This window comes from Cavia porcellus, unplaced genomic scaffold, assembly GCF_034190915.1.
Source record: "Cavia porcellus strain 051 isolate PalLab524CR breed Dunkin Hartley unplaced genomic scaffold, mCavPor4.1 scaffold_11, whole genome shotgun sequence".
Lineage (NCBI taxonomy): Eukaryota > Metazoa > Chordata > Mammalia > Rodentia > Caviidae > Cavia > Cavia porcellus.
In genome coordinates, this window is record NW_026947494.1 from 59,049,306 (window position 1) to 59,121,394 (window position 72,089).

General features: G+C 41.3%; 1 long non-coding RNA gene across 1 annotated transcript; it reads right to left on the reverse strand.

The window, feature by feature from the left end:
- Window positions 1–20,857: 20,857 nt before the first annotated feature.
- LOC111757215 (uncharacterized) lies at window positions 20,858–53,109 on the reverse strand. Its single transcript, XR_002791599.2, has 4 exons — window positions 52,799–53,109; window positions 44,706–44,841; window positions 41,707–41,893; window positions 20,858–26,438 (listed from the first exon to the last, which is right to left on the reverse strand). It is a non-coding gene; the product is annotated as an uncharacterized LOC111757215 (long non-coding RNA).
- Between the last annotated feature and the right edge of the window lie 18,980 nt (window positions 53,110–72,089).

Sequence of the window (72,089 nt, forward strand, 5' to 3'; positions counted from 1 at the left end):
TTTTCTGATTTAAAGATGCCTGTGCAAAGGTTTCATATGGCTGTGACAGACTGTTATTAACTTCATGGAGTATTCATGTCTTCATGCCTCCAGATGCAGAGGTCTTCCAAAATGTAAAACAGGAATTGTTTATGTGACAGAATATTGTTTCAGATTCAGACCTCTGTGTGTACATCCCATTAAAGGTCAACAAGTTAGGTAAAAGCTTCTTATGTATTAGATAGGGAATGATGGACCAAAAGGGTACAGGTGTGTTATAAAATGTCATCATGATTATGCTATAATGCTGTAATGTTGTATATGGTTTTGATTTCTAATTTTCTGTATGAAATATGTAACTATATATTAACACTCTACAGGTATAAAAGTGTTATGACATCCATGGTTGTTAAAAAATAATGGTTCTATTTTATGTTCTAAGGTGTTTAATATTTAGATAAGATAATAATGTTGAAGTTACTGTGTCTACTAAACTGTACTGTTACCAGTTTTTTCTTCTGAATGTTCAACAACTGAGGTTTTGAGACCAAAAATTAGAGATAGATGGACCAAAAGGATAGCCAATGTTTTGGTCGTAGCCCTCCGAGGTCACTAAGGACCTAGGATATAAAAGAACCTTTGCTGCAACATCAATACCTAATCTTCTGATCACGAAAATTGTGAGACCACAGAGGAAAGTGATCATCATTGTGTGCTGTGCCAAAGGAGAGTCACCAGTAGAAAAGGTCTCCCAGACTTTCACAGACATCAGCCTGGTCAAGCAATGGCTGTGACTCATCCGAACGGCTGACACTGACAGAGGTGCTGTGTGTGGTTCCAAGACAATTCCTAAGGAGACATAACTGAACTTGGTAGATAGCAAGAGATTAAATGTTATTAATACAGGTCTCACTTTAACTTGGACTTGGGCATCCAACAGAAAAATATATGAAATATGTAAATGTAAGCCATGAAATATGTAAATCAATGCTATAGTAATATATTTATTATAAAAGGAATTCAAAAGCCGGGCATTTAGCTCAGCAGCATAAGCTCCTGCCTAGCAGTCACGCGGTCATGGGTTCAATCCCAGGCACAAAAGAGAAAAAAAAAAGGAAAGAAACTCAAATAACTAAAACTTTCTGACAATTGCCAGCTATACTGAGAGCTGTCTATTATATATTAATAGGCTGCGCAGGATTTCAATTATAGAATACAAGGATTTAAAATCTTTGGATTGCACTTAAAATGAAAAGCGTTCAAGAATAAAAACGTCTTCTACAGAGTTCTTCAAATACAGCTCCTCCAGCTTCTACTGACCACACATCCTGAGCTTCAAAAAAACAAAGAAGGAGGATATATAGGGAGCCACTGAAGCTGGAGATTGGTTGCATGTGGGGCTAAAGCAAGGCCAGCCCTGAAAACACAGAGCTCAGAACAAACCACATAAGCAAGCTGTTCCAGCACCAAGAAGGCGAGGGGTCCAGGCCAGCCAGGCAACAGGCTCCCAGTCAGTGGGGTTGAAATCGACATTCTTCTTTGGAGGGTATAAATAAATGTGCTACAGTGGCTGAGCAGTTCCTTCTCTCCCATCAGCAGAGTAAGGATCCCACCTGACCCCAGATTTTGTCTCTTTATTTTCTTGTCCTCTTGTGATAACTCACTCCAAGAGCCTCAAAAGCTGCATAAGTCATGGCAGTGGTCCTGTTTAATAGCCACATTTACCCTGGGAACCATACTATGAAACTAACCTTGAGGATGAAAACTAGTATTTGACCACCTTACGTCATATATATATATATATATATATATATACTTATGCCACACAGCCACAGTTTCAACTCATGGTTTAGCACTGTGGCAGACACCTTGGAGAAGGTGCAAGGACATGGACCCTGCAAAAGGAAGCTGTGGAGGAGCAGAGATGCAAAGGGACAGTGGACCTCAGAGATATAGGTCCCTTGCAGAAAGGTGAGCACTAGTGAAGGGGTGGCATTCAGAGAGGATATTCTAACTTCTGAAAATGAAAACAGCAAATGAGGTTCTTGATATGCCAATTTTGAAAGCTGTATTTCATCATTCCAAAAAGCAAGATGAGTCATTTGTTTTTCTCATCATCCTTGAACAGGGATGTTTGGGTTCCAGCGTACCTTCTCATCTCACACACAAGATGAACTGGGCGACCTTGCGGACCCCAGGTGTCACTGAAAGGCGTCACTGTGACTTGAGAGACATTGGTATGAGGTGTCCCTCTCTCTGGTTCACGGCAATATATGAGCTCCTCCATGGACTGTGTCTAATAATTAGTCCTGAACATTTAAAATCCAAAGGATTGTTGCTCCAGTGGGTTTTTATGAAAGATAAGAATTGATTTATAATGATAACACTTAAATTACTTAATTCCCATATGGAAACACCTAGGTCATGGAGTAATGTAAAGTGAAAGTAACATGATTTCCTACATGAGGCTTGGACACACCTCCAGGGCATTATGCCAAGTGGGGAAAAACCCATCAAAATCATATGCTTCGTTCCATTTATAGAACATTCTTGAAATGATTACATTATGGAAGTGAACAGATTGCTCAGGGTTACAGATGGTGGGCGACTGGGGAAGGGGATGATATATCCATAAGGACTTGTACAAAGAAGACCCTTACACCCATGGCATGGTTCAGAGTGTGGATTTCAGTGACAGTGCCACTAAACTGCATGTGATAAAAGGGCAGGAAATGATCTCTGACATTGTCCCAACATCAGTTTTCTGCATTTGATATTGTCCTGCAGTTATGTAAGATGTAACCATTAGGGGAAACTGGGTGACCTCTCTCTGCTATGCCTGCGCTGTCCTGTGAATCTATAGTTATTTCAAAATAAAAGGTTTAAAAGGAACATAGCATGCTGTGATTGAGTGGAAAGGCAAGCCCCAGGCTGGAGAACTGTTTTTTATGATACATTTATCTCAAAGGGCTCACGGCCAAATATTTGAAGGAGCCAAATAAGCCAATTAGAAAAATACAAATCAATAAAAACAGGCAAAAGAGGACATCCAGTTTTCCAATGATCATTAGAAGAGCTACAACATCATTCGTCAGGACAATGCACAATAGAATATCACTGCATACCTAGAAGAATGGCTAAAATGTAAAAGATTGACAGTATCAAGTTTGATGAGGATATAGAATAATTAGAATTTTTATCTATTGCAGATGGGAGGGTAAACTGGATCAGCTGCTATGGGAAACTCTAGAGGCTGACTTATGCCAGGGCACAAGCTCTGAGATGAAGATTGGAGAGGAAGAGATTTACTGTACAGGGAATTCGGGACCAATGCTGAGAAAAGAAAGAAAAAAAGAGAGGAGAAAAGGTGGGGAGGACAGAGGGGAGAGGGGAGAACCGGAGGGCGGGGGAGGAAAGAGAGGAGAGAAGCAGTGAGAGGGAGAGACGAAGGGAAGATGGGAAGGAGGACTGGGCAAAGGAGCAGCTGGTCTGCAGAGCCCTCCCAGGATGGACAGCAACTGCCTACACAGCAGCAGCGAGGCTGGGGGGGGGGGGGTGTCACTCAGCGCTGTCCTGGACTGGGGCGAGGGAACTTAGTTTTATGTGTCCACGTTGATCAGCCATTAGATTGGGGCTGTCTTGGGAGGGAGAGCTGATCTGCAGGGAGCCCCTCTCCTCCGGGAAAAGGATACCTGAAGGGGGCTGAGTGCACTGACGGTATCCTAGCAGCACAAACTCAACCTCGTAGTTCCCCCCAGTCTGTCCTTGATGTTACCTGGGCTCCCTTCTTTGTAAGGTTTGGCTGTCTCTCCAGACTGGTGGACAGTCTGCCTGATACTTTAGCGAGAGGAACTAAGAGAAGCTAGCTGTGAAACTATCTCAACTCTCGTGTATACATACAGTTCTTTCTTTTCCCTTTCTTCCTTCCCTCTTTTTCCCATCACATTTTGTCTTTTCTTTTGAATGGTTTCTTCCCAATTCCCAATATCTATTGTACATTTTCATTCTAGTGAGACAATATAGTGTTTACACATATTGGTCTGATTAATTTCCCTTGTGAGTATGGTCTGGAGTCGCACCCATTTACCCACAAAAGTCTTAAGTTTAATCTTCTTTATGGCTGAATAGCACTCCATCTACATATTTTTTTTTTTAAACAGCTATTTGTCCATTCCTCAGTTGATGGGCACCTGAGTTGTTTCCAAGACTTAGCTAGCTACTAAAAATTGTGCTGCTACAGAGTACACATATATCACTGCAGTATGATGTGTTTAATTCTCCTAGGAAAACACTCAGAAGAGGAATAGCTGGTTTGAATGGGACCTCTAGTCCTAGTCTATAAAAGAAACTACCCACTGATTTTCACAGTGGTTGCACCAATTTTTACTCCCACCAACAGTGGAGAAGAGTTTCTTTTTTCCTCAAAGCCCCACCAGCATTTGTTATCAGTTGACTTTTTTTGATGATAACCTTTCTTCCTGGGGTGAGATGGAATATTGATGCTTTTTTAATTTGTATCTTTCTAATGTCTAGTAATATTGAACTTTTTTCATGTATTTCATTGCTGTTTGTATTTCTTCATCTGAGAAGTGCATATGTCCATTTGTGGATTGGGCCTTTGAATTAGAGAAGTCTGATACTTTTCAATTTTTATGTGTTCTAGATGTAAGTCCTTCGTCTGTGGGGCAACTGAATATAATTTTTTCCCATCCTGTGTGTTGTCTTTTCATTTTATTGGTGATTTCTTTTGTTGTATGCAAAAGATTTTTAATAAGGTGGGATCCCATTTGTTGATATTTTGTACTAGTTCCCTAGCAATCTGCGTTATGTCATAAAGTCTCTGCCTATACCTATGTCTTCAGGATTTCTGCCTATTTTCTCTTCCAGCAGATTTAGTGTTTCTGTTTTAATATTTAGATCTTTGATCTATTTTGACTTTAGTTTAGTGCATGATGATAGACATGGATCTAGTTTTAGTCTTCCAACATGTGGAGAGGCAGTTTTTCCAATCCCATTTATTAAAGAGACTATCTTTCTTCCATGAACATGATTGACACTTTTGTCAAGGACAAAGTGGCTGAGTGTGTTTGTAGTTCTCTGCATCTTCTGTTCTATTCCACTGATCCTCAGGTCTGTTGTTTTGTTTTGTTTTGTCGATACCATGCTGTTTTCATCATAGCAGCTTTCTAGTAAAATTTCAGTTCAAGGATTGAGATACCTCATGACTTGCCTATGATGCTGAGAGTTGCTTTTGCTATTCTAGGTCTTTTCTGGTTCCAAATGAATTTCAGGAATGTTTCCTCTAGATCTGTGGGGTAAATTAATGGTATTTTGATTGGAATTACATTAAATCTGTGTAACACTTTTGGTAGTATGGCCATCTTCCCTTTGTGGGTTCTTCCTGCCCAAGAGCAAAGGGATATCTTTACATTTTTGACATCTTCAAACTCCTTTTTTTAGGCTACTGTAATTTTTACTGTACAGGTCTCTTATATCCTTTATTAAATTTATTCCTAAGTATTTCATTTTTTTGGATGTTATTGTAAAGGGGGTGCTTTCTCTAATTTCTGTGTCTGTGAGTTTGTTGTTTGTGTACAGGAATGCTCTTGATTTTTGAATGTTAACTTTGTATCAAGCTATACTACTGAATTTGGATGTTAAATCTACAAGTGTTTTAGTGGAAGTTTTGGGGTTTTCTATGTGGAGTATTATGTCTTCTGCAAATAATGATAGTTTAACTTCTTCCTTTCCTATCTTTATTCGTTTTATTTTTTTCTCTAGTCTAATTGCTCTGGCTAATGTTTCTTAAACTACCTTAAATAGAAGTAATGATAATGGACATCTTTGTCTTGTTTCTGATTTTAGAGTGAAAGCTTTCAGTTTTTTTATTATTTAATATGATGTTAGCTATTCCTTTATCATAGATGGCTTTTTTAAGAATGAGGTAAAGACTGTCTATTCCAATTTTCTATAGAGGTTTCTTTTTTATGCTGAATGGGTGTTGGACTTTGTCAAATGCTTTTTCTGCATCTATTGAGATGGTGATTTGCTGAATTCTGTTTTCCAATGTCTTATTAAGGATTTTTGCATCAATGTTCATTAGGGAGATTGGACCATGGTTTTCTTTCTTATTTGAGTTCTTCTCTAGTTTTGGAATCAGGGTAATACTTGCTCCCAAGAATGACTTCGAAAGTTCTCCTTCCCTTTCAATTTCTGTAAAGAGTTTCAGCCTTATTTGCATTAGTTCATCTCTAAATTTCTTGTAGAATTAATCAGTGAATCTGTAATGGCTTGGGCTTCTCTCTGTTTAAAATAAATTTCTTTGTAATAAAGTTCTTTATTATATTTTCAATTTCATTGGCTGATATTGGTTTACTTAGAATTTTTATATCTTTTTGATTTAGTTTTGACAATTCAATTGTGCCTAGGAACTTATCCTATCCTATCCTAAGAAATGGAACTTATCCATTTCTTCTGTTTTCCCTCTTATTAGAGTATAAGTTCTCATTGTAGGATTTCTTTGAGATCTGTTGTGATTTCCTTTTTTTCATTCCTAATTGTTTAAATTTGTATTTTTTCTTTCATCTTTTTGAAACATTGGCTAATAGTTTATCTTCTTTATTCTTTCAAAGAATCAACTTTTCGATTCATTGATTGTATTGTTTTCTTAGTCTCTATTGCATTAATTTCTGCTCTTATCTTTATAATTTTCTCCTATATACAAGCTTTGGGTTGGACAAGTTCTTTTTCTTAGAAGTTTGAGGTTTAACAATAGGTTATTTATTTGAGCTTTTTTGTTTTCCTGATGTGTGAGTTCATCATTGTAAATTTTCCTCTTAGAACTGCTTTCATCACATTTCATAAGTTTCAGTATGTTGTATCAGCATTATTAACTATATATTATTTAATTTCATCTTTAATTTTCATCTGTGACCCATTGGTTGTTCAGTAGGGTGCTATTTAACTTCCATGTCTTAATGAGTTTTGTGGTTTCCCTTGTCATTGATTTCTGGTTTCATTGCACTATAATCAGGTAGTATGCGTGGGATGATTTCAGCTCTTCTACATTTACTTAAACATGTTTTTTCAGCTAATATAGGATCTATTTTGGAGAACATCCAATGTGAAGCTGAGAAGAATGTACATTCAGATGTTTTGGGGTAGAAACGTCTGCAGACATCTACCAAACCCATTGTTTGTTTTAATTCTTATATTTCTTTGTTAATTTTTTGTTTAGTTGATCTATCCATTTGGGAAGATGGGGATGAACGTCCACAAGTACAATTGTATTAGTGCTTATTTGGTTTTTCAAGCTATTTCAGCTAGTATTTGTCTTATGTAATTGGATGCACCAGTGTTCAGTGCATAAATATTTATGATTATTATCTCATCTTGGAATTTTCCCTTAATGAGTGAGTAGTGACCTTTTGTGTTCTTTTTGATCAGTTTTGGCTTAAAGTTTGCATTGTCTACAATAGAGTAGCTATCCCTGCTTTTTTCTGAGTTTCTATGGCATGGGGAATTGTTTTACATCTTTTGACTATTAGTGTATGAATTTCTTTTTTGGGTTAAATGTGTTTCTTGAATGTGGCATATTGTTGGAGCTTCCTTCTTAAATCTATTCTCCTGGTCTCTTTCTTTTGATTGATGAGTTGAGATCATTTACATTGATGATTGTAATTGATATGTATTGCTTTTCTTTTCATGCTGTTTCTAAGTTATTTGTTTCCAGTCTTTCTGTCCTTGGTTTCTGTTTTGTTCTGGTGTTTAATTGTTTGCCTTGCCTACGGGCTTCTTTCTGTTAGTGTTCCTATATTTGTGGTCTTTGTTATCTCTTTCTAATATGTCTCTTAAAGAGTTCTATAGAGCTGGTTTTGGTGGTCATAAATTTCATCAGTTGTTCTTTATCATGGAAATATTTTATTTCCCCATCAATTTTGAAAGATAGTTTTGCAGGGTACATCAATCTAGGTTGAAGATAGTTTTCTATCAAGGCTTGAAATTCTTCAGGCTCGTCTTGATTTTAGGGTTTATGTTGAGAAGTCTGCCATGATTCTGATAGGTTAGACTTTATAGATGATATGTTTCTTTTATCTAGTTGCTTTTAATATTTTTTGTGCTGAAGTGCTGGAATCTTGATTATTATATGCCTTGGTGCAGATTTATTTTGATTATGACTATTTGGAGTTTTATATGATTAATTAATTTGTATGTCAATTTCTTTATCCATGTTAGGGATATTTTCTGCCATTATTTTCGTGAGAAGATTTTTAATGGTGGTTTTGTCATCTCCATCTTTCACTGATTCCAATTACTCTCAAGTTGTTTTTCATTTCTTCATCTTGTAACTGTCAGATTGATTTTTCAGGGTCTCTTGCTATTTTCAAGATCTTTCGAGATCCACCTCTGCTTGCCTGCTGCTGCCATCAGAAAGCTTGCTTCCTGAAGCAGCCAGCAAGAATAGGGACACATAGCCAGGTAAGCCCTGTGCACCTGCAAGCCACCATTGGAGGCCCTTGGTTCTTTCAGTCAGCCACCACCCTTCGGGAGAATCAGATAAATATCGTGATATCCTGGTGCAGAAAAGCAGGCTAAGAGAAGCATCCCCACCGTCATGCACACTGGCCATTGAGGAAGGCCCAGTGTAGCTGCATAGGTCCAGAGAAGCCCACCCTATGCCCTGCTGCCTCCTTGTAAACCTGAGGTCAGAGGAATCCAGGTGCCTGTCCTACTTCCCTACACTGAGGAAGGACAGTCAATGTGGGAAGTGCCTGGGGCCCCACAATCAGCTTGTTGGTAGGAACCCTGGAGGATGTCAAGATGAAGGAGCAAAAGGCAATCTCAGACCTCCAGCCCACACAGAACAAGTTTGGGAGATACACTCATGGAAGAAAACGGAAGTCACACACCTGAAATCTCTGAGAGAATAGCAGCTGAAGCAAGGAAACAACTTCATGAAACTGTAAAAGTAATCAAATCAGACATAGTGTCCCAGGTAAAAGAAAAAATCACAAACATAGTGAAAGAATTGCTCAACATGTCTAAAGAAAACATAGATCAAAAAGGAAGAGCATAGGAAAATGATGGAAACCTTGAGTCAACAACATAGAAAGGAATTATGATGCATGAAACAGATTCAAAGAGAGATCCAGAAAATTAAAAAGTTAATTGAAAATTGGAAAAACCACTTGAAAGACTGACAATAGACTTTTAAATTTTGAAGACAGGATTGCATCTAGTGATTGTGAAAGGAAAGATCTCTTAAAAATAACAAGAAACCAAGAAATAACAATTCAACAGCTGTAAGACAACACAAAGAAACATAATCTAAGAGTGATAGGTATCACTGAAGAAGCAGAGGTCAACATAAATACAATTAAAAGGCTCTTTACAGTAGTAATAGCAGAAAACTTCCCAAACATGGAAAAAGGATCTGGCATGCAGATAAGTGAGCCATAAATTCCAACTAAGCATAAACAAAGTAAATCTATACCCAGACATATAATAATCAAGATCCCAGAAATTCAGCACAAGCACAATATTAAAAGCTATTAGAGAAAAGAGATGGATCACCTATAAAGGAAAACTAATCAGAATCACAGTAGACTTGTTAACACAAATCATCAAATCAAGAAGAGTTTAGAGTGAAGTGTTTCAAACTTTTAAAGATAACAACTTCCAACCCAGATTGATGTATCTTGCAAAACTGTCTTTAAAAATTGATGGAAAAATAAGATACTTCTATGATAAAGAACAATTGAAGGAATTCATGACCACCACGCCAACCAACCCCATAGAGAGTGCTGAAGGATATTCTAGAGGAAGATATAGATAATCATGGTTCCAAGAACAGCTGAAGAGGAAGATCACCAAACAAAACAGGCAGTTGAATGAAGGGGGAAAGTGGAGGACCAACAACAGGAGGATAGCAGGGCAGACACAAACCAATATGTGCTGGTTGCAACATTAATGTAGATGGCCTCAGTTAATCAATAAAAAGAGGGAATGTGGATCAAGAAACAAGATCCATCAATATGCTGTATATAAGAAATACATTTTACTTGAAAGGGACTTCATAGACTGAAAATCAAAGGAAAGAAAATGATTGTTCCATGCAACGGAAGACCAGAAAAAAGAAAGGGTAACTTGCCCATCAATTGCAGAATGGATAAGAAAAATATGGTATTTTCATACAATGGAAAGCTACCCAACTATAAAGTAGGATAATCTCGAGACTTTTGTAGGTAAATGGATGCAAATGGAGATCATATTCATGGGTGAAATGGCTTGAACTCATACAGGTGAACCCTAGCATAAAAAATAGGAGTTAGTGGGGCTGGGGATTTAGCTCAGCAGCATAAGCGCCTGCCTTGCAAGCAGGCAGTCGTGAGTTTGATCCCTGGTACTGATAAAAACGAAAAAGACAAAAAAAAAAATAGGAGTTAGTGGGATCCAAAAAGCACAATAGATATTATAAAAGTGATAGGGGAGGAAACATTTGGGAGGGGAAGGTGGTAACCACTGTTAATTTCTTATGGTCTTCTCTTGAACTCCTGTATTGTTTTCACAATTTTGTTAAGTTTGGTCCTGCTCTGTCTTGTTTTGTTAGATTTTACTGTATTTGGTGGTATGGGCAGCTAGTTTGAACATAATGAGATGTATTATGGTAATCATGGTTGGTTTCCTGTTATCTTGTTTTGAAGTCCTATAATGCTTTCATCCTTTTGTTTAATTGGTTTTATTCTGTTTTGTTTTGTTTGATTTTATTGTGAGCAATGGTATGAACAACTGTTTTGAAGAAAAAGAAGCATTATGGTTGCCATTGTTGATTTCCTATCATATTGTTTTCAAGTCCTATAATGCTTTTATTCTTTTATTTTGATTGGTTTAATCTGTTGTGTTTTATTTGATTTTACTATGTGTCATAGTATGGATGACTGTTTTGAAGGAAAGGATTCATTATAATAATCATTGTTCATTGCCTGTTAACTGGTTTTGAAGGCCAGAAATGTTTCATTCTTTTGTTTTGATTGATTTTAATCTGTTTTCTGTTATTTGATTTCACTATGTGTGAAGTTATAGACAGCTATTTTGAAGAAAACAAGAAACATTATGATGGCTATTGTTGATTTCCCATTATCTTGTTTTGAAATCCCATAATGCTTTCATTCTTTTGTTTTGATTGGTTTTAGACTATTTTGTTTTGTTTAATTTTATTGTGCGTGAAGGTATGGACAACTATTTTGAAGGAAACAAGATATTATGGTAGCCACTGTTCTGTTCTATTCTATTTTATTCTCTTTAAAATTAAAAAACAATTTTAAAAGACCTTTCTTTTCATGGTCACTAGTTGCATTCCTGTCTTCTAGATCTGATATTCTATCTTTGCCTTCATTTAGTTTGCTGCATATACTTTCCATGGAGTTTCTAGTCTCCTGAATTTCTATTTGGATCTGTTTAATTAATTTGACTTTATATTTGGCAATTATGGTTTCCATTATCTTCTCAATATCCTCCATTTGCTCCTCTCTGCTTTGATATGTTTTATTTTGATAGTTATTTCTTTTTGCACTTTAGAGATTATTTTTCCTATGGCCTTTTCCATTTGTTTTTCACTTCTGCTGCTATCTTTTCAGAAAGTTCCATTTGTTGGCTTCAAATTTCTTCTATCTCTTTGTGTTTTGGACTTGTCCAGCATGGGCTGGGTGTTTGGAATTGGATTTCACTTTTCTGTTGTCATTTTCTATTTTATTCTTTTTTCTGCCTTGGTGCTTCTGATGTTAGCTAGCCTTACCACAAATGTAAAAGGTTTCCTAGAAGGTGACAGTTCCTAAGATTTCTCCTCTAGCTGGTACTACCTTCCTGGGTCAATAGGGAGTGCAGAATGTGGACCCACACTCCTCTACTAGCACCACCACTGATCAGAAGCAATGGAAAACTGAGCATGAGCACTGAGCATGGACTTACGCCCCGACTGGTGCTGCTGTCCCAGAGCAATGGAGGAGGTGCAGAGCAGGGACCTACATTCTGCTTATCGCATTTACACGTCCTTGATTTAGAGTAGCCAGTCTTTGCAAGATGTCACTTCCAAATGGGCACTTGAGCCGTGTCTTGGTGAAACACAGAACTGCCATATAAAAGAGCAAACCATACTCAACAGTGTGGATGAATCTTTCAGATATTATATTGAGTTTAAAAAGACAGAATCAAAAGAGTACATAGTGTCTGATTTCATTTGTATCATTTATCAAGGACCGGTAAAACTAACTCATGATGTTGGAAGTAAGAATAGTCTTTCCTTTTGGCAGAGCTTTGGAGCTTTCTTTGTTGGTGGAAGTATTTTGCCTCTTGAGTGGAGTGTTGGTTACATGGAGATACAGATGCAAGAATTTATTAAACTATACACACAAGATTCACATACTTTATATATTCACTTTTTAAAAATATGGTAATGGGGATTGAACCCAGGGCCTTCATGCTGAGCTACAGATCAAGCCTATTTACTTACTTATTTAGTTAGTTAGTTATTAGTTGGGGTCTCTCAACGTTGCTAAAGCCTTAACACGAATTTGTAACCCTTCTGCCTCAGCCTCCCAGAGTGCTGAGATTATAGGCATATATCATGATGTCTGGCACACATTCACTTTCTGTTTTTTATTTTAGACCTCAATTTTAAAAAATCAAGTATCATTTATAACTGAAACAGAAATAAAGGTAGTATAAAATCTTTTAAAAGGCATATAATGCAGTTTTTTATTTTGGGATACCTGGGTTTTGACCTGCTTGGCCATCTTTAAGAGTCAAAGCCTCAGAGCATGAATACTATGCAGGTTCCACTTTGTAGTGGATGAGGTATTTGAGTTTGTCTGTTCTGATTTTTATTTTGAGGGTAGGGAAGCTGAGGACTTTCTTCTCAACTCTGCCCTTTGCATCTGTGGCAGCCTCTTCTGTCTGACCTTCCTGGGGAAATCTCCATTTCTGAAGCATTTTATAAAACATAAACATGAACAGGCCCTTTCCTTTACCTCTGAACCTTCTGGAGCGGATGTCCCTCTGCTTTCCACAGTGGAAGCATTTGATGTCACTCTTCCTTAGCTATTTTCCAGTACCCTGTCATTTCCCTTGCCCCATCCTCCAAGGCTCTCTGTATGTGAGTGATTTAGCAGGACTCAGTAACTGAATACTTAAAGGGACACGCTTCTTTTAAAACAAGACACATTTTCTGAACAAAATAAACCTTTTCAGCACCATTATATGACCTTTATACATCCATGTTCCCAAGAGGACTGTGCCACACAACCATCTGTTAGTGGTGGGGGTAGACAGGGGTCATGGAACCATTTTATTCATGTTATCAAGCCACTTTCTTCATTGAGGACATAGAGAAATAATAGTAAGCACTAGGGTGACTGTAGAAATCATTGGCAAGAGATCCAAAAACCCTAAAACAATTCCGAATAATGTTGCACACTTGTGGGAGAATTCTGATCAGAATGATGTTGTTCACTGAGCAGATACAAAATAAATACATAAAAACCAACAGCAGGAAAAGTCTCCTCTACAAATAATTCACCTCACTTGAGAAGGATGAGACCCAGACCGAGAATGATCTCCTATTGTTCACAGGCAATGAGCTCCTATTGTCATCAAAGCGGAGAGAATGATTTACATTTTTTTAAAGATCGAGCTGAATTAATTATTAAAAACATAGGTTATGACTAGACTGGCTAATATCAAGTAGTTCTAAATTATTTACATTTCACCGCTCTGGGTCTGTGAGTGTCTGATGCATCTCCTTTATTGGGGGATTCTGCAGGATATCCTTGGCCCAGAATATTTTCTGAGACTGCATCTCCGGAAGATGGTCTTGAAGGAGCTTACTCACTGAAAGCAATAAATGAAAGTAATCAACTTCTTATCACCTATTCTAGAAGTATCTTCTTTTATGATGCAGAAAGTACTTTAAGAGCTGTGAGTGGGAAGAAGAGAGGTTTCCAAGGAATATTCTACTTCTGCATGGACAGTCAGCACTCCACCATTTCTGACAATCTTGATGCAAGCCTTTGGAAGGTCTCCCCTCCAATGCACCTCGTTGCTTCCTCTACTTTTTTTTCTCCTCCTGCCCTGGGGTTCCATATGATCCACTTTGCTCATGCAGTGCAGGATTGTGTTCATGAGAGCTGAGCCATGTATCATGCCTGTGCATCTTCTGGACTGATGTATGTGAAGAGGAGGGGACTGAGATATTTCCAGGGTACTAAGCTATGCACATATGAGAAGCAGAATAGTATTTGTGAACAACTATGAAGAGACTTTTGAAGCAACAAAACCTCATTGACTAACCTGAAACTTTTTCATCTTTACTTGTGAACAAAAAACTCATCTTTATCCATAAACAAACAAAAGTCTTGTGTCAAACTGCTTGTAGTGTACATCTCTTGACCTCCCTGGATTGCTATTTGAGAACTGTTCTTCTGTTCTATGCCCCCCAGAATGAAAGACTGGGGGCCCAGCAAAGATCCAATTTCTGGGATGGGTTCTACAAAATTCCAGTTCATCTACTATTTTCTCTGTCAAAATAGTCCCAAAACTACAGAGTTTAGGCCATAAGAAGGGAATGATTAGGGGTGGAGGCAGGGTGGTGGGAGTGAGTGGGGTGGAGAGCAAGAAGATAGCACTGGTTTCTCTTTGACCACTGTATTCTGATAAACAGGTTTCTACTCTAGGGCTCTCTATGTCAAGACACTTAAGTTAGAAGGTGTCGTTTAGCTGGGCATGGTAGCGCACTCTTGTAACCCTCAGCTCGGAGGCTGAAGCAGGAGGACTTTTGGTAGTCTGAGTCCAACCTGGGTTACAAAGTGAGCCAAAGGCCAGCCTGAACTGCATAGGGAGACCCTGTCTCAAAATCCAATAATAAGAAGGAGAAGGAGGAGGAAGAGGTAGGAGGAGGAGGAGGAGGAGCAGGAGGAGGAGGAATCTTTTGCATAAGGGAGGAAACTAGGAACTTGCAGGACTAGCCTGACAGCCTCACTCAGGAACCATCCATAACACTTATTTTCTTTTTCTAATTGCACCATCATCTCTGAGGGTCTCCTTTCTTCCTGACATTTTGAGCAGCCACCTTGATTCTAGTGGAATCTTCAGATTATTAGAAGGTATGAGAGCAGAAGCCAGAAGTTTCTTTTTCTGAACTTTAGACATACCTTATAGGGCTCTGAAGCACAAGGGCCATCCTCTTTCCCACCAGGCAGTACTTGAGGCAGCTCTGTTTGGGTGCTTCTTGGTCATGCCAGTCTGCAGGGGATAAATGTTCTTTATTACCCCAGAAAGGGAGGAGTCTGTAGCTTTCAGAAAGGCAATATGTGTGTTTTCATTCAAGTGCAACACTGTAGCCAAATACTACAAATTAGTGAGCTTATCAACAATGGAAATTTATTTCTCTGCGATTTGGAACCAAGACCAAGGGTCCTGCAAGACTGGCTGTTTCTGGTTCACAGGCAGCACTTTGCACATCCGGCTTTGCACAACAGCTCTCTGGGGTCCCTCCGTAAGAGGGTGAATCCTCCTCCTTAGTATTCTGCCCTCACAACCTAATCACTCCGCCTCCTGGTGCCATCAACTTGAGGTTAAGACTAAGTCCATGCTTGAAATTTGGACACACATTCAGTCCACATTTTGTGTGACACTAATTTCCAGGCTCTCATAGAAATTTTTATTGCAGTGGATTAAATTAGAAGAATATCTCCAAAATGATTAGTATGGGTTGTCCTTCAATCTTCTCTACATGAGAGTAGATGTGCTATCCTGCCCTTGTCCCCTGCCCCCAGCCCGTGACCCCTGTGGGGAGGTAATGGTGTGGCCCTGTCCTCCCCACCTTGCTGGCTTCATCTCTGGGTCCTTCCCAGGTCCTCTGTACTGCTTTCCCAGCTCTCTGACCATTCCTGACATCCCCAACAGTTCCTGGCCAGCCACTGTGGCTCTTTTCAGGAACACCGGACAGGAGACCTTGCCAGGGTCTGTCTCCAGCTCCTGCCTGCTAACTAGCTGGCAGCCCCTTGACTAAACCCATTGCCTATTCAATGCTGAGCCTCAGTTTCCCCTGCCCTTGTGAACCCCAGAAATTGTTTTGTACCTTTGCTGTCTTCCTGCAAAGCTCTGTTAGATCTGGAGAGAGATTTTCTGATCAGATACCAGCTTTTTTCTTTTCACTTGCACTGCAAATACCCTTTTTTTCTTCAGACCAAGACCTCTTGGCCTCTCCTTCCCTCATTCCTGTCTGCAGTAGCTGGGAACTGGGTCTGCAAGTGTCGGGGAGGGCAGGTTTGGGGACCAGGTGGGCGAGGTCTAAGCACTCATTATTCCTTGCTGACTTAGTGAAGCTACAGGCAAGGGCATGTGCAGTTCCCTTCGCCAGTTTGCTTTTACTTTGAGATAGGGTCACAGTATGTAATTCAGGCTGGTCTTGAATTCACCACATGGCCCAAGTTGGCCTCGAATTCATGATGATCCTCCTGCCTCAGCCTCCTGAGTGCTGGGATTCTAGGCATGTACCACTACGCCTAGGCTCTAGTTTATTTCTATCACATCTAAAAACTAGCTGATTGACACCCACAGCAGTGTTGTCACCCAGTTACCAAGTAACAATGGGTCTCCGTCACCCCTAGCAACAATAATAGCTCATGCACGCTGACCACTCATGATGTGTGTACATGGGGCTCAGAGGAGGTTTGATTTAATGTGTGCCCTGGAGGAGCTCTGAGACCCAGGTGCTGTCATTTTCCTCAGTTTACAGAAGAGGACACCAAAGTTTCCAAGAACACCGAGCTCTGCAGTGAACTCTACTCTAGCCCTGACCTGGTGCGCTTGAGCAAGCCGAGAGCCCCTGTTCTGAGCCTGCCCTGACAGCTTACTCTTAGCTGTCAAAAGATTTGGGAAGCAGCTGCCGCTCCCGCAAGTGGCAGAGACACTAAGTAAATCAGTGCTGACAGGCGCTGTCACAGCATCGAGTGCTCTGCCCCATCAGGCTAGTCCTTGCTCTCCACGTGAGAGCACCAGCCTCTGTCACTCTGGGCCACCACCTGGTTTGCCGTGATGACAGCTCCTAACACTGTCCTTGTTTTTTTTTCCCCACAGTATGTAGACAAGATGTGCATCTATTTATCAGGGGTGGCTTGGTCTGGACTCAGTTCTGATGCTTTGTTTTCACCAGACAGAATGCAAGTAAGCTTTTCTGCTGCTCCTCTTCCGCAGTACAGTATCACTCTCCTCTACCTGTGCAGGATCTTGGGGAACCACCTGTGTATCTGCTCCCCTTCTACTGCTGTGGCCTGCTTTCAGAGCCCTGCAGCACTCTCCTTCTTCTTAGGGGGTGCAACTGTGTACTTTCTATGGGCCCTCCCAGGCCAGCCTGGAATGCAGTGAACAGCTAACAAATGCTTGTTGACTAAATGAATGAGCATTCACAACACATAAGTCGCTGCGTCATGACATGACATGATCCCATTGGAAAGGGGCCGTGTGCTTCAGTCTAGGGTAGAAGCATGGAGGTGTGACATTGTACTAAACTTGTCTTTTGCTGTCTGTTACTCAGCCAGAACCCCCCTGTGCCTGCCACATGCAGCCACACACTTAGTGGCCCTGTACCAACTGGGTAAAAGTACCAGGCTGAATGCTGAGCTCTTCCTACACCAACCTGTGCTTTGCATTTAGAAGCTCAGAAAAAAAAAAAAAAAAAAGCTTATTATTGTCCTTTGTTTTTTCAGACTGTCCTCTGGGTTTTTTAAGAGTTGGCGTGACAGTCATGGGATTGTCTCCGGCTGTTTGGCAAGTCCAGGGAGGTGGGTCCCTGCTTCTGATGCTGGATTCTGGTTGAGATATAAAACTTCAATTTCCAAGTCACCAGTTCTTGAGAGAACTTACCAAGATGGTCTGTCAGGAACCATCTGGCCCACCTGGCCATCACCAAGAGGAATGTTATCACTGAGGGAGTTTGTAAAGGTCTCTCGGCTAGTAATTTCTTCATCATTTCAGACAGTCTCTAGCTAGACCTGGCCAGACAGTTATTTCTGGCTGGGTACAAATTCTGTGTTCAGAATATTGCTTGGCTCTTTGTCTTTTTCCCCTCTGTACTGCCTCCCACCCCCAGCCTGACTCATCTCTTCTAGAACTTTCGCTGTCCTTTCCTAAACCACTGGGAGTGATTTACTAAGTGCATTTCCCAGCCAGTTTCCAGACACTGGCTGGAAAGACCAATTTACAGGAACAAAATGTCCCCAAGTTGTAATTGGGTCATGCTCCAAAATTCATTTGAGAATCAGCCATTGGATTTAACAGTTTTATTTTCTCTCAGAAGTAGTGGTGTGGGGAGTCTCAGGAAGTCCCCAGATGTCACTCAGTCTGGCATGAAGCTGAATTTTAAGGCAAATGAGGGATCCAGGAACAGAACACATGAGGATATGAAAGGGGACTTGGGGATGTCTGAGATGGGAGGATATGAGAAGAAATGGTAGGAAGAAGAGGGGATCCTTTCTTCCCTTTTAGGCATGCATTTCTAGACCTGGGCTACAGTTCATAATAATTACGGCTGTGAGTGCAATCTCTTGGCCTGCAGGCTAAAAATGACTGGAGTTCGGGGTCTGAGCCATGGGTTAAGCAAACTCAGATTAGCTACTTGCCAACATTGCTGCTTCTCTAGCTAACAGATCAGTGTGTTGCTGCACATGCTTCCTCTGTGGGAGCAAATCACAAGGAAAGGGGGAGAAGAGTCAGAAAGCCGTGTGTGAGCTGCCCCTGGCTCAGCGCATCAACTGTCCTGGACAGGACAGAGCAGTGTTTAAGCATCTTCTTCTCTCTTCTGGCCACGCTGTGTGAAGTTAGGGCTCAGACTTGCCTCTTGCACCCCCCTTTCCTAGACTTTCCAGCCTCTACCAGTTATATTCTTGCTCTAACCCTGGTGATAGGTTGGGTATCCCTTATTCAGAATGCTTGGGACAACCACAAAATCTGTTTATGTTTCATGTACACTTTGTACATACAGCCTGACTGCCATTTTCCACAATATTTTTAATAATTTTGTGCATGAAACAAAGTTTCAGAGCATGGAAGTTTTCCACCAGTAGCTTCATTCAGCCCTTAAAAAGTCTCAGATTTTGCAGCATTTTGAATTTTGGATGAAGGATGCTTGACTCGGATCTTCAATCAAGTTAGAACCAAACTGATGGGCACAGAAGCCATTCTCATACCTTAAAGCTGGTGTAGTATTGCTGGGCTCTGATCCACCATGGACTTTGTACTTCAGCAGCTAATTTCTGTATTCTCAGGGGTCACTTCAATACTCCTAACTCCTGCACAAATATTTGCTGTCTCCAGTTGTTTGTAGAACTAGTAGGAATATAAAGCAAATCAAAATACATGAAATCCAATATCATCTACTAACTTTCCTCCGTAGTTGAAACTCTCTTTCTTTTAGAAAAATAATTTCATCCAGATGTTAGAGAGAAGAACAAACTCTTTCATGTTAGTATGTGAATGACTAACGCTTCTCCTAACATCCTCAGAGGTTTTTTTCTCCTTTTGAAAAGGGGGCACATTGTGCTACACATGCATCGTTAGCCTGTAGAATTTCTGACAGCTCTTTCAGAGTAGAAAACTTTGGGAGTACTGCGGGAAAGATTTCAGCTTTGTGTTGGTCTTTTGTGCGGGGGTTCAGCTTTTCCAGGATGGCTAGAGCAGCTTCTTTTCTTTCTGAACACCAGTCTTAGAGACCCAAAGACCCCAAGGCTTTTCCAAAACACCCTCAGGACTACTCAGCTCTTGGGAAAGAGGGACGGTGGCGTGGCGTTGGCCGGTAAACCAGGGAAAGAGCCTCCCGCTTGCCACCTAGCCTGACCGCTCTCATCCATCCTGTTGTGCAAGTTTCTCTTTCCAAATGCCCCAGTTTGGTCTTTCTCTCTGTTTTTCTTCCTTCCTTTCCTTTTTTCATGATACTAACAAAAATGAGCTCAAAATCTTAGCAACTGAAGCATTTCCTCTTATGTATCTTGAAAATGTTTATGCTTTATTTCTCTTCTGTCTCTCTCTTTTTCATCTAGACTTCAGTCTCAGGATCCCACTGAATCCAGATTTCCGTTTCCTAGCAACATGGCTGATGCTGGCTTTGCTAGGCTAGTCTTTTCCTCCTCTTGGTCCACCTCTTCTCTCCTCCTCCTCCTGTCTTCCTCCTCTTTCTTTTTCACCTCCCTTTTGAATTTCTCCCCAGCCTAGGAAAAACTCTTTTTCCACCTGACTCTGCTCTGACCCTGCTCACACGGAAGACCCTATGGGTGCTCCTGACCCGGGGGAAGTTACATGGAATGGTCTCTCTAATGGAAGATTTGGTGACATTGTGTGCCCCATAGCTGGATTCAAATTAATCCCTAATCTGCATCAAGGTTAAGACTAATTGTAGTTAGCCAGGATGGGCTGGAAATTACATAGACAAGTTTGTTTTGCTTTTAAATTTTTGTGTTGCTTACCCTTCCAATACAAGCACACTGCTTGTTCAAGTTGGCTAGAATGACCTCTGAGGACCTCTGCTTTCCTTTTGTTCTATGAGTCTTGGCTCCTGACAAGGCAAACCTAGTGGGAATCCCCACCCAAGGGACCACAGGATATAATTAGAGCTGTATTCTGCTTCCTTTTTCAGAGGTGAACAGAGATTTCCTACTAACTACCCTACTGCCTTAAATTGATTCTTGGTCATCAGCTTCCAAGAACCCCAGCGGTTAAGTTAAACATCAAACAAATTCTCTATGAATGTGTAAAAAATATTTTTATTTATGTCTGAACATTTAAAAAACCAATAATGTCAGCACCAAAAGACTGGAAGAGGTTCCACATGTGAGGTTATTCTTTTTTTATTATTATTTAAAGAAAGACAAAACAAAATAGAAAAGGGGCAGAAATAGTACATACTTTCAAAGAAAAGAAATAAACAGTAATAAATCACTAGTTGATGTATACATATTGTCCCCCCACAAATAGTTGTTCAAGATACAAAAGTGGAACATATAAATGGGAATTCAACCAGGGAGATTGCAAACAGTTCTGTTCAACTATCCAACAAAAACGAAGTAATATGGCTATCAATCCTATACACTTAGACGTGTACGCATTTATCCATACCTTCTTTTATGTTGAGACCTAACAAAACTTAGTAGATTAAAATCCTTCTGAACAAAGATTAATAATATTGCTGGATTTCACATCATAACACTCCAGAATCAACACTGGGTACTGCAGTGCCCCTTTCTTTCCTTCAGAGTATTTGTTCATTTCATCATGTGTCATAAGATCAGTTTTCATAAACTGTTTATAGGTTTTACGCAAGCATGAGTCTTAACATGTATTTCTATCCTTTCTATATTAGAGGGAGAAACACAACAAAGCAGGACAGAACTAAACATATTCCTATAGACACATAAAACTAAAAAGGCATATAAAACTTCTGTATAAGGAGTTCTGCCATGATCACGGTGCTGTTTCTTGTTATCATCAACAGAATTGGCTATATCATCAGATAAAAGATAATTGAACATATCAGTACATAACAGAATTAACAGAAATACAACTTTGTAGATAGTGTAGAGCTACAAAAATAGGTAGTAACAAAATCAGAATGGATATTGTGGAATCCATTGTCATTTTCAGTATAGTTGTCTATACTCCTCAATTTGATACCAGCAACCTAATAAAATCTATCAATAACAAGCCATATTTAACTAAGATCAGTCCTGATACAACAGTATAAGTCATACAGGCATCCTGATTGAGTTAATAGGAAACTAAAGATGACCACTGTGCTATGTCCTGATATCTTCAGGACAATTGTCTGTGCCCTCAGATCAGTGCTTGTATACAAACTAGGACAGAACAAGTTCCAACTAAGAGTGGTGTGAGTAATAAGGGTTATAACTCCTGATACACTATTAGCTATATCTTCTACTGGTTTCTCTTTTTTTTTGAAGACTATTCTTCCCGTTTACTTCCCCAGAATGAACTGTGTATTTTTGGGTCTTCCCAGCACTCACAGTTTATATTGGTAGGGGGGCAACCTGCTATTTACCTAAGTGTTTCTGAACTTTCTCACTCCTGGGCTGGATTTCTAGTTGTATTTCTTCATTTATTAAAGCCTGTCTGTTCAACCTATCCATAAATACTGGTCCAGTTGCCCCTATTATTCTCTGGTTCCCTATCACATCAAGTTCTGTTTTCTCATATATGATTTTGGTCCATATAACCTTCTTCAGGCTAATTATATTTCCTATAAAGAGCCTCTTGGTGGACCCTACCTCTTGACCCACTCTGCCTGTGATTCTTTTTTCCCTTAAGTTAATGTATCTATGCCATCTATATTAGAAATTATATCCAACCTTCTTTGCCTTATTTCTGTTGTGCTCTTTTTCTGTCATTAGTGGTCTGTTGTCTTCTTCATTTTGCTTTCTGCTCCATTCATTGTGGCCTCTCTGCCACTGTTTCTGGAATCCTGGTACTTTTCTCTCTCTTTTAGAATGTCCTTCAGTATTCTCTGTAGATTTGGATGGGTGGTTGAGAATTCCCCCAGTTCCTCTTTATCTTGGAAGCACCTTGTTTCTCCATTAATTTCTAGGCACAATTGTGCAGGATATATCAATCTTGGCTGGAGGTTATTGTCTTTCAAGGCTTGGATTATTTCACCCTATGCTCTTCTAGATTTGATGGTTTGTGCTGAGAAGTCTGCTGTAATTCTGATGGGTTTTTGCTTGTAAGTGATCTGTTTCTTGTCTCTGACAGCTTTTAATATTCTGTTCTTATATTGGAATTCTAGAATCTTGATTATTATATGCCTGGGTGTAGTTCTGTTTTGGTTGTAGGTGGATGGTGTTCTGTATGCCTCATACATCTGAGCATCTTTTCCTTTTCCTATGTTTGGGAAGTTTTCCTTAATTATTTCTGTGAATAGCCTTTGCAGTTCCTTTGTTTGTACCTCTGCTTCTTTATTCACATTCTTTATTCTTAAGTTATAGATCCTTTTGTCATCTTCTTGCCTTTGTATTGTTACTGCTTATTTCTTTGTTATTTTTAAGAAGTTTTTCCTTTCATGTTTCCACATTACAAACCTGTTCTCTAGTTCAGATAATCTATCCTTAGGTTCTTTCAAGCTGTTATGCCAGCTTTCAATAAAGTTTTTAGTTTCCTGATAATCTCTTTAAACCTGCTTCATGTATTCTATGTTTTCTCTATTTTCTCCATCAAACAACTCCCCTCTCCTATTTTTTTGTTCTCCTATTCTACCATCTGTTTTTTCTTGGGAAGTGTTTAGCATTTCTTTAATTATTCTATTTATATCTTGCTTTACTTGGTTAAATACTTCACTTTTGAACTTGTCTATGAGGTCCTGAAGATATCGCTTTATGTCTATTGGTGCCATGCCTGATATTGCATGCTTTCTGTCCTCATTCTCCTTTGCGTTTACCTTTCCTGGATCAGTGTTCTCAGGATTGGGGACTAAGGACCCTTTCTTGTTGCCTCCTCTTCTCATATTTTTTGTTCCTTCCATACCGGCATATATAGGAGGCCCAGTTTCTTTCTTTGTCAGTTTCAGTTTGTCTGAAGCGTGCCATCCACTGCAGTGTACTAGCAGGTACAGACCCAGGCAGCCTATGATGGACCTGCCTCTCCATGTCAACCTACTGAAGGCTTCACTGCATTAGGATGCACTGCCAGGCACAGGGGCTTAATTTGGGCTAGCCTATTGGGCCTCAGTCTGGGTGTCACCCACGTCAAGTGCTCCCCACCAATCCCACTTGAGAGAGGAATATGTGACTGAAGTCACTGCAGTGCCCTGTTCCAGCCAGTCTGCCTGGTCCCAGAATGTTCTCTGTTGGAGCCTCTTTACTCTTCTCACTCACCGCAAGTCAATGCAGGTTTCCCCGCCAGCTCCACTCTCAATTCAGTTCGCTGATTCCCGCTCTCAGAGTGTTCACGTCTCCAGTGAGTTCAAAGTAGCAGGCTATCCTAGCTGTGCCAATTCATGCATGGCAGCGGCAGCGAGTTCAATTCATGTGTTCAAGCGACAGCACCAAGACTTTAGCTGTTCCAGTGGTAGCACCGGGGCTGCATTTCCAATTGGTTTCTCTCAGCTTAGTTCGTTCCTGGGTCAGCAGGGTATATCTCCCTCTGCTTAGGATTCCCCACACTGCACCATTCCTGAAATCTAAGCTGACTATCTCAAGAGAGCCTCTGTAGCTGCTGTTATCTATCTACCATCTTTTTTGTCTTAGTTGAGGTTATTCTTATTGAGTCAGTTTGCAGAACTGTTTAGTCAGTGCGTGTTGAGGTACCTATTAGGAATGGGGGACTATGTATTAAGCCTCAGGGATGATGGAATGAAAAATGAAGTTCCCATCTCTACTCTTATGGATTTTATGATAACTTCAAGGGGGAAATTACACTGCTTTCTTTTGAAATGTAGAAGCCCAAGCCTTCTCAGAGGCCCAGCCCTTCATTTATCTGTCATGGGAATGTGTTTGAGATGCCATCCTACTTCCTTTACTAAATTAGAAACTTTTTTAAAGTACTGAGGTCTGAACTGCAAGACTTTTTTGAGTGTGATAGGCAAATGCCCTACACAGAGCTATATCCTCAGTCCTTATTTATTTTATTTGAAACACAGTCTTGCTATGTTGCCCAGGCTGGCTTTGAACTTACAGTCCTCTTGCCTGAGCTGAGATTACAGATATGCACCACTATCCCAGGCTCCAAATTGTAAACTTCTTGAGGGCACAAACTGTCTCATTTTCATGCCTTTCTTCAGCTTCCTCTGCTCTGCATTCCTAGTGCTTGGCTCCAGACCCATCACCCCCCTTAGTGGGTAGCACACTGAATGCATGAAGCATCTGCAAGCTCGGTTTACCCAGACAGCCTGAAAGGAAAGTTGCTATTATTAGCCCCATCTCCCATTAACACCACAAGCTCTACAGGGCTCCTGTGGTGGAACCCCAGGCTCCATCTCTGCCCCCTTCCTCTCCTTCTGCTCACAGCTTTCCACCCCACACCTCTGTGCTATTGACAGTCCAGGCCAGCTGCACTCACCTCTGAGCCTGTCCCTCCTCTCTTCTTGGGGATCTCTTCTCCCATGTTGTCATGTCAACCATCTGTTAGCTGATGCAACCTTTTCAGGAAGGACAATACAAAAGCAGTGTCTCGCCCTGCTCACTCTGCTCTCACCCTGTTCAATTCTTCTTCCCAGCATTCATCACTGCCTGACACCCAATGTATCTGCTGTTTAATTTTTAATGTTTGTTAATACTTGAGTGCTAGCTGCATTCAAGGGGGATTTTGTCAGTCTGGTTTAGAGATAGATCCTAGAACCTGGCCTGGGCTGGACACGAAGTCATCCTTCAATAAATATGTATAAGATAAATGAGTTTCCATTTTACAGATGGGAATTTTAAGCTTTGAAAGATTCGTTGACATTTGAGGTCACATAAACAGAAAGTGCCAGAGATGGATTTGAACCCAAGCTATCTGATGCCAGTGCCCATATTATATTGTTATTTTCCACTAAGCTTTCATATTCTCCAGAAAGAAATATTTATATTATTACATCCTGTAATGCTTAAAGCTCTTGACACATGGAAGAGAGGAAGGGATTTTATAAGATTCAGGTAGGAAACATATAGTCAGCTAATGGGTGCTGGCCTGAACTGCTGAGAAACAGGTTCCCTGTGAAGACTCAGGGTAGACAAAGGCACAAAGGCCTCAGACACCCAGTGGGAATAGAGAGTTAAAACACCTTCTTAAGTGCTTAGCTTATCACCAGGGGTAGCTTCAACAGTGTGAAAAATAAGGACTATTGAGAAAGTATAATCACTGCACATTCCGGTGAGCAGCTGGAGACCCTGTCCCACACCTTGCCTTGCACAGCACACGCCAGTTTAAATGCCTGAAATGCTTTGCTAATCTTCCAGAGGCTTCATTAGGACGAGATGGAGCCAGGAGGAAAATGTGTTTGTCTTTAAAACAAGGACAGATGGCAGATTGATAGCATTATGAAATGGCCACAGGACTTAACACTGGCTCTGAACATTTACCAGATAACAGATGCAAAGTTTAAGTTTACAGAAGGGGTTTGATCTCAATAAGCCAATGAATATGAAAATGTGTAAGCAACGAAAAGACTGATTTGTTCCTTAAGTGCAGCACATGGGACTCTCAAGGAGAAATAATGGTTGAGTAGGAGCCAGTGCTCGAATAACCAGTAGTTTAATTGTTCAGAGCCCACCCTCTTCTTCCAGCACACATTTTGGATTGGTTGCCACAGTGATCCTTGCTTTCCTCAGCACTAGGAAGCAGGAAGGAGATGGAACCAGCATCCTTCCTCGGGACTGGCCTGTGGGAGCTCCAAGAGTCAGCTCTTCCTGCTGGCTCCACTGTTGTCTCTAAAGGTCACAGGTGTGCAGAGTGACATGCATTAGCCATTCACTTCAGGGATTTGGTCATTTACCAGGCATTCCCTTTGTAGGTTAAAATGCTTAACATCTTCCTCCTTCCCATTTCCCTCTTCTTTCATTTCTCATCTCTACGTATCCTGACCCCAAGCATGCTGTTGTGAATTTTCATTACCTTGGAATCTGAGAAAATGTGCTGCCCTATTGGAGGACATTACACCAGGAAAGTGAAATTTCAAAACTTAAGTACTTTTCTCTATAAAGATGCCTTCTAAATTAAACCAATATGTTTCCCAGCTCTTAAACACTTTTTCCTTCTATAGAAAGACAGAGTGAATCTCCTGCCACAGGACTGCAGGGATAGCGATAGTCATCTTCCTGCCTTTGGCTTAGAATCTCATTGGAGCAGTGACACCCTGCTCAGAGATACACCAAGTGGTAAAAAGCAGGGGATGTTTGCCCCACAGAAGACACCAACAGTACCCCTGGGCTGCAAGGCTCATGGAGACAGACATCCTTCAGACATGCTCTGAGCACAGCAATGTGTGCACAGCCTGGTTTGACCAGGCAGCCCCTGAGAAATTTTGAGCATTTGGATTTGGACAAGTTCCTCTTTGAGTTAATAACAAATAGATTCCCATCCTGGACAGCTGTGATGAACAAGGTTATAGAATTCTTTCTCAGAGAGTCCTTCACAGACCAGTATATCTAAGGTAGCACATATGGGTGGTCTCTATATGCATTCTGTTTTATTGTCTTTACAGTATATCCTGCTACCTGAAATGTGTGTGTGTGTGTGTGTGTGTGTGTGTGTGTGTGTGTGTGTGTATCTGTGCGTCTGTGTCTGTGTGTCCTGAGGATCAAACCTAGGGTCATTTGCATGCTAGGCAAGTACTCTGTCACTCAGTCATTGAGTCATACCTTCAGCCCTAGCTTAGTCACTTTTTCATTGCTGAGACACAACACCCGACACCCACAATTTAAAGGCGGAGAGACTGGTTTTGACTCATAGTTTCAGAAGTTTCAGTGCATGGTTGACAGGTGCAAATGCAGAAATGGCGTGGTGGAAGAATCTGCTACACAAGAAAGGTACTCACATCGTGGCCAGGAAGCAGAGAGGGTAAAGAGAGAAGCTTTTCGGTCATGCCTCTGGTTACCCACCTTCTCTGGCCAGGCTCTATTCCTAATGGTACATTCAGCTATAGCACCCTCTGATTCATTCACCTTTCAAAAGCCCCTCCTCTGAACACATGAGGTTTTTAGGAGACATTCTTAACCTAAATCATAACAACTTCTTACCTAGATATTTCAAAGACTATTGCATCCAGGATTTGAGTAGCTGTTGATACCTAGAGATGTCATCTCATCATGGCTCACTTGCTAAAGTAGGGGTTATTGAGGGCAGGTAGTAAATGAAAGTGGAACAACTCAGTTTGTACACATGGGATAAAAGATATCAGAGTTGGAGAAGGCCACAAACAAGCTTTTGAAACTGCATCCCATATCCAGAATTTAAAACTGTGTATCCCATTTCACAAGGAGATTCTGGAGAATAACTCTGCCATTGAATATTTAAAGATGCAGAAGTGATAGTCTTTCTTATATATCCATTTAACTACTCAACCCAGCACCTCTGCAAAAATAAGATCAATCTTGAAGAATGGTATCAGACTGTTACAAGCTAAAATCAGTAGCTACCATATTTGTAGCTGCTATATTGATGAATAAGGTCTCAGACACATGATATAAGATCAATAGTTTTATGAATATGTTCTTTCCTATTCTGATCAAAAATAGTTCACATTTATGTGGAATGGACAATGAATAGTCACTTACAGTTTGTACTCTAAGGATATGTTAACTTTTCTGCCTTCTGTGCTAATACATTCCCAAAAATATGTAGAGCCTGGGTATCCTTCCTATAGAACATCACAGCAGCCCATTAGATCATGCTGATTGGGAAAAAATGAGCAAGAGGAGGTGGTACATAAAAGACCATTTAACACCCATGGACTCCAGATAGTGAGAGAAAAACCCTAAGATGGTGCAGGAGCCTATCTGTTTAGTAAAGCGCTTAGGCATGAGATGCTCAGGCGTTTGCTAAGAATCTCCATCACAGTAAAGGAAAATGACTGCACCCTGCATCTCCACCACAAAGAAGGAAGCAAGGGCTTGGCAGGTGGCTTCCTATTCTGGTGACTACACACTGTGCAGCCAGGCAACTTGTTCTGGCCCACTCAGCTGGTGACAAAGGAGGTTGCCAGTTTGTGTGGACTCAGTGGGAAAGAGGTCTACGATAGAGTCAGGCTGTTTTCCCAGCCATCCTGGTGTCTTAGGCCAGATCAGGTGAAGCAAGCAGCTCTCATTCATTTCTCACACCTCTGGAGGCTTGGAAGTCCATTACCAAGGGATCAGGGGAGCAAGCAGGATACATTATATCTGCAAGCAGTGATGACTCCGAAGGCAGTGAAAAGAAAAACATCTACTGGGCTGTAAGTGGCACCTCTAGTTATTTACTCTGCATTGAAAGAGTTGCAGCCTAAGCTAAGAGTAGCCCAAGGTCAGTGGCTCGCCTGGTTAGAGGCCTAGAAGGAAAATCAATGGAAGTAAGAGGCGAGGCAGTGCGGGGTAGAAGCTTGCGAATGGACACATGGGAGTGGGAACAATGTGTGATTTTTTCATCATACTTTAACACCCACCAGAAAGTGCTCACCATCTCACAATGCAGTAAACAAAATGATTCAGTTAGTTGGCATTAGCCAGCCTTCATTTTGCCACCCCAAAACTGGAATCATGGACATGCGAACACAGTTGCCATGGTGGCAGAGAAGGAAGCATCTGTCCAGGGAACCTGTTTCACAGAAGGCAATCTGTAGGAATAGGCCACAGACTGCACCAGGAGTGTAATAGACAACATAGTACAGGGTGCAGGTCACAGGTAGGCAGCTCACAGAACACAGGACCCATCTGTTGGTGGCACTGCCCAAATCACAGCATGCCAGGTCTCCCACATGCTAGGTCAATCTCACTACTAATAGCAGCTGTACGTGTCTCGCTCTTGACATTGCACTTTATCTAGAGGAGACCATAGCCATTTCATGGCAGACTTAACACTCACAAGTCTTTCCATCTTAGTACCTTGCCCCATGGGGATACTAATCTGGTTGTGGATTTATCTTTCTTGCCTGCACAGCTGCTGTATCAGTTAGGGTTCACTAGAAACAGAGTTAATGTAAAACACGTATTTGACTATATAAAGGATTTGCAAAGTAGGCTTCCAGTGGCCACTTAGTGAATCAAGGGAGAAAGAAAGCAAAATGGTCATCTGTGAGCTGGACAGCCAGAGGATCTACCCCGAGGTTGAAGGGTGCAGTCATTTTCCTTTACTTACTTACAAAATCTCATGAAAGTCCATATTGGGAAGCCAACGGTCTTTGTTAAAAGGCTAAAGAGTATACCCTGGAAGCCTGAAGGAACTGGAAACGAATGTCCAAAGGCAATGGTAAAGATCAGAAATTCAGCAAAAAGAAAAAGAAAGAAAAGAGACAACTTCCTTCTTTTTTCCTTTTTTTGTCCAAGTTATAAGCATATGGTACTATCCAGATCCAGGATGGGTCTTCCCTCCTCAGTTTGTAACCCACAAGTCAGTCATCCAAACATGAACAGAGTTTCATTAGTCTGCTAGGTAGTTCCTACTCAAGTCATAGTGACATATCACAACTTATGGCACAACTTCACTTAGCCTCATGATTCAGCAGCTTGTAGATTAGGTACCTGGTGTCATGGTTTATGCCAGTGGCCCCCAAGCCTCATGCAATTATGCATTTGTGATTGGTTCATTATCTAGTGCTCAGATTGGGGGTGTGAGTGCTATACCAGCCTAGGGGTGGAGCGAGCATACAATGTAATGACTGAAAGGTGTGTGTTTCTCTTTCTCTTGCCAATTTCCACCTTGCTGCTTGCAGCTGCGATGAACTGTGGCCTCGCCATGCCACCCTGCCTTGGAGCCAACTGAGTATGGACTGAAACCTCCAAAAACTGTAAGAAATAAACTTTTCCTTCCTTCATTTTGGGCAACAAGTATTTTGTCTTAGCAACTAGTAAAAAGTAACTAAGACACCTGGCAAACAAGTATGGAAACCTGCACAACATATAGCTGTTCAGAAGACTCACTTCATGGCAAATAATTTATGGGAATAGGCTCTTGACCACGGAATCTACTGATTTGATAATACAGTCACACTTTAGGTGGCAAGTAGTCTCACCAAACACAGGAAAGACCTGCTGATCACCACCACTGAAGCACCCACTTGGAGGCACTGTGCTCTTCAAGGACAGTGCCGTTCCTTATGTGCAGTGAGCACTTGGAATCAGAAACCTATGATGCTATAGGAAGAATACCTGAGTCTGAAAACCAAAAGGTGGACATGAGTGGCTCCATTTGCCTCTATACTCAATGGCTCATTGGAAAACTTTGTGCTTCCCACGTCCACAACTCTTGAGCACTGCAAAACTGATTCCTAAAAGGGGTGCCATCTTGTCTAGATACAGAGCAAGTGCTCTGTTGACCATAAGCGGTGGGGGTTACCTATTCAAGGTCCAGCAGGAAAAAAAAAGCAGAATCATTTTGGATTTTCTTTGACTCTGAGTCAAAGAAGGAGGTCGGGCTGGTCTGACACGAGAGGGCCCACAAAGAATGCATGTGGATGCCAGCTGATCCACTTGGGCACCTTGTGACATTTTAAAAATTTTTGGTTCCATTTTTACCATAGATGGACATACATAGCAAACTGATTTGACAAGTATCAAACTCCTTGATGATAAAGGTTTCAGTTACGACAGTAGGTAAAATTACTAACACCTGCAAAAAAAGCTGAGGACAAGAGGAACTTAGAACAGTGAAGAAGGGAAAAGATGTGCATCAGATCATGGCCAACTGAAGCAACAAAGTTTTTCATAAGCCCACTTTGGCCCAAAGCCGGACATTCCAGAGAGCACCCTATGTTCAGAGACCTCTCTTCAGCTTGATCAACTTTCTCTTCCCTGTTCTAATCTGAGGTTCTACTCTATGATCTTTTATTCCCTCTTGTCAAATTTGTGTTGCATCCTGAGGGATGTCGCTGTCTCCTTCTGTTCTTTATTTCTTTATCCTTCTCAGAAAAAAAAAAATTCATAGCAAAACATTGAGAGAATAACAATAGCTAATACACTGTGAATCAGAATCTTAAAAGAATGGCCAAAATGTTACTCAGAGTACAAGTTATAGACAGAAAAGAAGACTGTCTTCCAAAAAGAAACAAACAGATAATAGCACAAGAACAGATAAGTAAGAAGTTCAAATAATCCCCCCAATTACCTATTATGTTGTTTCAAAGCTATTTTATCATACATGTAAATTTACTTAATTTGTACTAGTTCATCTTTGTTCCTTGAAAAAAAAAACTTTGTATTTCTATATATTGAGAAGAAAAGTAGAAAAAGAAATAGAAAAGATCACATTTACATATATATTGACATTGCAAAGCATAAATTCCTGAAGAGTAAATTTATTAGACACACAAGACCTCTACACTGAAAAGCATAACTTAGAAAATATCATTGAAACAAATGAAAAACAGATAAAGAGTTGGAAAGATGTAACACATTCATGAATGAGAACACTCAAACTTAATCTAGCGATTCTATGTAGTCATTAAAACTTTATTAAGTTTTTTTTTCAGGCAGTAATTGTCAACACTAAAGTTGAGATGAAAATAAAAAAGATTAAATGGTGAAAAAATCTTGAAAAAAAATAACAGTAAAAATGCTCACTTGCTTTTCTATAAAGACACCATAACAATTCAATAGGGAAAAATAATGTTGCTGAAATAACTGGATAACTGCACAGCACAAATGAACCTCAGCTCCTGCCTTACACCATACATAAGAATTGATTTGAGATGGATAATATTCTTAAATTTAAACACCAACCTCATAAAGCCATTTGACAAAACATAGAATTTTATATTTATGAATGTGTCAAAGCTGAAGATTCTTTAAGACAGGACAGAGTAAGCACCACGCATTTTAAAAGAAGGTATAAATTGCACTTATTCAACATCAAACTCTGCTCAGACTTTCTCCCCATCTAAAGCATACTTGCTTATTTTCTGACAAAAGTGCTATCATCAGAACATTTAAAGAATTTCTTAGCATCAATAATTTTAAAAACCAACAATATGAAAGCTGACCACAGTTGAACAGACACCTCACAAAATATGTATAAATTATCTGCATACGTATGAAAATAGGTTCATTATTACTGGTCAGCAGGAAAATGCCAATTAAAACCATAAGGAGAATCGATTCACATCTACCAGAAGAGTTAAAATTTAAAAAGATTAACAACCCCAAATATTTATTGAGAAGGTATATTGATTGTGCATCTCTTTTAAAAATTACTTGGACTTTTCTCACCAAATTAAACATTTGCCTGTCCTATAACCCAGCGATTTCCTTCCTATTTACCCAAAGAAATGAAAACATATGCCTGCAAAATAAAACACTTTACAAGAATATTCATAGCTGCTTTAGTCACGATCGACACAATCTGGAAACAACTGTCTACCAACGGAATAGACAAGTTGTGATACATTCACAAATCTAATCTACTCAGCAATAAAAAGAAATGAATCACTGAATGCTGCAACAAATGGATGAAAACAGAGAAGTCAGAGACAAAAGCATGCATCCTATGTGATTTTATTTATGCAGTTCAAGCTAATCTATGGTGATAAAATTCGAGCAGTTGCTGCCAGGGAGGAGCAAGGGGATGATGTGGGAAGGGACTGCAGGGAGCATTGTGGGGGATGGAAATGCTCTATATTTTGATTCAGTTTGGATTAAATGAGTTTAAACATTTCCCGGAAGTTATTGGAATTCTCATGAGTAAATTCCAGTCTATCATTTCCAGTGCAACCCTCAGTGAAAGAAAAGAGATAAAGACATGACTGTAGTTATAGGGCACCAAAGTCCACGGGGAACAAAGGCCATGCATGACCCAGAGCCAAACTGAGTTTTTATTAATTCGTGAAGAGAGCAGTGTCTAGGCTAGGGCAACTGTAAGAACGGTGGGAAGTGTGTGAGTGCTGTGATCTGGGCCAGGTAGGAGGTACAATGGCACCTCTGCAATATTCAGACAGAGATATGCAGAAAGAGTATTGAATTCTGGTAATAGGTAGCCTCTAAGTTTGGAGGAATCTGAAGTCCGAAGAAGTATCCTGTGTTTTGGGTTGGCTGCTTTAGCTCTGATTGTCTGGCCTTATTTTCCCTGGAACATCACTACCTCTTTCTAAAGGGTCCATCCCAGCCAACAGTGCAGTGTCTCTTGGCCTAGCTCAGGCTTAGCAGGAGGGAGCTATAGGCAGGACTGTACACAGGCCTGTGGCTTTGCTTCAAAGGCTACACATGAGTGTCTCAGTTAGACCCTTTGCATTGCATGTAGTCATCTGAAGGCACTGAGCCTCTCTCTAGCCAGCACTGTGCATATTAGTACACTGGAGTAGGGCCAAGCTGAACCAAAATGAGGCAAATTGTCTTCTTTCAGGGAGAGCCGTCCTCATGGTCCTCCACACCTGAATTCATCAGGCACCTAAGATCTGTGCATTCTGCATATGTAAATTATTGCTTACTTATTAAAATGAAAAGAAGCAAGATAACACTGAGTACCTGCTCTATAACTAGGCATTGTTCTTGGTGTTAGGATGTAGCTTACAGAAACTGACAAAATATAATTCTACATTATATGTATCAGATGAATAAAAACAATCCCTGGATGCTGAGTGGAGCACTTGCCATTACAGGCTTCTGTCTGACTTAGAAATGACATGGATGTCATTGTCCTCCTTACTCCTTAGTCATCTGGCTCCTCGGGAGTGGAGTTCTAAGCAGTAGGAGACAACCCAGCCCATGTATTTCAGAAGTGAGGTACAGGCATTTGGGACCCCCTGTAGTCCACAATGTGTTAACTGAAGTGAGAAACCAGCACTGGTAGAAAAGCCCTCTGAGCCATATCTAGTTTCTCTGTAAAGCAGGATTCATCCATTTACATGTCCTGATTCAGGTTCAGGGATTCTGACTTGGTTTGAACACATGCTTTGCTATAGGGGTGACATGTGTGAAGCTGCCCCAGAACCTATGCTCTTAATCTGTACAAGCCAGTTTCTATGCTGATTTATTAAGGGTCAGACCTCAAGAGATACAGGGAGGAATAGGTTGACTATTAGCATTGACATATAAATCCAAGCAGCATTCTGGACGAATCTGGATACCCCAGGAGCTGTTAGCCCAAGAAGATGAGAAAATATTCTGGAGAATTAATTCATTTGGTATTCTTTCTTAGGACATAGGTGGCAACACCAGAGTATGGGAAAATCATGGAAAAGGGTGGCTCTTAGGAGCCTAAAGTGACTAATTCTTAAGCAAAGTGGACCTTCCTGGGTTGTCCCATAAAATGAAAGAGGAGGGTATAAAAAGGTTTGAGGAGGAAAGAAGGCTGCAGTCTGTATTTGATATGAAGTCAGAAGATCAAGGATTGTATTGCATGGGAGACCCAGAAGACAGCACTCACCAGAGCCATCAGGAATGTGCCAGCAAATGTAGGAGAGGCGAGTGGGCAGGAGAGAGCAGGCTCATGGACCATAATGGGGTGTGGGGTGGAGCTGTAAAGTCATAGAGGCCAGGTCGAAGCACTCAGCTGCTAGAAGCCAAGGATCTGTGATTCCAATCATGACTGGCAACCTCAGAGGGCGGCCAAGGAAACTAGAGATGCTGCTCGATGTCATATGGCCGAGTAGATGGGAAGCCATGAGGACTGCTTAATGTAAGCAGAAGATGGCAAGACTAGGGGAGGAGCATGCTAGAGGAGGCTGATTCAGTAAAAAGTCATAATCACCAGCCCCGAGACAACTCCCTGACTTGAAACCCACTGACTAAAGAGAGACCAAGCGCCCTGGGAGGAAGGTCTGTGTTACCACAGCAAGTGTGCATTAGCATGGTCCCCTCAGTCCTTCCTCAAGGGGACCTATGAGCATTTACTTGAGTTCTTATGTATAGAAGTCCCCTTTCCCCTCCTCATTGCAGACCAGGAAGTTTAGATTTGTAATCCTGTGGAAATACTACTGAAATTCTAGTGAGTTAACTTCTATCTACCACTTCCAGTGCAACCCATGGTGAGAATAAAGACATTAAAACATATTTATAGGGCTGGGGATTTAGCTTAGCGACCTAAGTGCCTGCCTGGCAAGCGCAAGGTCATGAGTTTGATCCCTAGCACCAAAAAAAAAAAAAAAAAAAAAAAACAAAAAAACAAAAAAAAAACAAAACCATATTTATAATTATGGGGGTCAAGAAGTCCTGAGTCCAACCTGTGTGAAGTTTCAAAGGCCTTGACCCAGGGTCTAACCTAGGTTTTACTAATTCATGAAGAAAAGGGTGGTTAAAGATGAGTGACCATGAGAATGGCAGGAATTATGTGAGTACCGTGAGCTGGGCTAACCAGGAGGCCAGAAAGCACTTCTGCAATATGCAGAGAGAAGGGTATGCAGAAAGACTAATCTGCATAACACAGTTGAGATAGCATTTAGTGTTTGGTTGATGGTGCTTCAGTTCTGATATAACAAACTTTTGTGCCTTGGGAAGTCAGAGCCTCTTATCTCAACCCGGTTGACAGTCCTGGAGCAGTGGCTCTGCATCCCCTTGGGTTCAGCCATTTAGGGAGACACAGAGGCAGGGAAACCACAACTATGTCTAACTTCAAAGACTATGTAGTTCAGCCAGCCCTATTTACGTTGCATAGAGCCAATTGAAGGGAAAAAGAAATGGCTTAGCCAGCTCTGTGTATATCAATATAGGGAGAGAGGGCCACGTGTAGCCAAAGTGGAGGCAACTGTGCTTTATTCAAGGAGAGTCGCCCAGGCCGTCCTCCATATCTGTATACTGGCCAAAAGGAATACTGAGACATTTCAAGAAGTATTGGATGTAGGATCTGAGCTGACATTGTCACACAGAGCCCTGAAATCTCCCCAAAAGGCCCAAATGAATTGAGAGTTTGCAAATCTGGCTTACATTGCACAAGTTCAGTAACCCATACCAGGTATGCGGAGTAAGAACTAGCATGGTGGAAAAAGCCAAGTAGAAGCTTTTGAAGGTGATTTCCTGGGCAAAAGAATCAAATAAAGCCAACATTTCATCCAAAGTTGTTTTTCTTTACAGGGGTAAGAGGTAGGAGAGGTATTGGTAGTAGACTTTGGTGCTACCATTTGAGAGCTAAAGGATATGAAGATGATCATTCTTTTAATGTTTCCATCTAATCCAACAGTCTGGCCCCTGAGAACACAGGATGGGTCATAGAGAATGGCTGTCAACCACCACAAACTAAATGAAGCAGGAGCCCCAGTTGATATAGCGGAAAGAAACTGCCAACCTACTGTATATCCGGGATGAATTTGTGTTCTCTAAAATCGAAGAATGAATTTTAGGAACAATGGAGGTTAGGATAAGAATGTATTTATTTAGAAAAAGAAAGTTTCTGTCAGAGAGACATAAGGGGTCCTAAGCGGGTTGCCAAACACTCTGTCTTGTTGGGAACTTTTATAGAGCAAAATCATGAAGTGAGACTGGTCCAAGGCGGGGAAAACTGGACACTTGCAAGGTGGGCATAAGGTGGGGCAGAACTGGTCAACCAATAGGATTAACTGTTCAGGTAAAATTGATTAAATTGGGGACAAATGAGGAAGTGAGTCACGTAGCAAACGGGCATGCATACAGAGCAATGACTCTTCAGTAAGGGGTTGGGATGGTGACCCCTGACTTCCTCAGGGCGACAGAGACCTACTTAAAATATCAGTCCTGAGGATATGGATGCATTTGTTTGATTTTCTGTCTTGAGGCCTGGCCCACAGCAGGAGGTGTCTGTCTCCCTCATAGTTGCAAGGTATCTGGCCTTCTGCACTGGCTCCTTTGAGGGTCTAGCCCTGTCTGCCTATAGTATTTCTGTCTAACTCAGCTGCCTGTGACACAATGACATTAAAGGTTTGAACATGGTATTTTGCTATAGAGGTTAATAAACTCTCAGGGATGTATGACTATTGATTTAAAATTCTTTTCTATTCCTTGCACAAATGAGAGAGACAGTTTGCATTTACATAGAATACACAAGAATATCTCCTTTGCTCCAGAACTCTGCTTACTATATTACTCACTGTCATAACACAGTCTGAGTAGATCTGAACTATTCAGGAACCAGAGACTGAAAGTAAGACCGACTCCTCTTGCTATCACTCCCAAATACCCACAGTAGGTCTTGCGATTTGGGCTTTCACAGGGTTTAAGGTTCTAGTCTCCAAAGAGGGTACGCTCTTGTTTTATGTTTTCTTTTTGTTTTTTAAAGGGGGTATGTTGGCTGGGTGTTTAGCTCAGTGGTGTAAGTGCCTGCTTGGCAAACACAAAGTCATGAGTTTGATCCCTGGTACCAAAAAAAGGGGAGGAGGGTATGTTACACATCCTGTGAAACTACCATTTTTGATTGCCACCTGTTTGCTTTGAACTCCTGTGTCTAAGACCAGCAGATGAGAACAGGTGCCATAATTTTGGCAAGAACCATTGTGCCTGATCATCAGGAGGACAAGAGATGACTTTTGCATGATGGTGATGGAGGAATAGGGGTGAAACTCAGTGAAGCCAATTGGACCTCTTTGAGTGTTCTTTTCCCAGTTGTGTGGGAGGCTCAGGCCATGCAAAAATAAAAGTTTAGAGTCAAACCCCTGAGTAAGTCATCAAGGTTTGCGAGGTGACACAGAGTGAGTAGAAGTTAGAATGGATAATGGAGGATGGAAACAGTAGCTGATTGCAGAGATGAGAACGCACAGGAAATGGAGGGGAGCTGCCCACCCAGTGCATGTGGAGAAACGGATCCGCATGGCACCAGGAGTGGATGTGGTAGATGTGGTAGGCAAGGAGGTGTTCCAGTTAGAATTTTCTCCAAGAGAAGCTACTGGGAAGGGAGTAAACCAGGAGCCACCTCCAGCTGTGCACCTTTGTGTCTAAGAGCACTTGTTCTGGGCACTTGCCCTCCAAGGCTTATTCCTACTCACTGGCTAAGTGTGGCAGGGTCCCAAAGCAGGGACCCATCTGACCAACCAAGCACCCAGTGGGAAATTTTTGCTGTGGGGCTCTATAGTGGTTACTTGAGACAAACATGGTTTCACTGCAATCTGAATCTCCTACCCAATTATTTTTCTTTCCTTTTTTTCTGGTTTTCCCCCCAGTTCTCTTCCTTATATAGGAATCAAGTCTCTGCCTACTCCTCCATTCCCCTCTACCTTTCGTAAACATTTTCTTTGTGCAAGTTTTATTCTGATTTTATTCTGATGTCTTCCTCATGATGATTCAAAGCGGAAGAGAAGGATTCAGAAAATGGTAAATAAAATGCCTCCAGTAAAAAAATAAAGTATACAGAATCCTCCACTGAATATAGAAAAGCTAGAGGTTGTAACTTTTATCTAAGTCCAGAGCGTTCAGACATCCACTTGCTAGACATTTTCAGAAAAGCCAGCAGAATAATTGTCACAAAGAAATTCTTTAGTGCAAAGCAATCTCCAACTGTCTCCATAATTCCAAGTTCCATTAACTTGGGTGAATGCTCTTATACTTATCAGACCAAATTCTTCTCTGCCATGATTTGGAAGTTTTCCTGCTGAGTATCAGAGGATAGTAATTGAACTTGTGGTCCTGAATTTTGTTTGGATCAATATTTTCCAAAATTATTTCTCTTCCTAGTCTCTTTAAATCCACCAAGGGCAGCCCTGCCCTCGACTTCTGCAAGAAGTCATGAAAAAGTATTAACATGTTGCTCTCTACAGCTTGCTCTGATGGACAGATGAGCACCTTCTTACCCATCTTCTTGCTTCCATTCATTCACCAGCTGAAGGTGAGTCTGCTAGGAATGTTTCTCTGCTGTCATAGGCAAGAGCAATAGACACAATGGACAGCAGTAATTAACTCCTTGTTGGCTACTTAACAGGCATTCTTTTCATCTATCATCACCAGCCAATACTGCTGCAGATCCAGAAAAACATAGCACTGTTTGAAGAGAAACAGTCATTCATTCACAGAGAGATGCTGCCTGGAGGCCCAGATGAAATGGTGTTTCCCATCTGTCACTCCCTTTGTCCAAGGGAGCTGAGGGCATGAATCAATAGAAATAGCATAACTTGGTCAACTTATGTACCCCATAACGATGGTAAATATTTGTAGTTTACAATGCATTTTATGTACATTTTTTACTTAGTATTCATCTTGCCTGAAATCTCAATGAAGGTCAGCATTTGAGTTAAAATAGCCTATTAAAATATCTCTTAGAATGGTAGGTATTGGCCTGCTTGCCTGCCTGCCTGTCTGCCTGCCTGCCTGCCCAGAAAACACAGAAAGCCCAAAACAAGCCACCTAAACAAGCTGTTCCAGCCCAAAAGAGACAAGGGGCCCAGGCCAGCCAGGCAAACAAGTCGCTACAAGCGGGGTTGAGGTTGACATTGTACTTCTCAGGAGGGTATAAATAAATGCACATGCTACAGTGAAAAAAAAATGTGAATGTTTGTGGCATAGAACTGAAGTGAACATAAGTTAGCCACTTATTTGTCTGTTTTCCTCACTGGTCTGTGAGATTTTTGAAGGCAGAAGTTATGTCTTTTATCGTTCTATGTCCAGAGCCTAATACAAAGCTGCTCATATGAGCTCATCAATAAATGGTGACAGATAAATGAATGAGGCCTCCAGAACCATGATACATTAGCAAGGATGAATTTATTTGGATCAATATAGAAGAGAGAGCTGAGATTGCAAGGAAAAAGATCTAGGATCACTTCATTTAGCAGCAGGTGAGAGGAGAAGAAAAGTCTAGAAACATGGGAGGAAAAATCAGAGGCCATGCACTGAGGCTTGGAAGAGAGTTTTGAGGGCACTGGGCCACGAAGCCTGATGTGTTCAATGAGGGGGAAATGCTCAGCTGGTGCAGGGCCTGACCCACACTGCTGCTCTGGCTGTCTCCCACACTTGGTCATAAGAGCTGGTGTCAGCCTCATCCAGGCCAATGGGACAGCAAATGTCCTCACTCCTACTCTTGATGGCAACCAGACTTAGTCACACGCAGCCTTGACAACCATACTCCCATCACCGTGCTCCTTTCCCTGAGCCCTTGAGCTGATATTTTATGAGACATGGCTTGCTTCAATAACCTGTTTCTCCTTGAGGTGGCAATAGCAACTTATAGGGTTTTTACTTTTCTGTACAAACCAGCTGCTGATGCCCATACTGGAAATGTTTTGGATTTCCTCATCCATCCACTGCACTTGTCAGTGCACAATAACGCAAACACACAAAGCTTCTTGGCATGGGAACCTCTCATTCCCTCTGACCAGGACAACAGAAGGCATTTTGGTCATTGTGCCTTTGGTGGTAGGACAGAGGGAGAAAGTGTCCATGTTAGGAATCACAAGAGTTTCACCATGAAAAACACCAAGAATTTCTAGTTTCCAGTTTCAGATGCCAAAATGCAGTTCTGTAAATGAACAAAATTTAGCAAATGTTCACAGAATTAATGAACCAATCTGATACATTGTAAGATAAAGCAGAGTTTGAAAACAGCTGAAAATACGAAATTTGATTATGGGAGAAAAGGAGGCTGAGTGGATAAAGAAAACAGTAAATGCTCTCAAAAGAATGACCCAAATTCTTAGCGCTCTCATACATTCCCTATTCTTTAAGTGTGACCTATAATGTGATTTTGATTACCTGTGTAAGCATTATGGTACTTATAACAGGAGATGGTGCTAGCTTAGGTGTGAATTTGGGAATAACAGGGAAAAAAACTATCTATCTGTAAAAGTTACACACACACACACACACACACACACACACACACATAATATACATATATATGATTGAAAAGGTACAAGAATTTTATGGAAAAATATGTAACTTACCTGAAAAATTTGTCAAAGACATTTAACTTTTAAATGTGAGTCAGACATGTCTTTAATTTCTAAAGAGATGTGGGGATATCAGAAGGCTTCATAATGTTAATAAATGATTCTACCCAAATTAACCCATAGACTCAATGTGAGTCTAATGAAATTGTGATTTTAGAATTTACTTGAAATTAGAGAGGCCAGAAAAGACAATCCTGAAGATAAACAAGATTGGGTGAAGGAAGGTCACCACTCACCCATATTGTGCAGTAGTGACAAGGTTTGCAGAGTCACAGATCTTGCCTCCTGGAACTTGTGCATATGTCCACTCAGGATGAGGCTCTGTAGCATTTTTGTGGTCAAGTGTGAGGATACACGAGCACATTAGCTATTTCTTGAGATCTTGGTTCGAGTGTAGCAATAAATACCAATTGAAGTCCAGGGCTGCTTGACCACAAGAAGAAAGAGAAAAGGTAAAATTCTGAACGTGAGATTTCAAAGGTCAGGGGTAATAAACTGGACAGACAGATTGCTTGTTGAAGGCATTTATCCCATTGCCTGAAAGGTGAGTAAATAGATGGATGCTACTGCATTTGCTTGTTCAATCCTTTTTCCTAGCATCCATGTCTAGCAGCAATGTTGTGGTCTCCAGATCAGAGGTCTGTACATCGTGTTTTGGGAATTCCTTTCCCAATACTGAATAGGAGTTTTCATTTTGGAGACCTTTTTCCACCTGTCTATTAGAAAACAGAGTTGTAGGGTTTTTTTTTTTTTTTTTTGTCTTTTTCATTTTTATCGGTACCAGGGATCGCACTCATGACTGCCTGCTTGCAAGGCAGGCGTTTATGCCGCTGAGCTAAATCCCCAGCCCCCAGAGTTGTAGTTTTGAGTCCTAGTTCTGCTTCCAGAAATGTATCACACAAATGTACTTCCACACAATGAGTCACGCTATAAAGGAAATGGTGGTTTGATGAAAAGGTACCGGCAGACATGGGCAAGCATACAAGTTCCTTGCTGGAGGAAAGTGCCACAAAAACTCTCAAGACAATTCAGTTAAGCATTCTGTCTTCTCTAAGGGTCAAACCTCCCTAGCCTCTGAATGCTCAAGTGCTGATATTGGTGCCCAGACTTGAAGATAGTTGGGTTGCTACTTGCCTTCTTGGTTCCACTCCATACTCTGAGGATCTGGCCATATACCCCAGGAGATACAAATACCTGGTCACTACCTCAGCACATCCCTGAGTGCTTTTGTGAGAGCAATTGAACATCGGCTTCACCAGGGCAGCTGGTCAAAAATGTGACTTAGTCCTAGCTAAGATCTACACCTGCAGCTGCCCCAGTCTGAGGCTCACTTTTCTTGCAGTATTAGTCTTGCAGACCTATATTTGTCTTTATTCTTTGTAGAATATAAAGTGGCTACCTCTAACACTGTGACGACTGAAACATGTATTTGAGCTACCCAGGGAAAGGCAAATTTTGGGTCAAGTAAATCAAAGTATTTTGCCTTTTTTTCCAATGTAGCACCCACCATGTGCTTAAAAATACGATGCAAGTGTAAATTGAGTTATTAGGAGTGAACGGTGGGTAAGCCAGGAAGAAAACCAGTCAGCATCTCCAGAGATCCAGCTATGTTGGAACTTAGGGCACTGAGCAAAAAAGCAATGTGTCCTCCTTCCTGGTAAACAACCGCAGCACGAGGGAGTGGTGGGTGAGCCAGGAAGAGAACCAGTCAGCGTCTCCCATGAGCCTACTGGTGATCCGGCCGAGAATCAGACATCCCATCCCGCCCAACCCCTGTTAGCAACTGGGGGTCAGAGGTCTGAGCATCTTTTGGGAGGAGGATCATATGTAATATAGAAAATATGGGGGATTTCCTTCTGTCTTCTCTTTGAAGGCACATGTTTTCACTGTTTTGCTTTGTTCTGATTGTTTTGGTCTATGCAATATTCTGTTTTGATAAGTTTTATAATTTTCTGTATTTGGTTTGATTTTGCTATATCTGATTGAATGGACAACTATTGTGAAGATAACAAGCTATACTATGGTACCTGTTACTGTTATCCTGGTATCCTGCTCTGAAGTTCTGTACCAATTTCACTGCATTGTCTCGATTGGCTTTGTTCTGTCTTGTTCTGTTGTATTTTACTACCTTCAAGAAAATTAAATTGACTTATTAAAACTAGAGTAGCCAACCAAAAGGGTGCACCCCTGCCTTGGAAGGGCTGTAACCCTTGAAAGAAGGAGGATTCTTGTTATAGAATCTAAAACCACAGAGGCAATGGCAAGCCATATGCCTGCCATGCTCTGTTCTTTCATATCTGTATCTTCTGAATACCCAGCTTGAAGGCTACTGAACACATTTTAAGCATGCTCGCTTTTCTTCTCTCAAATCAATAAGCGAGAAAAGAAAATATGACTCAGTTGAATCAAATCCTCTCTCAAAACCTATCATTATGTGACTGGATGAAGCGGGCAGATGGATTAAAATGGCCTTTGTTACGATAATGAGGGCTGCATTTGCCAGAGACTGTTCAGTATGCCACAGCTTTACACAAGGACAAGGACATTGTATGGCCGGTGTCATTTCCCTCCCTATCCAGAGTCACCAACATTCAGCAATGTCGAGTAACTTTCCTGGGTCACCCACACTGGCCAAGGCAGGTTGGTGTTCTCCAAAGACTTCATTCTCTCTCACCTTGTCACCTTCAAGTGAGAAAAGGGACAGGAAGGATTTGGAGAGGCAGGGAGGGAACTATTTTCAGAGCAATGGCAGATCTTGTCATGAAAGGAGACAAAACTGCACAAGTTTTACAACAGTTAGAAGAAATGAGAACCATACTAATGGCTGTGGGAATATTACATGATTTGGGGAATAATTTTATTGGAGACCATTCAAGAGTAAGCATATAATTCTCCGTTTTCTGGATTCCTTTGCATTTCATTTAGCACTGTATCTGGGCCCTTTTAGGGCTCAATAGACATTTGGAACCGATGAGTAAATTTGTACCTGTATTAAAATAACATTGGCTTTTTGCCTTATGCAATAGGTATTTTTGTGTGCTTTAAATCTCCTCTCTTAGACAGTAAGTATTTTAATAGCCTTTTACGCTTATGTAGCACTTTAGGGTCACATTTCGCATGCTTTATTTTTCTTAAAGCAACTCCTTGTGGTTTAAGGCAGGCATTACTTAGCCTCATTTGGAGGGCTCTGAGGCTCAAGGTTGCTTAAATAATTTGCCCCAAGTCACACCGTTACCTTGAACTTGAAGTAAGGACTTCTCACCCCACATCCATTCTTCTTCCGGCATTCACAAGCCTCTTACGAGAAACTTCCCTTTCTGCTTTGTTGTTGCCAAAGCCAACACCTGTCTTCTAATCATGTCTGTATGTATCTGTTGGATGAATTTATGAATGAATGAGAGAAAGAGGCAAGGAATGAATGAAATACACCATTAAATGGTCCAAGATTTGCACTGGCACAATTTAACCTTCAGATTTGGGTGGAAATTTTTCTAGTGAAATGTTCTCTCCACCCATTTTTCATTTAAATAAATAATCTCCCAGCTGTCCTCAAAGAAGATAGTTTTACTATATTTTCGAGTGGAAGAATATTTGTTTTGGGTGTTTTCAGAAGCCATAAATCTCTGTAATCAGTGTCTAATGCTGTGGGGGATAAGTCGGGCAAGTATCCCATTAATTGAAAGAAGAATGTTGTTGTCTGCCACAGAGATTTCTCATTATGTTTCATCAAATTCAAAACAGACCCCTGTTCGGAATTCTAGGAACAGTGTAGTTATGCAACATCCTATGGTGTTTGGAAGTAGCGTTCACAATTAGCATTTCAGTCATGAGTGGGAAGTGATCCGTGTGAAACAGGAGCTGGGCCAGATGGGCCTTGCGAAGACCCCTCCTCAAGCCTCTGCAGCTCCATGAAATGAAGTCATCCTTACAAGTGTGCAGGAGACATAAATCAATTTTTTACTTCGTATGTAATGAAGAAATGCATCCTCTCTCATTAATTAAAAACCAAGTGCTGCAGTTTACGGGATCGGGTAGAGCATCCTCATTCCAAGGGATTCCCAGTGAGACGCCATAGGCCTTAGGCTGGGTAGACAGGAGTTCAGACACCTGCCACCACATCCTGTCCCAGCAAACCCAGGTCTCTACTTCCCCATGAAAAGTGGCACCACGCAGGGGGACCCTGCTGATGTCCTCCATGGGTGTTCAGAGCTCACAGCTCTGCCTCCCGGGCTCCCAGTCACAGGCAGCAGTGCATGATTTACTCTGGGTTTCCCCCACTGGTTTCTGATTTTCCCCTTCGCTTCACTGACCAGCCAATCCCACCCCAACAGACTCATAATCTTTTCATGAAGTCCCTACTTTCTCGGGCTCTGTCTCTCTCTCTTCACTCCTGAGAATTGAACTCAGGGCCTCAGCATGGCGCTACATCTTCCAGTCCTTTTATTTTTACTTTTTTAGTGTGTGCATGTGTGTGTGTGTGTGTATGCATGAAATGTCTCCTTAAGTCCCTTAGTAACCCTGGCTGAGCTTGTACATGTGATACTCCTGCCTCAGCCTTCCAGGGTGCTGGCACTCAGGTGTGCACCAGCATCACATCCCTGTTCTTCCCTTCTCGTCTACAGGCAGTGGTTCCTGAGTTGTATATCAATCATTTACATCTTAGTAAGAAGTATGGCCTATATGATTCCTCATATTTATTGTGTTACATATCATGCATATGAATACACACATGTGCTTTGTGCATGTAAACTATACATATACAATATATACACATATGGTGGATAGTATATATAAGCATTGTTTACATAGTATTGTGCTATTAATTTTAGTTCCTTTAGGTTTTGAACCTGATTAAAGAATTTCATTCTTATATACCAATTGTTTTTTATCTGCATATTATGGGAAATTTTTAAGGAAAAGTAGAGGAATTCTTTTCCTCAGAATTGACAGCTATAAACACACTTCAAGTTCACAACCCAGGGAGTAGACGGGTCTGGATGCTGTGTTTCACTGATGCTTGGCAGGTGAAGCCCAAGTCCCATGTGCTGGAAGCTTGGTCCTCAATGTAGCAATGTTGAGGGGACACTTGGGGGCCCTGACACCAGAAAGAAGAGACACAGCTCCGTGCATCCCCATTAGCGCGCTTGAGCGCAGGCTGTCACGACAGAAGCTAGCACCTTCCCTGACTCTTCCTTGCCAGGCGCTGTCACTCTTCCAGGGGGCTCCTGCCATGACACACTGGCCATGCTGTAGCAGGCAGATGTACAGATGTCGAACTGTGAGCTCAGCAAGTCTCTTCTCTTTATATATCACAGCCTCTGTTCTTTTGCTATAGCAGCATAAAATAGGCTAACACAGAAGTTGACCCTGACTTTTAAAATAACTTTGCAAAGACAGTATAAACTGAGAGCTGGCCCGCAGTTTATTTCCCTTACCTGGAACTCTTTTGGCCAGGGCAGTTCACCAGCAGAAATCTCAGAACAGTCAAATGAGTTTAGCCGGTGACACTCATGAGTTTTAATCAGGAGGAAGAGGATATAGTCCTCGCCTTAGAATGACTGTATGTCTTATTTTAGGCATAATCCTGACAAGTTTGTGTATTTCCCAGTCCACAGTAAATTAGAGGTAGCAGCTATAAAGTAGGGAAATTGGCAAGGGAAGAGTGGGTAGATAGGAACAGTAGCTCCCTGCTGCGGCACTTCCATGTCTATCTATCCTCCCCCTGCAAGCCACCGGCAACGAGGAAAACAAAGCGCCAGACAAAGGACCAGGGTCTTTCATGCAAGGCAAAGAGCTCTTTATATACAAGAGAATCTGAGTCATGCAGAACAACTTCAAAGTCTTTCTAAGAAGGCTACAAAAGTAGGTGATACTTTTCCATTGACGTTCAGATGTTTGAAAATTTTAACTTTGAGAAAAACCAATGTCTGGCGTATGCAGAATTTACACCGCAGTAACTGCTCTGGTAGCGTTTGTCTTCAAGGCACGCCTGTGGCCCAGCGGGGCTAGCGTTTTGCCTGTGAACAAGGAAACTGAGCTCTCAGCAGGTTTAAAAGTCTGAACCAGATTGGTCCAGCTGTGGTGTCTGTGGCTCTTTAGCTTGTATACTCCCTGCCCAGCACTGCCACTCACATTTTAAGGATCTTTTCCCTGAATGCTTGGGCCAGGACACTATGAGCTTAAAGCTAAGAACACAGGTATGACACAGGTGACTTTACTACATGGTGATTAGAACACATACTCAACAACTAGATGATCTGGGTTGGTGCCTGGCTTAGCTCTTACCAGTCATGTGACCTCTCTGGCCTCTGTTTACACATCTGAAACATGGACATGATGATGCTACCTACATATTAAGATTATTTGGATATTACATAATTTTACTCATGCAGTATTTATTATCTAGTATGTAGTAAGTACTATATTTGTTTCCTAAACTGTATCAGGCTAAATTCGAGGCTGGGGATGTAGCTCAGCAGCACAGCACCAGCCTGGCAAGCACAAAGCTCTCGGTTCAATTCCTAGTACCAAAAAAAAAAAAAAAAAAAAAAAAGAATAAATGTGAATTTACAAAGTAGTTAGGAAAGAAATTACACTGAGAGTAGGAACATGAATAGAACCATGCATCTCTGTTTCATGGAATGCTTTAAAGCCTCCCATTTTGTTATTAAGTAGGTTTTGTTTCAAACAAAAACTGTTTAGTTATATTTTTAAAACTTGGGCTTATGACTCAATAAGCTATGTTTCGGCTCCAGTAAATTGGTACAGACTGTCTCTGTTTTTGATTTGTGGTGTGGTTCAAGCCTCTATGTTTGCAAAACTTTTGGAACAGCGTTAAGGACATTTTAATAAAAGAACATTTTGGTAAAATAACTTTTAAGTATATAAATGAGGGCCACTTCCAAGCCTGAGGTGGGGTCTTTCTTCAGGGAAATCAAAGTGCCACTTTTTCAGTGGTAAAAAGCTCCTCTTTTAATAGCACCTGTGTGGCACTGATAGGTAACCACAGGGCGTACTTGTTCTAGTGAGGCTTGGGTGGTTGGAGCGATAGTCAGGAAGTTGTAAAAAAAAAAGACTTGTAGTCTCTAGCAAATAAATTCTAAAATGTTATATGATCTTTAAAATCCCCTATGTTGCTTAGTGTTTTGGAACTGACTGGAAGGTAGGAAGTAAGCACGAGCTGCTTGGTGGGAGTCACAGGAAGCGTCTTTCTTTTTCATGGTGTTACTAAAAGTAGGCGGCAGGCAGCTCTCCCCTCTCTCCTGATCATTTCTACCTAGGGACATAATTGTTCTGTAATTTTAATACATATTTATACTATTTTGTATTCTTCATTTTTCACTGATTATACACACAAAAATTTTTATGGCAAAAAATGGCACAAAATTCTGGATTCAAATCACAGCCCTGAAAAGAAAGAGGGAAAATAAAGGAAAAAAGAAAGAAGGAGAAGAGATGGATATAGTTCTACAAAGTCTCCACTTTTCTCCTTTAAAGTTGTGGTAAATTTTATCTCAAATTTGGCACTAGTTTTTTGACCCCATCATCGGACACTTCCTAATATTTTCCTATAAATAGATTTTACATGTAGTTTTCTTCCCTTTTTTCTTCTATTTTGAGTTGCAGTCCTGGGACTATGTCCCAAAAAGTGGGATTAAGAAGTCAAAAAATGTGACTATTTTGTAGTTTTTGATACATAATGTCAGGGCTTGTAAAAACAAAAGAAGTGGGCAAACTTATAGCTGTGAAGGTGATCCTTTTAAAAAAGGAAATAAAGTATAATTCCATATTTTTGAACTAAAAGACTGCAGGAGGAAGTATCAATAGAGATTGAAGGGGTAGTGAACGGCGTTAAGGGCATCTTGAAAAAATTCCCCAGTTCTATAATCTGAGGCAAGAGAAGGCATGGAAAGTAAGAGATGATTTCTTCATCTTTTAGTGAGAGATGGCTCATGTTTGAAGCTCATCTGTAAATGAGTCTTTTTCTTCTCCTTTTAACTTCCAGAACATTCAACAGAATTATTCCCTAATCAGCCTATTGGCTGTGAAGTACTATCACTAGGACTTTTTTGTGTTTCTGCCTTAGGACATTTCTTAAGAAAGCATTCTTTTTGGATCACTTGGATGTTCCCTTCGTGTGGCAAGCAGACGCTTTTCCCACCAGAAGAGTGTGGAACGAACTTCACATCCCAGGAATTGGTAGAATACAGATGGTCAAACTCTGAGATTTCTTTATTGTGCCATTCTGCCACCCGTGAGTCTGTAAGGAGGAGGAAGATGACAGGAGGCCCTTTTTATGATAATTTGGGCTTTTTTTCCACTAGTGAGCTTCATGTAGTAAAAAAGCACCCTATGCATGTACTGTTGTGATGACATTGAACCAATGGCCTTTCCCTTTGAGTTTCTCAGGAAATGTTAAACCAAACTGACCACCCAGGTAGTGCTGTTCTATTTGCTGACTGCTAAAGACACTTCGCCATGATTGGTCTTCTTTCTTAAAGCACATGAGGGAACATATACATAAATTCTTGCCAACTATGAGAACCCCAAACTCCAGGCCATGTTGGATTTCTAAAACTACAAGTCAGATACTTATAACTTGCATTAGTCAGTGTTTACTAGCATCAGATGTAGAAGAGTGCAAAACGTCTGTCTGCATGGTGAAAACCCAAAGGACCCCATGGAAGGCCAGGAACCCATAGCAATGTCCCCTGCAAGTCTGGATCAGAAGGATGAAGGATCCTCGACGGGAGATCAAAAGATCTGCTCTAGGAAGGGCCAAGGGCCAGTGGTGGAAGCTGAAGGGTCTGTACCAGAAGGCTGAAGGACCTGTGCTGGAAGCCAGGAGGTGACGTCCAAGACAAAGATGAGGCCTAAGGCTCCCTTGAAGAAAGAAATCAGCCAAAGGGCCTCCAGAGAAAAGCACCTGAAATGCTTCCCAAAAAAGGAAGCTGACTGAAGCTCTTCAAGGAAGATTGGCTGAACTCCTTTCCTCTTGTTCTCCTTTTATACAGTTACTACAACATCCTCCCGAAAGTGGGCCTTCCATACCCAGAACCCTCCTGATTCAGTTCAGCTGTGTGTTCCCCACTCATTTAGTCAGTTAGACAAGACATAAGTTAAAGTGTAATTTTCTATTAGAAAAATTATAGTAATAGCATCGCATTTTTAAAAAATCATTTTATAGCATATATATATATATATATATATATTCCACAATTTTCTGATGTAAACGGATAATATGATTTTATTTGATCCTCACAATTTTGGGTAGAAAGACTCATAAATCTATATTATAGGTGATGGAGGGGAAGCCAGTAAAGATTTTCAATTCAGCCAGGTATGGTAGTGCACACCTATAATCCCAGCACTTACAAGGCTGAGCCAGGAGGATCACTGCAAGTTCAAGGCCAGCCTGGGATACATAGTGTGTTCAAGGCTAGCCTGAACTTCATAGTAAGATCCTATGTCAAAAAAATTTTTTTTTCAGTTCATGGTGGTAGAGGAGGATCTTTAACCTCTGTCTCCTATTCCATGTCTTTCCATATCAACACATTTGTTCCAAATTCTGGTGCAACCTGTAGAAATTGTTTTACCCACAATTATTAATACTGCAGTTTATGGCAAACACTTCCCCTCTGATTTCAGGATTGTGTATGATAAGTTTATCTTCTGAGCACTTGGGCCTCTTTCCCTGAACCTTGTCATCAGCCCAAGATCCAGAGACCCTAAATCAGATTGTCCAGAGCTGTCAGAGGTTTTGTACTTAAAAACAAGTAAAGCCTCTCCCTTCCCCCACAAAAAAACCTAAACAGAAAGAGCATTTACATGAATGAAAAGGTAAAGCGGTTTCTTGAGTAAGAAACAGGAAGACTTAACAACATAAGACCATTTCCCCCTAAATTAACCTTTATGTTGATGCTTTTGAAAAATATTTCAAGAAAGGAATGAAAGGGATTCTTTGACATTAACAATTGCTTGAAAACACTGATCAGCATACTATGCTGGGATTCCTAAAAAAGAAAGTGTAGTGAGGGGGGATTTGCTTTATGGGATTTTATAGCATGTTACAGGGAAATCAGGGGCTTCTATCTGTCATCCGGCAGCTTCTTTGTGCAGAGGCATGAGGGGATTGAAACAGGCTGCGCTGGTCAGCAAGCCAGCTCAGAAGGCTGGCTGTAAATCCCAGAAGCCGCACGTTACAGGGGTGACGGAGTTGTGTAACAGCAGGTAATGAGACATGGCTGACAAGATCTAAGAGAATGAGTTGGTAAAGGTGCGGCAAACAGGCAGTGCTTCAGCTACCTGGGGGTGTTTAGACCTCTGCTACGTGCTGTGAGTGACTGTGCAGACAGGTGCTGGAAAATCTGAGCTCTTCAGTGATGACATCCCTTCTTTACTTCTAAGCACATGCATTATTAAAGAACCCCCAAGTGCCAAGAGCAGTGAGATCTTCAGGGAAGAATGGGATACAGGAAGCTATTTTCCAGCAGCATTGTTTGGGAAGCACTTATTATACCATAAATATAGCAGTCAAACATCCTGGGGGCCCAATAATCCCCGTAGCTGAGAGTGTCCCATATGAACTTCTTCATAACTCCTGATTTGAATGATAAACTATGTGATCACCCATTTCTAAGGCAAAGATTACTTGAATTTTAGTGTACAAGGATAATAATTTTTCCAAGAACTAGACCTTCTTTTGTGTGGCCTCAGATTCCTATGTCAGTAAGAGTTCTTCCCACACCCCCAACTCCTTTAGCTCAACCCCTTTTGGAGTGACTCGGGGCTTTGGGGGAGGTGAGCCTGAGTTAGCCTTGAGTCTGCATAACAACATGGAATTTTGAGTGTTCCGTCCATTGAGCCCCTTTTGAGCTGCCACTCACCTCTGGAACAGTGTGTGTGTGTGTGTGTGTGTGTGTGTGTGTGTGTGTGTGTGGTAGCTGTCTCCAGTTTCCATGGGCAGGAATACAGTGCTGAAAGATGTTCTGTATGACTAGAATTGCTTCCTCTGTGTGTGTGTTTGTGTAAGCGTGCATGTGTGTGTGTGTGTGTGTGTGTGTGTGTGTGTGTGTGTGTGTGTGGTAGCTGCCTCCTGTTTCCATGGGTAAGAAGAGAGGGAATACAGTGCTGAAAAATGTTCCGTATGACTAGAATTGCTTCCTCTTTCTGTTTCCAGTGCAGAGGGAGGAGAAAGAAGAGAGGGAGAAGAGGACAGAAAGAACGAGAGAGCAGAACAGGGCAGTGAAAGGGAGATGAGGGGGAGAGAGAGAGAGATTTGAAGTCACTGATGACTCCCCATCCTCCCCTGGCCAGTTCCAGACACACCTCAGTGAAGAGCTCTGATAGGAGACTTGCTCTGGAAGACGTAGCCTGGTCTCTGCCGTGGCTGTGACGCAGCAGTTTCCATGGAGATGAGTCTCCTTCTTAGGAAGGGAGGGTAAGCAGGACACACAAAACCGTAGTTAACAGCACCCCCATGAAGGTTGTCTGTACTTGAATTCAAAAGGCCTTTCCTGAGAAAGGAGCCTGGGGAAGACTGGAAAGGGTTTAGCTAGTGTGGCCAGGGGCTGAGAATTGGAGATAAGATTTGAAAGCTCTTCCTGGGCTACTGTGGGGAAAGGCAGAAAGAGTTTGCAGCCAGAATCTACCTTCCAGCTTGCATGGGGTCCACCACTGCTGTGAATTAATCATAGAATGCTACTGCTAGACACACAAAACTGCCACTGCCTTGGCAACTGCCTCATGGTGTTGCCACATACCTGGCACAGCCCTATATTTTCAGCAGAGAGAAGTCAAGAGCTCAGGGGGTGCAAATCAGAGAGCCCTGCACCCCAGCAAACCTGCTTACTCAGCACAGAGGAGCTGTTCTTAGCTGCCTTTTAATCCCTGCCTCTTCCCATCAAGTCAGCCCAGCATTACTTCTTCACTCAGTCTTCCACCTCAGTGAGAGCCTGGATGAATCTGGCTGCATGTGGAACAGGTTAATCAGACAGTTTATTTTCACCTAGCAAGAGGTTCAGAAGTGGGTGGACCAAGGTGGTTACCACTTCATAATCAGCCACATGCTAGAGCCCCTGTCCCCCTGCCTGGCCAGCCACTCTTGGGCATGTCTTATCCTCATGGTCCCTTCCTGGCTGAAAGAGTTGCCGGCCCAGATGAAACACTGTAACCAGAAAAGGCTGCAGCTAAACTCCTCCCCCCCCCTGCCCCCTATGGACTTGATTGTAACCCTATATCCCCATCCTTAAGAATCTGTGCGCCAATGAGATACCTGTGCATCTCTAATGGCCTTAGGGTGCTCCCCTAAGCTTAGGCTATTTAGATTCCCCCACGCCACGTGTCAGAGAGAGTTCGTCAGAGAGAGAGAGAGCTCGCCAGACTCCAGCGGCCAGCGCCTGCCAGCGCGCCAGTCTCCACTCTGGCCACCATTCCAGGCAGGAGGAAGAAGGAAGAAATGAGGAGCAAGGGGTGGTGTCTACATGAAGAAACAAAACCTTTCCTGAAATCTGCAGCATATTTTCACTTCCATTGGCTAAAGCTGGGTCATATGTTTTTAATTCCACGCTTCAAGGGAGACTGGGATATGTGGTTTTATCGCTGAGTCAGTGGCCACCAAGAGCAAAGCAGTGGCCCTGATGCAAGGACAAACTAAGAATAAGTCACATCTGCCTTCCCCTCCTTACTCATCCCTGCACATTTCCCATTTCTAGGTGAGATTCTTGCTCCCCGCTAAGCAGCCTCATTCATGATTATGCAGGAAAATGTTTAGCACTCAGATACTTGGGACAAAAATGGCACTCATTGGTAGCCTTTGCTGTTTCTGTGGTATACATACTTCCACCATGGCCAGGTTCAAACCACCAGCATGATGTCCAACATGGCTGGGAAGAAATACACAAGAACACATCATTCTAGAATATTCCTATCATGCAGATATAAAAGATATCAACAGCCTTAATGGCATAAACTATAAAATAACATTTGCACAATACAGATGTATTATTTTTAATATAGTTTATTAAATTATAAGTTTAAGTAATAAGTATACGTTTACTAAAATGTCTTAGTATCCACGCTGGTACCAAAGCTAGAGAAAGGAGTCGTGGGAAAGCCTCTTGCATGTGTCTCTGCGTAGAGCTCTCACCTCATGACTGCAGCTGCATTCCCAGTTTTCCCAATCCCGTACCCAGGTGATGGGGTTGAAAGTTGCCCCTCGTCTCCTGCCATTAAAACAGATGTGTGAAGGATGAGTTCCAGAGCTTATTGCCTGTAACACATGAGAAGTTTTCTCTTTCAAAATGAGGTGCAGGGCTAGGAGCGTGGCCTGGCAGTAAGGCTCTTGCTTAGCACATGTAAGGTCCCGAGTTCAATCCCCAGGACCACACACACACACACACACACACACACACACACACACAATCAATCAAACGAGACCCAGATGTTGTCATGTAGAAAAAGCAGAGCCCTGTGACACTGTATTTTGGATCTGACTGCCGCCGACTCTTTGGTTGACAGGGAGAAAGCTTGAAAGAGAGAGAAAAATCTGGTTTTGTGAAAGAGCAGGATGGCACCAGCTTGTAAAATCAGTTAATCTGAGTGACGTCAAGAATAGGCCATGATGTGACTTACTCAGTGAGTTTTTTCTTGGGCTGCTTAACTACATTTAGGAGAAAGTTCTGAAAAGAAACAGATCCATATTTCAGGTGCCTAATATGGAGCAAATGCAGTTCATGTTTATTCTCAAAGAGGCTGTAGGCAAATCTGGGGTCCCGGCATTGAGACTTCAACAGCTGTGAGACCTCAGCTAGATGCAGCAAAGCAGGGTAGGGTACCTGGGTTTGGCAGGCTGATGAACAGCACCATCCTCTAGTGCCAGGTGCCTGAATTGCAGGCGCAATGCTCTGGAGGGACCAAGGAACAAAGGGGCAATGCCTCGCAAATCCAAATATTGTGACTTGTGAGACTTGCCATTTTAAAAGTCCTTTCACATGCACTCTTCCATCTCACAACCAGTTGTCCTGTGAAAAACAAGTAGTGTAAAAACATCCTCTTACACCCAAAACCATAATGGTGACACTGTTTTCTCCCTGCAAGATAACTTTTAGGGGACTCAAGTCTCCTGGCTTTAATCGTAAGACTTTTTCCATCACACTATGTTTCTTTCCTTTTTTGGTCACTAAAATTAACTTATGTCCCAGATCTGAGATGTTTAGGATGTGAAAATGACTACTGCTGTCTCCTGTCCAGCTAGAATAGTAGTTACAGGCTTTCCTATCAAACATGGGCTAAGGACCACCTCCCCCATCAATTGTTAGGGGTTCAGCTCCTCCCCAGAAACCCACCTCTCTAACTTCCAAACAATAGCCACAGGCAAACAGTAGGTCATAAATTAGTTCTTGGACAAATCCTCAACTCTGGAACAAGTGCAGAAACACCTCAGTGTATCCAAAAGAAACCCTTGGTCTGGACACATTCATTACCTACTGGTCCATATGGGCTTGATGTCATGGATACAGTTGTAACAGTGTGAATTATGGGTAAGGACATAAATAGTTAACTCAGAGAATGTTACTCAACATGAGCTGTCAAACAGCCTGGGACAGCTCTCTGGGAAGGACTTGGGCTCTTGACCACAAAAAAAGACACCTCCACCCATGCCCTCAGGACTTGTGTCAATTTCCTCTCTGATGTAAGCCCACTCCTCAGAATATACAATCACCTCAATCAAATTTGCTTGCTTGTTCTTTTGTATATTTTGTGTGACTCATCCAATTCTTTGTTCATCATACGCAAGGACCTGAACCCCAGGGACCCACTAGTACCCTGGTAAACAGCACTGCAGTAACACAGCTGCTGCATTGCCTTTCCCTAGGCAACTATTCTGGAAGCAGGGACTTGGAAAGGAAATGCTTTCACTTTCAGATAAACAGGAAAATTTGCAGGTTCCATTGATGCAAGTGGAAGAAAGTCTCCGACATAAACAGGAAAACCTTGAAAGTAGTCTCCTATTCCTCTACTAAGCGAAGTGGTTATGGAAATTAAAGTTTCAAAGTCCAAAAGACACTCCTGTGCTGAAATATCTCTCCTATTCACGGACTGAAGTGTGTTACTCCTTTGCAAAATGGAAATGGCTTTTTCTTAGCAATCAGGACCAAGGCCTGCAATGCAAATGACCCCAAGAGAGACAATACATTGGCTTAAATTTGTGCAAAGCTGGGAATGATTGATTTCTTGTGTGCCATTTTGCTGGACTCTGGCGGGGGTGGAGGAGATTCACAATGCCACAGAGAGACAAGGAGTGGAGGATGGAGTCACATAAGACCATTTCCAAAGGTGCCACCATTTTGTCTTGCCTGTAGGATTTTTTCCTGGGAAATTAGCGAGCCACAGCTGTCCCTTCCCCATCACTTTGGGCCTAGACTGACCTCAGGATGAACCCTCATTCTGCTTTCTGCTCGCAGGCTGACTCACCCTCTTCTCTTCCACAGCTCCTGGGAGGGCCACTGCAGGAGCAGCAGTGCAGGAGGAGGAAGCTGCAAGCTGCTTTGCACTCCCATGCTGCAGCAGGCATATCTGAGACTCTTTTGCTGGATCTTTTGAGGGAAATAAGATATCAAATAGAAGGGGCTGGGGCTGGAGCACAGTAGCACAGTGCCTGCCTGGCAAGCGCAAGGCTCTGAGGTTGATTCCTAGTACCAAAAAAAGATATCGAATAGGAGACCCTACAAGGTTCTGTTTAATTGATGCCCTAAAGAAAGACAGTTTTATTTGGAGGAGTATGTACGAGTGTATCCATAAGATTGTCAGTATAGGAGAAGAATGAGCAAAGAGAAGGTTTTTATTCTAGTACCTTACATAGAAGGGACAAATAAAATAAGTATCTTCTCACAAGCACACACATACACACACACACACCCTAATAGCTTAATAGCTATCTTAACTTAGCTCTAGTTCATGGGCTCTTTTTATTTTTATTTTTTTGATGGACTTTCATCTCCTGGGCTTCATGCTTTAGGTTTTGTCTTTCCCATGATACAAATGAGACTGAGAGGAGTGTGACTAAGCAGAAACCTTGGCCACGTTCTCTACCACTTCACCTGATGCCCTAGGATTGTGCCACCAAAGGCCTGCTCATGACAGCAGGCACTGCCCAGCACAGACCAGGTCCAGGGAGGGAGAAGGAAGCCTCGCTAACTACCCAGAAAGCAAGACCCTCTTTGTGTTTGAACTTGATGTACACAGCAAGCCATTCCCCCAATTTGGATGGACAATTGCTCTCTTCCATGTCATAGATTTTTTTCAACCATCCATCCTCTAAGCTCTAAAGCCCCTGCAAAGACCTTGGGCAAAACTAAGCCTATCATCCTGGCTCCTGGCTTCTGTGGAAAACTCTACCACAGAGGAGAGGAAGGGAGCCTGTGTGCTTTTTCTCTAGAGACCTGATGGTTGATCTAGTGGCAACCTGCCAGTTGATCACCATGATAACCTGGGCAGGTGGAGCCTGGGGTGGAGGTGGGCATTCTTCTTGTAATGCTGTGATCTGACCTGAATCTTTGAATCTATATCACTGATCAGAGTCCTGTGATTAGCACATAAAATAAATGTTTTGGCAGAGCAAAAAAGGTGGGATAGAGGTTGTAAAATTCTACAGAGAGGACAAAGGTGTGAAAATACTGAGGCAGATGTGGGCCGTGGGTTTAATGGAAAGAGACAATGTAAAGAAATTACTCCTGCAAAGACAAGGGGCACAAAGTAAATAGGCTGTCCCCGCAGCAAGGCAACAAGCGGCTGCTCAGTGCTGTGTGTCCCAGTCCGAAGCCCTTTAGAGTGGAAGACTGGGACTTGATGTTTTGCTAGCTAAGCAGAATTGAAATCTTGACATTTTGCTTGATTCTATCAAATGCTTTTGCCAATTGAAAGTTTAGAAGCAGAGAGTTCTTTAATTTCTTCCTCTATCAACTAGGCCTGATACAGGAGAATGAGCACACATCTGTCTGAATCAAAGGAATTAAAAGGAGTTGGAGAAGTATGGTCCTGAAACCTCACTCATTAGACAACTCAAGACTGAGGCCTGCCGTGCTCCTGAACAGACTCAGCTCTTTGAATCTCACAAAGGAAGAGAGTGCAAGCTTGAGACCCAAAACAGAAGGTGAGAGACTGGGAGTCTGTGGAGGAGATTAAAAATAACCCTGCTTTGGGCAGAATCACTGTCTGCTAGGGGCTATGAAAAGATGCAAACACATCTCCCAAACTGAGTTGGCCGTCACCCTAGTGAGAAGGAAAAGAAGGGACAACCAGATAAGCCTGAGACAAAATGACCCTGGACTTGAGCATCAATGCCTGTGATGGCTGATGCTCCTCCCAGGAAGGAAGGGGTTCTTTATGGAGGGGAGACTAGGTTGTGGGAGGCAGAAGGAGAGATTTTGTTGCCCAGCTAGCAGCCCCATAACCTGCTCCAAGGAGTGTCCAAAATACAGAGGCCTACTGTGGCTCAGGACCAAATCTCAGCTGGATTATGGCAACATCCTTTGATGCATTCAAAGAAACTGGACAGAACTCTGAGCTCTGTGGAGGAAACAGGATCCTTTCGCTGTGTGTTGCTCTCTTTTTATTCCAGGATGTTGTATGTCTTAGTTTTTTCACTGCTGGTACAAAATGCCCAGTATCCACAAGTTAAAGGAGGAAAGGTTTATTTTAGCTCACAGTTTGTAGATGTCCACAGTCCATAGTCAGCTGGCTCCAGCACAAGGCAGCACAGCAGAGGGGTGTGGCAGAGAAGAAACAGTCCACGGCAGTTTAGGCAGGAAACAGCAACAGAGAGCCTTTTTCCTTATCCAGGTTACAAGCTACGGCTGGTGCCACCTAGACCCAGGATGGGCCTTCTGACTTCAGTAAATCCAGTCAGCCACATACAGAACTTTGATAATTCAATCAGTAAGCTGATACAGTGATGCCCATAATGCATATTCAAATATCATAGATCCAGCCACCTTTGAGACGCTCCATGTATGAGCTCATGAGGCTTTGGGGAACTTCTAGATACAAGACATAATAGTGTTTCTCTGAAGATAAAATCTATAAAACCATCTTACCTGAAGACCATAAAATCTTAGCTGGCAAAGCAGCTGCGTACTTCACTCCCCTTGACCCCATCTGCAGAAGAGGAAGCAGAGGTCAGGGCCCGGAGTTAGTGACAGAGCTGGGTCAAAGCTCAGATTTCATCTAGCCTTCAATCCGCCCCACCTTGCTACCTGTCACAGACTTAATTGGGACACCCAGCTGGGCTCCCAGGTGCCGCACACAGGATATGCTTTTTTAAAAAATAGACTACATATTTTTAGAGCAGTTTTTAGTTTCATAGCAAAATGAGTGGAAGAAACAGAGATTTTTCTGTATAGCCCATAAATAGAGAGAGGGGTTTGAACCCAAAATGGTCATTTGGACAAAGCTAAAGATATATTTTTTTCCAAAAATAAAGCAAATAGAACTTGATCTTTGGTTCTCATTGCACTGAAACAGATGTGCTGATGTTAGAGAAAAGAGCTCTGGGAAGACCTGGACTCTAGTCCTAGGTAGATGCAGCAGGATGACTTTGCAACTCACTGTATTTCTCTGAGTCTCTCATTGCAAGTCTCTATTTCTCTCTAGTTCCGGTTCAACATGCCACAGCTCCCAAAAAGGACATGAAAGCAGATCACTGAACCTAGGTGCCAGGCTTCTCCCATCCTTTGCCTTTAATGAAGATGATTAAAGTGACTTGAAAAAGCTGTTTTCAACACATGTTGAATCTCAGGTAGAAGATGTCCAACAGATGCAAAGGGACCATGACAAAGCACCCAGCCCCATTTACAAGGAAAGCATATTGATTTTTGGAATCGCCATCTTCTAGAGTAGATAGCTTTGAGCCAAACCAAAGAAATTTATGAGGCTGTTGCTTAATCTTATAAAATTTTTAAATCAATAAGGACTGCCTGGAAGAATCTGACCATCACAGAGACTCAAAGTTAGATACAAGGATACTTATGCCAGGGTCACACGCTTGGGTTAAAGCAAGTATACAATCAAGAGGAGGTCAGAGCTACAGTCTGATGCAAATTGCTAGGCCTGGGAGAGAACTGAACCCCTTAAATAACAGCTCACTGGTCCTGACAGAAATCCCCAGAAAGCATGGTTACTCAGACAAGTGCCAGGTCAGTCTCACTGACTGTCGTAACTAGTACATGACATATAGTAGGTATTCAATAGTTTTGAATCAATATTTTACAATATCACTTAATTACTGAGCCACAGATTTCCTTTCTTTCTTTTCTTTAAATTTTATTTTAAAGAGAAAAAAGCCAAAATAACAATAAAATAGTTTTAAAACAGGTTAGTAGGAGAGTAAAAATAATTAATTGCATTGCATATTGTTACCTTCATAGTAGTTACTCAGAGTACAAAATGGCATGAAATATTGTCCAAACAACATTAGCTCAAGCTGGGGATTTAGCTCAGCGGCGTAAGCGCCTGCCTGGCAAATGCAAGGTGATGAGTTTGATCCCCGGTACAAAATATATATATATTAGCTCGAACTTTCCTTTCAATGAACTAAGAGAAGCTAGATGTATAACTATTTTAACTATCTCATAAATATTTTTTTCCTTTTCCTTTTCTTCCTTTACCCTTTCCTCTATTATAGTTTCTCTTTCTTTTTAACAGTTTCTTCCCAATTCACAATATCTGTTGTACATTTTGAATCTGATTTACTCATTCAGTTTCTCACACTAGTGAAGAAATACTGTGTTTACACATGTGGTTCTGATTTATTCATTTATGAGTTCAGACTTGAGTTGTATCCATTTCCCTATAGAAGTCTCAACTTTATCCTTCTTTATGGCTGAGTAGTACATTAAACATTTTTTCATGTACTTATTTGCCATTTGTATTTCTTCATCTGAGAAGTAGGTATTCATCGCAGATGCCCATTTTTGGATTGGATCACTGATGGATTTTGCACCAATCTAAATTTTGAGGACCTGATTTTTTTCAATTCTTTTTTCAATTCTTTATGTGTTCTAGATATAAATCTTTTGACTGAGCGACAACTAGTTATAATTTTTCCCACCCTGTGGATTGTCTTTTCACTCTGTTGGTGATTTCTTTTATTGTGCAACAGCTTTTTAACTTCTTTTTTGTTTGCGAGGGTATATCGGGGATTGAACTCAGGATTGTCGCACTTGCCAGAGAGCTGCTTACACTATTGAGCTAAATTCCCAGCCTGTGCAACAGCTTTTTAATAAGGTGAGATCCCATTTTTGGGTTCTCTACAGAACTTCTCTACTAGTCTAGGTTTAGTTCATGAAGTCTCTGCCTACCAACATATCTTCAAGATTTCTGCCTATTTTATCTTACGGTAAATTTAGTATTTCTATTATAATATTTAGATCTTTGATGCATTTTAGTTTAATGCATGGTGATAGACATGGGTCTAGTTTTAGTCTTCACATGTAGAAAGCCCGTTTTTCCAGCACCATTTACTAAAAAGGCTTTCTTTCTTCCAGTGTACGTGTTTGGCTCCTTTGTCAAACGTAAGATGCCTGAGTGTGTTTGGGGCTGTGTCTGCATCTTCTGTTTTGTTCCACTAATCCTTAGGTTTGTTTTTTGCCAATACCATGCTGATTTTATCACAGTAGACTTGTAGTATAATTTCAGATCAAAGATTGTGATATCCCCTGCCTTGCCTTTGTTGCACAGAATTGCTCTTACTATTTTAGGTTTCTTCTGGTTCCAAATGGATTTTAGGAATGATTGCTCTAGTTCCATAAGATTTCTTTTCTTTTCATGGGATTCCTTGTTCAAGGTTCTTAGCATACTTGCTTATCTAGGTCGCTATTATCTTTGCCTAAATTATTGCAATGGTGTCTAATCACCTCACTGATGGATTTTGCACCAATCTAATCCATTCTCTAAGTTGTCTCTAGATAAACCCCTGAGAATGACATTTCAAGAAAAGAATGTCACAGATTAAACTTATTATGAGCGTAGATGAACAAATTCTAAAAAAATTTTTTGGTAAATTAAACCTATCAATATATTTTAAAAGATAATATATAATAGCTATATTCTAGAAATGTAAGGTGACTTAGCATTCAAAACTCAATCAGTGCCTGGGCGTGGTGGTACATGCCTATAATTCCAGCATCAGGAGAATCAGCATGAGTTTGAGGCCAGCCTGGACCGCATAGCAAGACTCTGTCTAAAAAAAGGAAGAAAAAAGAAAAATAAAAAAGACTAGCAAAAATATGTCAATAAAAGGACAAAAATATTTAACAAGGATACCACATCCAATGTTCATTTTTTAATAAAAACTCTCAGTAAACTAAGAATAAGGGAAAATGTTTACAAGCCAAAATTAGACTTAATGGTAATATATACATGATTTCTCCTGAGTTCAGCAATAAAAAAGATGTTCAGTATCATTAATCATTAATATTGTACTGGAGTATCAGGCCAGTAAAATAAATGTAGCAAAAAAAAGAGTGTAAAGATTGGAAAAGAATAAATAAAATTAGCCTTATTTGCAGGTTATATGATTGTCAAGTAAATAAAAATAATAGAAGAGCTACTAAAATTAATGACAGCAATATCAGTATATAATATCAATATGGAAATTGTTTATGTATATTATATATATAATATATATATATATACTAGTGGAAAAATTAGAAAGTGAAAAAACTTACAATTGCATTAAAGATAGCAAATGCTTACAAACAAAATTAACAAGATTCACAAGACCTCTATGCCAAAATCTATAAAACATCATTGAAAGAAAAATTTAAAGCCCTAAAAAATGGATAAATATACAAAGTTCATGAATTAAAAGATTTGATGTTATTGATATTAAATTTTTCCCAATATATCTACAGAGGAAATGTAATCCCATTCAAATTTCCACCAGATTTGTTTTGTAGAAATTACCAAAATTCTAAAATTTACACAGATATGCACCAAATATAAAGTAACCCATATAATTTTGGTGGTAGGGGACAACAAATCTATAAAACATGAATTACCTGAATTTTAGAGTAACTGCAAAATCATAGCAATCAAGTCACTGTGCTACTAACACAAACAATGGATCTACAAAACGTGTTAAAGCCCATAAGTAGACCTACATGTATATGAGCAATTGCTTTTTCATACGTGCTAGGCTAACAATACACCAGTGAGCTACATCCCCACTCCCAATCAACTGCTTTTTGACTAAACCTCCAAATTTTGATGAGGAATTCCCAACAAATTGTGCAGAAACAACATAGTATCAACCTGAGAAGAAAATGAACCTTAGTCCCTATTAAAACCATAATGAAAATTTATTTATGATAGATCATAGACCTAAAAGCAAGAGAGAAAAAATTAAAACCTATGGAAGGAAATGAATATTTTCATAACCATGTGCTAACAAGTTAGGCAAGGTACCAAAAATTCATAACAGGAAAAAAAATGGATATATTCTATCTCACTATTAAAACTCTAGGTATTTTTCTTCAAAACACATTAAGAAAAGAAAAAAGCAAGTCACAGATTGGGATAAAAAATATATACGACAGGTAGCTTCCATGTGAGGAAGGGAAAAGATGTATAGTATTCAGCTGAGTACAGAGTGAGAGGTAGGAGCCAGGTCTCAGAGGGCTTTTGACAGGAGTTCAGGGCTGGGCAGGTGTGCGTGTGTGTGCGTGTGTGTGTGTGTGTGTGTGTGTGTTCACATGTGTTTATTTTCCTCTAAAAAGGGAAACACACAGTATAAATAGAATCCCTTCTTGGAGAATAATCTGAGGAATAGCATTCTTACGGTAAAATATGCAACGCTTAGGTTGAGCACTATTCCAGTTTGTCCGGGACAAACTTTCAATTTTAAAGCCACAGTGGTTCCAAGTTATCCAGGAGAAGTTGGGCACGTCACATGAAGTGTCAGGTTTGACTGTTACGTACACAGGCACTACATACCCACCACTGAGATCAAGCCCAGCAGGCTTCCTCTTGCTTCTCATCAGTCAACACTCTTTTTCCTAAAGTAACCAGTATCCCCAAATCTCTTACCATAGTCTTGTTTTGCCTGTTTTCAAACTCTATTTAAGCAAAACTATACGCCAACTATTTGTCTGTGAGGTTCATCTTTAACATTACCACTTTGTTTCATTTCACTGCTGTGCAAATCTCATACCTTAATTTGCTTATCCAGTGACTTGTTAATAAGCATTTGGCATGAGTACAGATTTGGTGATTATGCATAAAATTGTTTTGGATATTCTTTGAATATTTTTGGTGAGTATTTGTACCATTCCTGTTGGGTAAATACTCAGGAGTAGAATTGTAGCTCTGTAGAATATGTTTAATTTTGGTTTTAGTAGCAGCTGCCAAACTATTTTCCAAAGTGATTGTACCATTTTATACTTAACAACAATTTCAAGAATTCTTGGTTCTCTACATTCCCATCAATACCCGATATAGTCTGTCTTAAATTTTAGTTATTTTACTGGGTGTGAAATCACATTTCCTGGTTTAAATTTACTTCCCTTGTGACTAATGATGTTGAGAATCTCTTTATTGACCATTCAGTTATCATTTGCTAGGTGTCTGTCTAAATGTTTTGTCTATTTAAAAATCGGATTATTTGCTTTGCTTTTTATTGTTATTAGGGTTGGTTATAGATCCATAACACATGGCCTTTGTCAGTTATTTTAGTTCCTTTCACTGCATAGATTGTAGTGATAAGATTTTGTTCAGGCTCCTATTTGTTAAGCCATTTGGGAGCTTCCAGTCTTACCAATGCAAAAGAAAAGCCCTGTTTCAAGTCTGGAGCAGGCTCCTGACTTTCCCAGGTCCTCCATGTGCTTCTTGACCCTGACTTACCTGACCCCACCCTGTGACTGTCACTCAGCCCAAGGTCCTAGAGAGCCCAAGTAAAAATGGCCTCTGTGCCTTGTCACAGCAGGAATTCCTATTGTTCAAGGACTCTCCGTTGCCCAAGGTACAAATCCAAACTCCTGGTTGGCACAGCAAGTTTTTGCATTGTGGCCCCTGTGTGTCCCTTCAGTTTCACATCCCACCTCCTCTTTGTGCCCTGTTCTCCAGCCGCAGTGACAGCTGCCGTTCCCTGGCTGCGTCTTGCCTTCTCTTGTTTGAGCAGGTCCCTCCACCAGGAGACCCTACCTATTCCTGACAGCTTGGTGCACACTTCAGGACTCGGGTTGGATACCACCAACTAGGAAACTTTCTCAGCCACATTTCCAAGGTTTGGAATACCGCACAGCACATACACAAATGGTCAGTTATTTATTTCTCCTTTTATTTAATGAGACATTAAGCTCTTTAAAAGATGTCAAAAAGTTCCCAACCTTACAGGACCCCATGGTCTCGTAAGGTTGATTAATAGGAGATTAATAGGAATATAAATAGACTGGGTCTGGAAGATGCAGGGACGGAGATGCGCTCTAAAGTACCATCTCACCCCCCCCCCAGCTGCGCAGGGAGGAAATGGGCTTTTAAGGCCGTTAGAGAGAAAGAAATATGAGGTGGGATCAAAAAATAGAGTGAATGTTTAAAAAAACTTTTGTGTAAAATTCATTGAAGTAAAAACACATTGCCATGAGTCCTCGTCAAAAATCTTCTCCTTACTTCAAACATACTATCCCATTGTTTCTTGTTACTTTCTGAAGCAGTTCTGAAAGTCTTCTTTCATGAGTGCCCTTCATTGCTGTGTGGTAGCTGCTATGGTATTATGAGATCATTTGAAATCTTTGCCTTTGATGCTCATTTTGACTTTGGGGCAGTCAGAAGTCTCACGTTGGCAGGTCCAGTGAACCAGGTGGACAAGGACACACCATCACGTTTTCACAGGACTGCCTCTCCTCTGGAAGGCGGGCGGCAGCAGCGTGCACTAAGTTTGATCACACCTCATCAGTCCTGACGAGCACTTCCAGAGGTGCTTCAGAAAGGGCCAAGAATGAGGGGATGAATGCGTTGGAAGCAATGGGAGTAATTGAAAGGACTTTAGTATCAATGTGCCTTTCACTATGACTGACTTTTGTACTGGGGATCAAACTCACAACCTCACGCTTGCCAGGCAGGAGCTTATGCCACTGGGCTAAATCTCTAACTGAAGATTTTTAAAATTTAAATACTCACTGTATATTTTGAACACGTAATACCTACAGCACAGCTTCTCTTAACCTCTTTCATCTATTTACTACTTGATCAAAAGGAGGGAGAAGCTTTTGAGTAATCTTTAAAATAATTCCATTTTCTTGTTTTCCTAACTTTTTAATGTCATCCTGAGAAGACCTTGATCATCTGTAGCAGCTGTAATTGTGTATAATTTATAAAGTTGCCTAGGAGACTGTAATAAGGGACTGATTCTCAGGTCAGGCTACCTGCATGTGTATCACTGATGGAACACTTTGAAACTCTGCCACCCTAGCCATGCGCATAAATCCTCTGAGCTTTAGTTTCTCCATCTGGAAAAAATGGAACAATGACAGTGCCTGTCTCATTGCTTGCTATTAGGAGCTGAAGAATGGGCGCTTTGTGGGGTGGGGGGCAGAGGTAGTCAACCCCGAGCAAGGGGTAGGCGTTCTTGCATGGATAAGTGAAAATGCTGGGCAGCCCCTTCTCCACTCCCCATCACCCCATTCCCTCACCTCTCCCCAGCCCCAGGCTCGCCTTTCCTATGATGGAGACTGAAGTGTGAACTCCTCAGATTTAATAGCAATGAATCCCACATCGCCTTCGTAATTTTTCTAGTTCTCTGTTATGCAGACAAAAACACTGAAATAATATTTCTTTTTCTTCTTTCAATCCATTATTTAATAGATCTTGAAAATTCCCAGACATTTATTCTCATTCTCTCTCTTTGTCTCTGTCTGTCTCTGTCTGCCTGTCTCTCTCTCTCTCTCTCTCTCTCTCTCTCTCTCTCTCTCTCTCTCTGCCTTTGTCTGCCTTTCTGTTTCTGTCTCTCTCTGCCACTGGGTATTGAACCCAGGGCTTTGTGCATGCTAGGCAAGCACTCTTCTACTGAGCTACATCTTTAGCCCTTTTTAAATTTTATTTTGAGACAGTCTCATCAACATGCCCAGAACTGCCTTGAATTTACAATCTTCCTAGCTTAGCCTCCCAGGTAGTTCGGATTACAGATCTGCACCATTACGTCTAGCCTTCCATAGCCTCTTAACTTTCTCCCTTCCAATTCAGACTGGTTTTCCTAGAATATTTTATTTCATACTGTCTTGCTCAAAAATTTTCAGTGACATTAAAAATTGCCCTTGGCAATCAGTCAAAATTCTACAGTCTGGCAACAATGAACATCATAATCTGACTCAAGTCCTACACTTCTAAGTCAGTTTCTTAAGCCTGGGGATACAGCTCGTTGGTAAACCACTGCCTGTGCCTGAGGCCCTGTGTTCTAGCTTCAGTAGTGCCAAAACAAAACAAAACAAATGCCAATCCAGTGTCTTACATTTGCTACACAAAACTCTATCATCTTGCAACACTGGCTGGGAAACTGATAAGTAACTTTGACTAGGAAACCAGGGTGGCCGTCACCTAAGAACAAGCCTACACTGGCTTCTTCCTCTCACCCTAACTTCAAGCTTAGCATCAACCATGAATCCAATATGCATAAATCAGAGGACCTGAAATATTCATGACAGGGCCAGGGATATGGCTCAGTGGCACAGCGCCTGCCTGGCAAGAGCAAGGTCATGAGTTCAATTCCCAGTAATAACACCAAAAAACAAAGTGAAATATTCACGACAGAAGAAAAATGAATGCAAGCACAATCAGTCCTCAAAGCCAAAGCAATCCTTGACCTGCCCACTGTGGGGCTGAAGCTAGAAAAGAAGGCCACACCCAAATGCATCTACCCTTAGAATTTCCAATGTTCCTGGCTTGCCCACAAGGCATAGTTTGCCATTGCCTTCCACTCTGACCAACCAGACTTGTTAGTCCTCCCTGAGCAGAGCGAGCAACGTGGAGTGTGAGTGTCTCTCTTTACCTGAAGCTTGGACTTTACAGTACCTCCTACTTCCTTACCTCTGCTCATATCATAGCTCTACCTTGAGTGGCCTCCCCATTTTCTCCAGCTGAAATTTCATTTGCTCTTCAAGACCTGGACACAGTTCTGCTTCCCAATCACTTTCCTACAAACTGCTATCTTCTAAATCCTTGCAGCATTCATTATATTTTTAATTAGATGCTTGGCATCTCCTGCCTTGCATAATTGGCCATGTCTTCTTGGGTGAATATATTGACTTATAACTGAACTGACAGCTTTTTAAACTATGGAGCATGGACCAAGGATGGTGAAACTTCTAGAGCTTCCAGTGATACAAACAACCCGCTACCGCATGCATGCCATAGGTTCACTACCACTGGTGTAGACCGTGTCCCCTTGCAAGTCTGGGGGTATTAATTAAAATTCTCTGCCCCGATTTTTTTGATTCTAGTACTAGCCAAGCTTAATAAGTAAGTGTCCATGAAAGTGTCCATTAAATGTTTCTTAGGCTCAAATCAATTTGAGATTTCAATGTGAAAGAGATCTACATACATGTCCTTTGATATATGCATACTAGAGTAGTGGTTGGTGCTAAGCTTGGATATAAGTCATATCCAAGGGTGTTCATTACAGAATACTTATGATGGCAAAACTTAAAGATAGCCAAGTGTTCATTAATAAGGCAGCGGATAAATAAAATCTCTTATGCATATATGTTAAGCTCTAAACTGAGAAGAAATAATGAGCTAAATCACTAGATCAAAGTGAATAAATCTATAAACCATAATATTCCAAGAAAAAGACAGATTTTAGAATATAATTTACCACACATGCAAATCTTAGAAACATAGGTAAAATAATATATTCTACTCATAGATGCATGAATAAAAAGTGGTTGTAAAAATACAAAGCAATCTTGAGTTGATAGTGATCTCCAGGAAGGATTGGTCAATCTTCAATCTTTTTTCTGTAATTTTTATTTTATTAAATGAAATAAACACAATGTGGAACATGCGAGCTTTTATAGTGTTGTCTTTTTTTCTATATGTTTGAAGCTTCTCAAAGTGAAGAGGAACAAACACAAAGATACACTGGGCCAGGCCTTTGTTCTCAAAAGGGCATGCTACCTGTTTTCCTTCTTATTTAAACATAAAGGTCAAGGGAGAGAAAAAGTGAAAGGTCCAAAATTTCCCTAAACTGAGGCATGGCTTGGGAATTGTTGCTGATGAAAATTCACAAAATCCTTTCAGTCAGCTGGTTTTCCTAGTGATTTTCCTTTTTCCTAAGAGAGAAATAAAAGGAGAAGAAAGAGAAAATAATCTTTCCTGTTGCCTGGTTTCAGGTAAATGAGATTGAAGCTGTTTGCAGCCAGAGGTCTGTACTTGTATTGTATCCTGTGTATAATAACCGTTCAAAATTTTCAAGAGCTTTCTATGTGCACTGTGGGCAGCATTTTAGATACATCCTTGGATCAGGGTAGATAACTTTGAGCTGCAAATGTCATACAATCATGTTTAAAAGGAGTTAAGCAACAAGGAAATGCATTAAATCACATAATGGATTAGATCTCTAGAGTCCAGAAACCAGGCAGTTTTCGGAACTGATCCATGCAGAGGACCAACAATGTCAGCCAAGTTCCAAGTTTCCTCTGTTTTTCTGTCATGCCTGTGCCCTGCAGGTGCTTTTAGGCACTGTGTGCTTTCACATTTGTGTTCAATACAGAAGACCCAGTCAGCAAAGCCACCCATTCAGAAATCTTAGTGGAGGCAATGGGGTTGCTATTATTTGGGCCTTGAACAGCTGAGCCAGAATGGACGCTGCAAAGCGAACACTATGTCCACCACAAATCTGTTCTCATTAATTCTCTCAATGGTCCCGAGGAGTAAATGCTAGTGATTGATGTTTCACAGATGGGAAAATGAGGCAATCAGAGGTTAAGTGGTTTTACCTGGGCCACCTGGCTTGTGAATACTGTGTTTGTCACAGCCACATTACAATGTCTTCTATGCACCAGATGGTGTATATTCAGCCACAACTCATTAGACTCTGGATGAGGAACAGGAATGTCAGCCCCATCAGCCACTTACATCCTGAGATAATGGTCAGCTGTGGTCATGTTCAGGCCTTCGCCTGCAATTCTCTTCCTCCAGCTCCTGAATCTCCTTTTTCCTCACTGACATCATCTTTTCTACCTCTGAGGCTCCTCTCTTTGTGATTTTGGCTGTCAGTGATAGGCAGACTTACCAATTCCCTGATTATCTACTATTTATGAGGAGTTCACACCTAAATGCATTTTCCTACTGCTCATATTTCTCAAAATAAATCACTGGAGTCAATAAAGCCTAAGAACAATAATAGCAAACTTGGGAAATGTACAACAGTACCAGCATCTAACAGTTCTCTTAGTCATGGACCTGGATTTCTTCCCAATAATAGACCCAAGGACCTGTCCCAGAGGAACGGCAGGAGGCTTCTTGACGTATGTGTCTGCCAGTCTCTGGGGACATCTCGGGCTGTTTCCTCAAGGCCACCTCCTCAAGAAGATATCCTTAAAGAACTCATCTGCCTTTCTGGTTTTTGTCTTCCTTAAAAACACAGCCACCACTGTGGAGGCCTATGGTGTCACCTGATCTCAGCAATAGCCGTGCATCCATTTTCTGAGGCCCTAAGTCAGGCACTTGGGGATCAGAATGCACCAGCCAGCCAGAGTTTTTTGCACTCACATGAGCAAGTGAGGATGTGCATACAAATATGTACACAAATCAACCACCAGATGGATCTTGTTAAAAATGCAGATTCTGTTCCAGCAGGGCTGGGCTGGGACTCCAGATTCTTCCTTTCTAATAAGTTCTGGGTGATGTAGAAGTTGCTAGCCACAGCACAGTGGGAACAATAGAGGCATAGATGATGTTAAAGTTGGATGCAAGTCAAACATGCTGCTGGGGATGCTGGTGTGTTGGGGACTTTGGGTCAAGGAACTGGCACATACCCTGGGGAGCTCAGAAGGTAAAAAAGATAGCCATTCTGGTCTGACTTGATGTTTGGTTGTCACAGGCTGCCAGAGATGAGTAATCTTCTAATTTCTTCAAAGTCCCAAGTGACCCACCCCACAGGTCGGCAGCTAGTGGAAGACGAATATCTTCTCACTACTACCCACTAACAGCAGAAAGTCTCCCTGGGGTGGGTGTGACCAAGCAGAGCAAGGAAGATGCCAGGAGCTTAACAGAGGAATAGAAGGGAAGATAGGACCTGTAATGTTCCCCTTCCAGTCCTGAGATTGCACAATGGTAGGTCAAGGATAGGCACCTCATTCAAAGACAGGGTGATTCTTAAGCTGTTTGCCTTCTTAACAAACTCCCATCCAGTTATGATTTTCCAAGGCACTTGTGCGAAAGACCCAGCTCATCATGCCAGCCCTGTTAGTCTTGCTTTTGTGTTACTCCTCCAAATAAAGCCCCACCTCCCACTTCTCTCAAGGATCACAATGGATTAATAGCATCAAGACAGCAGCGGAAGAGAGAGTGGAGTTTTAATGTGAGAAGAACATTGACAGATTTGTACAGGAGACATAATTAACTCTAT